Source organism: Gymnodraco acuticeps, unplaced genomic scaffold, assembly GCF_902827175.1.
Source record: "Gymnodraco acuticeps unplaced genomic scaffold, fGymAcu1.1, whole genome shotgun sequence".
Lineage (NCBI taxonomy): Eukaryota > Metazoa > Chordata > Actinopteri > Perciformes > Bathydraconidae > Gymnodraco > Gymnodraco acuticeps.
The window spans coordinates 505665-577753 of record NW_022990025.1 but is presented as its reverse complement, the minus strand read 5'-3'; the positions used below and the strand labels follow the sequence as shown (position 1 = coordinate 577753).

Below are 72089 nucleotides of genomic sequence, written 5' to 3'. Positions count from 1 at the left end.
GATTGTCCATAGTTAATCGCGATTAATCGTAAATTAATCGCACATTTTTGATCTGTTCTAAATGTACCTTAGAGGAATATTTTTCAAGTTTTTAATACTCTTATCAACATATGAGTGGACAAATATGCTTTATGCCAATGTTTATTATCATTTGAACAATGATACATAATCTCATGAATATTAAACACAACAACCTCTGAACATTACAAATATTCGCCTCAATTCAACCTGGAACCTCTCTCATACAATAATACAATACAAATGGTGTGTGTGTGTATGCGCGCGCGTGCGTGTGTGTGTGTGTGTGTGATGGATCGTTGGCGCTATGTGCAACTCAAGGCATATGCTCGAACGGGAGCTGCCTGGACGCTGCAATCATGTTGCGCACTATCCGTGCTGAGTGTGCTGACTTTTCGTACAATGTCCCACTGTCTGGCTTCCTGCATAAAGTCAAGTGCTCGGCGCAGTTGTGGCGAAATGTCGCTCCTCTGTTTTCATTTAAACAGCTCCATATCCGTTAGCGCAGCTAGCTAGCACCAGATGCTAACAACAACAATGCACTTAAGGTCTCTCTCTCGCTCGCTCGGGCCACACACACACACACCCTCCCGGTCCTCCCAACAGCCAGTCGGTGCCTGCCGGTGAGCGTGGAAGTGTGGTCTGCCACAAGCGGGCGGCAGGAGCGGGGCTGTCAGCATCAGCTTGTAGATGGTATTTTAAACTCGATGCGCTCTGAAACTACGGGGCGGCCGAGGAAAAAAAATACACATGCGTTAATCGCGTTAAAATAATTAGTGGCGTTAATTTTTTTTTGCGTTAACGCGTTATTAACGCGTTAACTTGACAGCCCTAATTAAAATGCAATAAAAATAGGTGTGTTCAACAAATGCATGCTCTAGCGTGGATTTGCTTCACATTTACTCGATCGGGAAGCTGTCGATTTATTAAAAAGAAAAATGTTCTTGTGTAATTGAAAAGTCATTTGTTGATGGTCCCTAAGTGAAAGCCTCGTTTCGCGGAGAAGATCTCCCCGTCGTAATACAGCCAGCAGCAGGGGAAACTGACGCTGCTGGCGGGTCCGCGAATGTCCGTCGAATATCCAACCTAAAACGAAATTCACCGTGGTACTTAATTCCTGCATTTAAGGACAATGAATAGCAGTCAATGCTTTAGTGACAAGGAAATTATTTGTTTAAATATTAGATATGACGTTATCTGTGACTTCAGTGAAAATAAAGCTTATCCATTGCATTGCATTTGTTCAATAGGTTTGTGTCTTACCCATACGTGTGTGATACGAATATGGCATATGAAAACAAATTAATTTGACTAAATTAAGTTTTCATGAAAAACTCATCCAAAATAACAGTAAAATAAAAAGGACCTACACAATAATACTCAATCAAACTGATACAGTATAAGGACTGTGATATCCAGCAATTTCTTAAGTATAACAATAAGATTATGACCTGTTTTTAAAAGAAGATAAAACGTTGTTTGCATGTAAAGAAGTCTGTAACCCACGCATGTAACTTTACATCTGTTTGTTCAAAGTGTCCTTAAGGGGATCCAGACAGGCTGGACCAGAGGAGGAGAGACAGATCTGGACTCCTAACAGCAGAGAACTTCAGCACGGATTCCAAGGTACACCTTTTTCATACTTTACAAAGAATGCATAAAGTAATGACTCTAATACACTGATATACATACCATTAAACATGACTGAATACTAGATCTCCTACACATCAGTGATGTTGAGTGCACTTTCTTAGCAAAAGGTTATATTTACATTTTACCAAGCAACATAACTTTTTTTGTTCAACTTTCACATTTCAATGTATTTAAGGCAAATATTATTGAACATAGTGAGAACTGCGACCCTTTGTCTCTGCTGCATATTGACTGTAAACAAACATGTTACAAGTGATTATTTCAGTGAGACAACCGAACAGAGCAAGCTTCTACAGTTGCACTAAGTTTTGATAACAGTTCAATATTATTTTAATAATACATTTATTTCAATGTTGATGAATTTAGAACGGTTTATTTATAATCTGATTATCTTTGTAGTACACTGTTGGATTTAAAAAACACATTCAAATAAAAAAATCATTATATTTATAGCCCCTGAACAAACAAACATTCCTCTATCTTAAATAACACACTTGCTCTGCAATAATATGTTTTTTGATATTTCTGTTCGGACATGCCTGAGAGACAGGACTGCTTCACCATTTTCTCTTTCTCTGAGGATCCAGAAGAACATCCAAGAGGGAGAGGAGAAGCTGATGTTATGAGATTTAAGAGCAGTACAGACTTTACGTGTATTGTTGTTGATAGCATCTGGTGCTAGCTAACTGCGCTAACGGATATAAGGAGCTGTTTAAATAAAAACAGAGGAGCGACATTTCGCCGACAACTGCGCCGAGCACTTCACTTTATGCAGGAAGCCAGACAGTGGGACATTGTACGAGAAGTCAGCACACTCAGCACGGATAGTGCGCAACATGATTGCAGCGTCCAGGCAGCTCCCGTTAGAGCATATGCCTTGAGTTGCACATAGCTCCAACGATCTCTCTCTCTCACACACACACACACACACACACACACACACTACACAACACACACACCACACACACACACACACACACACACACACACACACACACACACCACACACACACACACACACACACACACACACCACACACACACACACACACACACACACACACACACACACACACACACACACACACACACACACACACACACCACACACACACACACACACACACACACACACACACACACACACCACACACACACACACACACCCACACACACACACACACACAACACACACACACAAAAAGAGAGAAACGTTGTGATTCACTTCAATTAATGATAACTACGGAGCTTGCTAACAGCAAGGCACAAGGCTACTTCACTCATTTAGCTAATATGTAAGATACAAATGCTGTCGAGCCCTCACTGCTTGTAAAATAAAGAGCACAAACTGACTACTTACCCGAGCGGCGAGCCCCACTGTTCTCCGTCATTTTTCTCCCGGGTTGTTGTGATCACATGACTGACAAAGCCGTGCTCTGATAGGCCAGAAGTCGGTTTGATTGCATTAGGGCTCGATTGCTTATCCTGTCTGAGTAGCCCGGATGATGCTGCATCGCAATTTTGGACATCGAATTTTATACACCGAATTTTTTGACGTCACATTTGTTTCACTTGAATTTTTGGGATCTGAATTTGAACATTCAAATTGTTTTCAGTTTAATTTTTACATTTTTATTTCACATAGGTACATTCGGAGCAAAAACATTCAGATACATGATTTTCAAAGTAATTATTTTCAATGCTATAAATTTGGTGTCTAATACAATTCAAATACTTCTGTCTCTTGTTTGCTTCCATAGTAACGATCACTTCGGTTAGATAAGTCAAGTAGACCATGCTACACTATACAAAATATCCGGCCCTGAAACACCGTTGGTGTGAATGAGGTAAAAGCCCTGCATTTAAACATGTTAATGTTACTTTAGTAAAAGTATGCTAGTATAATTAGGAAAGTGTTGTTAAAGTATTTAAAGTAGACACAAGTTATACTATATCATTTGATTTATTGTTATTACCGACGCACGAGTTGACTTAACTGTTATAGTTGGAGCTCATTTTGAACAATGAGCTAACTAATTATTACTTTCATAATGGTTTAATGTGCTGACTATTTTCTACATTAATAGATGCAGGTCTGGTTTGTTCAAACTCTCAAAATAGTAGGACATGCTGTCATAATTACCCAGAGTCCGAACTGACACCTTTACAATATTAAAGCCGTTAGATAAATGTAGTGACGTAAAAACTAAAGTATTCAAGATAGTGTAGTGGAAAAGAGATAATGTTTGTTTTTTTAAACGTTACCAAAACAAAATGTCTTGTTTTGGACTGACAGTAATGATTCAAGAAATAGTAGATAAATAAATACACACATCAATCTGTGTGCATCTGTTGTGGATGGAACACAACAAATGGTGCGCTTACCTGTGACGCCTCCTCCAAACATTATAACCAGACTGTATCATCCAAACTATAAGTAACAGTTCTAGCTACTTGACTTTAGACAAAGAATTCAAAAGACAAAATCAACACAATTTATTGAAAGACCAATCTTTATTTGATGGTGCCTCTCGTTTTGTTTGTATTATTAAACCCTTTCAATCTAAAAAACTGAGCAACTCAACAGTTAACTTTATATTTCTTATTGTCCAAAGCATCTATTACACTATTTTTCCCCTCTCATAATCAGAGGATGGATGAGTAGAGACTTTGGGGGAAACCTCAGCTTTATGAACGTCCTGTCTGTTGCTTTGGCCAGAGAGGGCTGAGGGTCTTTCCCTGCGAGGAGTCCTCCTCGCAGGGAAATACCCTGCAGGCCTGAGGGAGGAGGACCAGACCTGATGGAGGAGGACCTGCACCAGCTGCACCTACAGAACTTAGCCCATGCTGGGCATAGCTGTTACCACCTACACAGGCCTAGCCTGTCAATTAACAGATTAACATTTAGTGTAACTTATGTATATTATTTCGTTTTTATTTAAAAAAAATGGTGATGGTTCATGCTTGATAACTTTTAGTTCACATTTCAATCAATTGTATTTGCACTCCTTTTGTCCGTTATTCTTACTGAAAATGTTAAATTACACATTCACATCTGACTGAAGATTGGCACCATGTATTTATGACGTTGCAAACTCGGCGGTACAAGGCACAAGTATTATGAAGCTCATAAAGTGAGGCAAATGCATTTGATCAGCTGACTTTTTTTTTCCAAACTTTATAGGCCTGACAATAATCACACTGTCTCTGGGGTGCAACGTAAAACACAAAACAACACACATGTCCGAACAGAAATATCAAAAAACATATTATTGCAGAGCAAGTGTCTTATTTAAGATGGAGTGTTTGTTTGTTCAGGGGCTATAAATATAATGATTTTTTTTATTTGAATGTGTTTTTTAAATCCAACAGTGTACTAGAGAGATAATCAGATTATGAATAAACCGTTCTAAATTCATCAACATTGAAATAAATGTATTATTAAAATAATATTGAACTGTTATCAAAACTTAGTGCAACTGTAGAAGCTTGCTCTGTTCGGTTGTCTCACTGAAATAATCACTTTTAACATGTTTTTTTACAGTCAATATGCAGCAGAGACAAAGGGTCGCAGTTCTCACTATGTTCAATAATATTTGCCTTAAATACATTGAAATGTGAAAGTTGTTGCTTGGTAAAATGTAAATGTGACCTTTTGCTAAGAAAGTGCACTCAACATCACTGATGTGTAGGAGATCTAGTATTCAGTCATGTTTAATGGCATGTATATCAGTGTATTAGAGTCATTACTTTATGCATTCTTTGTAAAGCATGAAAAAGGTGTACCTTGGAATCCGTGCTGAAGTTCTCTGCTGTTAGGAGTCCAGATCTGTCTCTCCTCCTCTGGTCCAGCCTGTCTGGATCACCTTAAGGACACTTTGAACAAACATATGTAAAGTTACATGCGTGGGTTACAGACTTCTTTACATGCAAACACATTTGTATCTTCTTTTAAAAACAGGTCATAATCTTATTGTTATACTTCAGAAATTGCTGGATATCACAGTCCTTATACTGTATCAGTTTGATTGAGTATTATTGTGTAGGTCCTTTTTATTTTACTGTTACTTTGGATGAGTTTTTCATGAGTCAGTTCAATTAATTAGTTTTCATATGCCATATTCATATGTATCACACACGTAAGGGTAAGACACAAACCTATTTAACAAATGCAATGCAATGGATAAGCTTCATTCTGACTGAAGTCACAGATAACGTCATACTGTATCTAATATTTAAACAAATCATTTCCTTGTCACTAAAGCATTGACTACGCTATTCATCGTCCTTAAATGCAGGAATTAAGTTACATGTTCCGTTCTACAGCCCCGATAAGGCTGTTTCTCAAGTGTGATGATAATACAATTAAAAGAGGCATTGGTAATAATATTAAAAACAACAATGTTTGGGTCGTTCGTCGGATAGGCGGTTAGCTGCAATAAATAACTCCAGTTCAACAAACCATATTACAATATCTAAGGGAGCGTTATTTCTGGACCATCTTGAAATGTGACGTTCATATTTTAAAGATACACACATGTCATTGTGAGGTTGATTTAATATACACTAAGCCTCTCTTCAACAATACGTTGACGTTAGCTAGTCTATTTTATGCTATAGTAGAGCATAGCAAATTTAAATTAACCTTAACAATGCATACAGTAACCTAAATAGCAAACTAACTATCTAACGTACAAGGATGACCTTATTTGAGCAACCTCACACAGAAGCCTTTTGGTATACAGTAGCATCCCACTTAATGTTATACACTCTTGGATGCTACCAGTCTATGGATGCTATACATAGCATCGTTAGCACAGATGGAGCCACGATGGAGCCACGATTGCTCAAATGCTAACCCAACTGTGGTGGCGTCTTGATCCTTGTCTACAATTTAATAGCCACCTCTATCAGGGTTGTGGGTTTTGACGCGCCTCTCTTTGTTTCCAAACAATTCAGCGGAGATCGTAGTTGAATCAGATGAGCTTTATTCATTGGTCCACACGGTGCATACAGGAGGACACATTTCTTCGCTTCATAGTAACTCAAAAGTGTATCATTTTCCAAAGTAACAAAAAGAACACGGTCAAAAGACTTTTCCGTTTCCCCGTCTATCACCCTCAGCTGTGTCCTATCAACCTACCATATATAGGCATAGCCATGCACGTGATACTGACGCACATATAACAAATAATAAGTGAGCCTTAAATGAATGCATTTTAAACCATAATGTGACTCACAAAAATAGCCGATAATTTACAGTATCATCATCATCATCATCATCATCATCTTTTATTTAAAGAGACTCTTGGTCCATTATTACAAAAAACATACAACACTCAAATATAAATTAAAAAAGGCAGTTATACCAATGTTTCCACAGAGGTGACTGGTATCGTACAGCACTGAAACACGGATTTGACAGCAGCATAATGACAGAGTTATGAGAAACATTCAATCGACAGATGAATTTGTACATTCGATTTCTCAAAAGAGCATGGAACGTGTTGACTCGTGCGTTACAGAACATTTCACTTGCACTGCACCACCTTGGTTTTCTAAGCAGTATACGCAAACAGTCATTATATGCAACCTGGAGCTTCTTGAGGCTCACCTTCTTATACTTGACCCACAAGGGGGCAGTATAGAGAGGAGTGCAATAAGCTCTAAAGAGGTTCACCTTAACCTTATCTGAACACCAAGAGAATTTTCTAGCCAACATGTTGGCTTGCATATATAAGACACGCCGCTGTCTATACATGTCATCATCATCAGCCATTTGATCTGTGATGATGTGTCCCAGATACTTAGTGTTACAGCAAACAGACAGCACCTGTCCTGACAGGTAGAATGTTGGAAAACCAAGGTTCTTATCCCCTTTTGCTCTGCAGATCATTACAGCGCTCTTCTTAGCATTGTATTTAACGTCAAATTTGACTCCGTAATCAGAACAAACATTTAGCAACTGCTGAAAACCAGCACTGCTAGGAGAAACAATAGCCAGATCATCGGCATACATAAGATGGTTTACAATCACATTACCAATCACACACCCTGTTTTACAGACACTTAAATCATCTGATAGATCATTCATATAGATATTAAAAAGGCATGGTGAGAGGAGCCCCCCTGGCGGACTCCATTACCAACACCAAATGGCGCAGAGACTGCATTCCCCCATTTGATCCGCATGCTCTGGTTGGCATACCAATAAGCCAGGATCCTAATTATACTGTTAGGCACACCCCTTTGTCTCAATTTTAAAAACAGTTTATGATGGTTAACTCGGTCAAAAGCCTTAGAGGCATCAATGAAACCAATCAGAACAGTGGAATTATGTCTTCTATATGTTTCTACCATTTCCTTCAAAGCATAGATGCATAGCTCAGTACCATGCTTAGACTTGAAGCCAAACTGGTTATCTGAGGTACATAAATAGTAACATAGTCTATCTAACAAAATTATTTCCAAGACTTTGGATAACACACTGGCTAGAGCAATTGGTCTATAGTTATCCAAGCTCCCTACCTTGTCCGCTTTGTCCTTAATGACAGGCACCAAAGTAACAGTCAACATGGAGTCTGGCAACATACCATGAGTCATGAGGCCGGTAAAACAAATGGCAAGAAGAACTGCAACCTTCGGGCTTGCCAGTTTAAGGTGCTCTGCAGTGATTCGGTCAGAGCCGCATGCTTTATTATCAGCTAGCTGTGCAATTGCTCGATAAACCTCTTTAGCTGTAATTCCCACTGTGTCACTCTTCACAACATTACCAACTTTGTAGGGGTCACTTTTAACACAATTAAGTATATTAGAGTAATGTTGCCTCCACAACTCAGCTATGTTATCGGCTCCAGATACTCCCTCTATGGTACACGGTAATGACGTACTGGCCCTGTTCAGAGCTCTCACCTCCTTCCAGAAGCCAGTCACATCATTATGAAGCAGCTTTTCAGCCATAGAGTCCGCTCTCAATGTTTCTGTGTGTTTGTTGACTGCATATTTATATCTAGCATTTGTACGCTTTTTGAGATCCAGGACAGGCCCCTCTCTGGGCCTACCTGCCTGGACCCAGGCCCCAAAAGCATTCTTGGCTTCAGTATATTGATCAGCCACATGTTTATTCCACCCTGGCTTGACGTTGTGTCTCTTCCTAGAGTAGGTACAGCACGGTCTACTGGCCTCCCATACAGCTCCCACAATACAATCATACATGTTACAGAGGTCTTCACGGTGAGAGTTTTCATTACAACCCACATCAACACACAGAGTTGCCACTTTGGGTAGATATACATCACTCAATAGGACATCAGTTCTCCCATAGTACAATAGCCTATCCTCATTTGTGAGCTTGGACCAATCCACTTTAGTGTTACAGGCATTTTTAACCTCCTGAGACATCTCAGGGAGACTATCACAATCTAGTGACATTATAAAAGGAATGTGATCTGACATTGATGCCTCATACACAATCTCGATTGATCTTACAGTGTCATGGGCATTAGCAGTGCTTATGCAATGGTCAAGCCATGAAGTTGTATGCCAGGCCTCGCTTATATATGAATAGCTATCTGTAGGCAGAAGTATTTGGCTTGATAATATAAGATTGTTATCATCACAAAACTGTAGCATATGCTTAGCAAACAAGGACCTTTTGTCTGATATGTCAGCATTCATATCACCCACTACAAAAACACTGGTGGAATGATTATCAGCAATAAAAGAATGTATAAAAGCAAGTCTGTTCAGGTATTCATCTTCATTATGCTGTGACTCATATGGTGTATATACATTGAGAATGCTAAACTCCTTGTTATTCATTTTGATCTGTACAGCAATACACCAGTCAACTTCAAGCCTGATGACATTAATGACAGTGTCCAGCTTTTTGTGCCACAGGATAGCCACGCCCCCTGCTATCCTTCCTCTCACTATTCCCAGAGATAGGTCCGTAGTGGACTCACCAGCCCCGTGAAAATTGTCATTAAGAGAGTTCAACTTTCCCAAGTCCTGCTTTGGTAAGAAAGTTTCTTGCAAGCATAAAATGTCACATTTTTGTAGCAAGTTGTCCACCACTACACGTCGGATCCTATCAGCAGCGCTGTTGCCCAGGCGCAGCCCGCGACAGTTAAATGATCCAACCCGCATAACGTTTAGCTAAGCAGCTCAGCCGTAGCCCCATTCAGTACCCTCGCACCAGCAAAAGGTCTAGCTCTGCTAGCCCCTATCACCTCCGCTTTACGTGGTTCATAGTATCTTCTCACAACTGAGCCTTCAGGCCAGAGTTCTGGGTTAAACATCTCCGCAACTTCATTGCACTCAGCACACACTTTAAACGAGCTATATCTGCTGCTTGCAGTGTCAATACGGTGACAGTTAACATCACGGCCGAGTTGTTCAGTTAGATATTCGGACAGTGTCTCAGCATCAAGGTCTGGCGAGAATTTGGTAGCAAAAACACTCACCAACTTCGTACGGATCACTTTGATATTCCCTTGTGCAGCAGTGCCAACAATAGGCTTAGGCATCCTCCGTTCAGGTTTCCCAACAAGCTGTTTTGATAAGGCAGACTGGCCCTCGGCCCTATTCCTCCGACCTCGGCCCTGTTTCACAACTTGACTCCATACCTGCGAATTTACCGCAGTTCCTCCAGGGCTCACACAGGCACTCACGGTCCCTGAAGCAGCGAGCGGGTCAACACAGTTGGGATGTACTACATCAGTAGAAGAGCCGGGGGGGCTCGCATCCTTCACCAACACCGCACCATCACCCTGAGCGATCCCACAGGTAGTTTCAGCGTCACTTGGTACAGCCAGTCCTCCACCATGACTCGGCTCCAACTGGCGTTCTACGGCAGCAACTCTGCTGTCCATGGTCGCAGCCACAGCACGCAGGTCCTCACCGATATCTGCCTGAACTTCCACTACGTGTCTTAATGCGCAAACCTCGCTGTGCAGTCGCTCCATCTTGCTCAGCAGGTTGGACACATCCAGGTTGTTAAACGTAACAGGCGGCAGCTCATCCAGGTAGTGGGAGACAAAACGGGGGATGTTTTCACCGCATTCATTTAGCACTTTTAGGCAGCTTTTAATATTGTTTGCATCCTTCTGGTTGCCTTTAAAGGCCACACACCGCTGCTTGGTTTCAGGACAGAGTTCAAACAACGTCTTTTTAGAAGTCTCGATCCATTCGGAATCGAAGGTGTTAGAGGCTACAAGGACTAGCTCGTCCTGGGTCATAGTTTTAATTTTAACCGCCAGGAAGTTGAGTAACTCATCCTCTACAATAACTAGGCCGTCAACAGTCTTATATATTGTAGGTTTTAGTCGAGGCCGGTGGTTTGAATCGGGAGCTACCGAGCCATAACACACACCATCAGCCATCTTGAAGTATAATCTAATTTATATTATTATTATTAAGCCTAACATTCAGACAATAATAACAAAAGGTAAAATGGCTCTAACATACCAGCCCCTAATTGCTTATTACATAGCAATTACCAATAATAATACATCAACAGTCATTTTAACAAAACATAACGTCCATCCGTAGCATATTTGTATACTTAAGTCCATAGTATATTGTATACTTTCAAGTCCATGTAAGACCAGTACTGGAGTGTGTAGGTCTAGTACTAATTGTCTGTAATGGTCTGCGTTCAAAAGGCAGCCTTTGATGGGGAGGGGGTAGGAGACCAAGAGTCTAGTCCTTTGGTCTAACAGTCAGAGGTGCACGTGACTGAAAGGCTGAGGCTTAGCAGGCTCAGTCTGTTGCCTCCAGGAGCAGACATAACTTAGTTATGGGTCTTTTGACCGTATTTGTCTTGCTTTTAACAAGGACACTCCTAACAAGTCCTTTTGAACCAGGAAGGGTCTTAACTACGCGTCCCAGGTGCCAAGTGTTCTTCGGTGCGTTCTCATCAACGATGACGACCAGGTCTCCGGGGGTGAAGTTTCTTTTGATAGTATTCCATTTGTGCCGTTCTTGCATCAAAAGGAAGATATTCCCTGGTCCAGCGCTTCCAAAACAGGTCAGCAAGGTATTGCACCTGTTTCCATCTTCTCTGTGAGTACAGATCCTCTCTCTGAAAGAGTCCGGGGGGCAAGATTGGATTTGTTCTTAACTGAAGTAGGTGATTAGTCGTGAGGGGTTCTAGGTCGTTTGGGTCATTTGTCACTGTTGTGATTGGCCTATCATTCATTATTGCCTCAACCTCACACAAGGCTGTGTGCAGAGCGTCATCATCCAATGTTTGTTCCTTCAGGACAGAATGGAGGATCTTTTTAACCAGTCGTATTAGCCTCTCCCACACTCCGCCATGGTGAGCTCCAGAGGGGGGATTGAATGTCCAATCAATTCCTTCTTTGAGTAGTGTTTGCTTGATTTTGTTGTTATCCAGTTGTTTTACAGACTCCTCCAGTTCCTTTTGTGTGCCGATGAAGTTGGTGCCTCGATCTGTTCTGATGCTCTTTATTGTGCCACGACGACAGATGAATCGACGAAGAGCGTTTATGCATGCAGCTGTATCCAAATGACTGGCAACTTCCAGGTGGACAGCACGGCTTACCAGGCAGGTAAAGATTACTCCCCATCTTTTGACATGAGCTCGGCCACGTTTCACCTCGATGGGTCCAAAATAGTCTATGCCTACATGAGTGAAAGGTGGAAGATCCGGTGTTATTCGATCAAGTGGGAGATCGGCCATTTTCTGCTCTCCAGCTCTAGCCTGTAGGCGTCTGCAAAACACACAGTTCTTTATGATCCTCCTTGCTGAAGAGTTAGCAGCGGATAGCCAGTAACGTTGATGGAGTTTGGAGAGCATGTGACCTCTTCCTGAGTGACCAACTTGATTATGGATGTGGCTTAATATCAACTTGGAGATATTAGAATGTTTCGGTAGAATCATTGGATGTTTGACCTCAGTTGGCATAGCCATCTTTCTAGTTCTTCCTCCAACTCTCAGAAGCCCGGCATCAATGATAGGGTCCAGCTTGTATAGGGAGCTTCCTCTATTGCACTGTTTTCCTTTTTCCAGCAAGGCAATTTCCTCTTTGAAATGTTGTCTCTGCTCGTGGCAAATAATGGCTTTTTCAGCATTTTCTGTGTCCTCTACTGAAAGTCTTAGTGCATTAGCTGTAGGCATATTGAGCAGAAGCATCTGATCCTTCAGTCTCTTTCCTTTATCCTGCCTTGCTCCAAGATCAGTGGAGCTGGCTTTTCTTTTTTCTCTCATCTGCAGGAGGATTGTCTTTAATGTCATTATCCATGCAACAGCTCTTTTTAGGTAATTCCATGAAGAGTAATAGTCCAAGAGCTTACTTGTTGGAGTTTTTTCCATCTTACATGTGACAATGCTGGTGACAATCGCTTCTTTGCGTACTTCAGGGTCATCTGGAAGGAGAGAACCAAGTTATTTTGGAATACTTGGCCACTGTGCTTCAGATTTCTTCAAGAATTCTGGACCCTGAAGCCATCCTTTTGAACTGTAAAAGGATTCAATGCTCAGTCCTCTTGAAGCGTCATCAGCGGGGTTGTTTTTGGAGTCTACAAACCGCCATTGGTTCACTTTTGTGAGGTTATGAATAACAGCAATCCGTTTTGCCATGAAAGTGTGGAACCTCTTACTCCTGTTTCGAATATATTTCAGTACTGACTGGCTGTCAGTCCACAATACTGATTCCAGAAGCTCTCCTTGTCCTGATCGGAGCATTTTGTCCATTCGTGCAGCCAATGTAGCAGCAGTGAGTTCCAACCTTGGAATTGTCATGACTTTTAGTAGGGTAACTCTTGATTTTCCCATCACAAAGGCTACGTGTACCTCCTCCATGTCATTGGTGAATCTCAGGTAACTTGCGGTACCGTATCCTTCTTCACTTGCATCACAAAAGGTGTGTAGCTGTGCAGTTTTCACTCTTCCAAAGTTCTTGGGTTTTACACACCTGTCAATTTGGAATCTTGCCAGCTGGTCTAAATCCTTGAGCCATTTCTGCCATGGTTTTGAGAGTTCCACCTGAATTTCTTCATCCCATCCATATTGGGCTTTACAGAGTAATCAAAGTATTTGCTTTGCCTTCAATATGAAAGGGGCGAGAAGACCAAGAGGATCGTACACAGAGCTGACAGTGGAAAGTATACTCCTTCTTGTAAGGGTTTTGTTGTTCACAGTCACACGGAAACTGAATATATCATTTTCAATGTCCCAGTACATCCTAGTGCTCTTTCATGTGGCAGCTTATCCCTGTCCAGATCCAAGTTTTTCACCTGTTTAGCCTTGTCTTCATCAGGGATGGATGCTAGCACCACTCGACTATTACTTATCCATTTCGTCAGTTTGAATCCACCAAGGGAACACATTTCTCTGAGAGACCTAATAAGGCTTATAGTTTGATTTTCTCTTACGACTTGAGGCAATCATCCACATAGACATTTGATTTGATTGTTTCTGCCACTTCTCCATCAAATTTGCCACAGTTGTCCTCAGCTGTTCTTCGCAATGCAAAGTTTGCGCAGCTTGGAGAGGAAACAGCTCCGAAGAGATGGACCCTCATCCGGTATTCCTCCAGATTTGTGCTGGTTTCTCCTTCAGGCCACCACAGGAATCTCAGCAAGTTTATGTTCTCCTCGTTTACACGCACTTGGTGAAACATCCCCTCAATATCTGCCATAATGGCGATGGGCTCTTGACGGAACCTGAGTAGAACACCAATCAATGAGTTTGCCAAGTCAGGGCCCTGAAGGAGTACACTGTTGAGGGATTTGCCTTTATAGGATGATGCACAATCAAAGACCACACGGATCGTTTTTTTACGTTTATGATAGACACCATGATGGGGTATATACCACACTTTGCCGTTTTCCACATGTAGATCGTCCGATGGTACTTTCTCTGCATATCCTTTTTTGATAATGTCACTCATAAAGCCTTTATACTCAGCTGCATAGGTCTGATCCTTCTGGAATTTCATTTTTAGTGACATTGCTCGTTGCTCTGCCATTTGGCAGTTGTTTGGCATGATAATGTTTGGATTATCTAGAGAAAGAGGTAAACTGTAGTGGCCATCTTTAAGAGAAACCGAGCTTGATACAATCTGCATGAACTTTCGGTCATCAGCTGACATTTGTCTTTCCTCTTCATACTCTTTCTCTGGAAAGTCGTTAATATATTGTCTTTCAATTAGCTTCTCAAGGTGAACAATTGAGATCCTGTTCACTAATGCCACGGGGGTTTCATCATCCAGATCTGAGGAAGCATTAAGTGGACCATTAACGACCCATCCTAACAGTGTTTTCACTGCATATGGGCCATTTCCTTGGCTATTTATAACTCTCCATGGTTCCATAGCCTTTGGAGTATTTACTCCAATAAGAAGTCCCACGTCAGCATCTATTTCTTTTATTTGGATGTCCTGCAGATAAGGCCATTTCTTGAGGTCCGCCTGGGTAAGAATGTTTCTTTTGGTAACAGGGATTTTGTTCTGAGTGTAAACCTTGGGCAAGTTTATATATGTGCCATCTTCCATATGTCCCACTTCTAGACCCGTTACCTCAAAACTCCTGACTGTTTTCTCTGTTCCCATCGTTTGAAGAAGGACTTCAGTTCTCCGTCCTCTAGCACCAAGCTGCCTCATGAGCCCTTTTGGGCAAAATGTGTCGGTGCTACCAGGGTCCAGGAATGCATAGGTCAGTATGCTTTTATTTCCATGGCAGAGTTTCACCTTCACTGGCACTATGGCAAGTATGCTGTCTTTACCAGCCCCGATTCCTTCACCTACTCCTACTGAAACAAGAGCACTGCTGATGGATGTCTCATCAGGCCTTGCTCCCCCACTCTGCTGCTCTGCCTTACCATGTTTAAAGTTCTCAGTTTCAGGCTTTGAAGATCTTTTAATGTGCAGAATAGTTGGGTGCTTAGCATGACAGATTTGACAGGTCATTCTCCTATTACAGTTCCTGCTCAAGTGCCCCACCTTCAGGCAGCCAAAGCATAGTCCTTTCTCTTTCAGAAACTCAATTTTAGCTTCATGAGATACTGAATGTATTTTATGGCATTCAGCTAAAGGATGTTTACTTGTACAAAAAGTACATGAGGTGTCATTGTTAGTGGAGGAAATGTAGCTTTTAACAGGATATTTGTCTTCTTTGAGTTTCTCTGCACGGCTGTCTGACACTATAGCCACTGTGGTTGCAAAACTGCTCCCTTTGCTCTTATTTCGATATGGATCAACAAGAGTCTTGGTCTTGAAAGCCGCCTTTGTACTGTTAAGTTGATCGGGAATGTCACCAAAGAGAGGGTCTTGAAGTATTCTAGCTTGTCTTTCAATAAATACAACAAGGTCATGTAATCTTGCTCTTTCATGGCTCCGCTCCAGAATATCACAAGCTGCTGTTCTCCACTTCTCCCTTAGTTTGTAAGGTAGCTTTGAAAGAATGAGCCGTAGGTTGGATGGCAGGTCCAGCTCCTCCATGTTCTGCAGATCCCTCATTGCCTTACAGCAGCCTCTCAGAAAAAGTGCATAACAGTGCAGTGACTTTCCATCCTCTGCCTTTATAGTGTTCCAGTTGAGAGCTTTTCCCATATATGCGCTTGCTATCTTGAGCTCATCTCCAAAATGCACTTTTAGCAGTCTCCTAGCTTCAGCAAAGCCACTATTAGCATCCATGTGAAGGCAGCTTCTCACCAGTTCCCTGCAGGATCCTGAAGTATATTGTTCCAGGTAATATAATCGATCCTGGTTACTGGTGGTTTTCTCCTCAATGCCATGTTGAAATGCCCTCACAAATATTTGATAATTCAGGGGATTGCCATCAAAGACTGGGATTTCCCTAGTGGGCAGTGATGCTTGTTTTTGTTGAAGTACAAGTAAATTAACAATGTCATTTTGTCTTTGCATCACAGTCAGGAAATTGTCATTATTATTTGTCCCTGTAATTCCTGCATCTCTAGCTGTTTGTTGAGAGCTTTGATTTGCATGATCAATATTTTCTGGTGGTCTTGGTTGTTGGTGTAGAAGCCTTTGAAGTGGTGTCTTGGGAATGGCTCCGAACTCAGCAAAGGAAATTGGAGACGGCTCTGCATCCATTGACATATGTGTTTTTAATCTGTAGTCCTTTAAATAGTCATTCATGCCATCATATTTGCCTTGTGTTGGATTTTGTGAACCAGTCTCAAAGTGCTCCAGGACTTTCATTTTTGCATCAGATTCAGCTAGGCTGGCTTCCATTTCTATCCTTTCGGATCTAGCTTGCAGTTGAGCCTTTTCCATTTCAAGTGCATGCTTTTCCTTTAATCCTGCTGCCCGGGCAAGGAGGGCAGCTCTTTCTGTGGCCATTTTGAGGTGGATTGAGGAAGCAGAAGAAGTTGCTGATCCTGCTTTTGAGCTCCTCCTGGTTGATGCATTGGAAACACTGTCATGGGGTTCAATCAGTATCTGAGGATCCATTTGAGAGCTTTTCCACATTTCCACATCCTTAATGAAATTCGTGAATGCAGACATTTTTGGTTCATACCAATCTATTCTCTCAGTTTCCCTTATTTCCTCAGATAAAAGCATTTGAACAATTCCATGACATTCCATAAATTCATTGAGTAACATCTTGAACGTTGCAACAGCTTCATCCACCTTTTCCATATTTCCACCTCGCACCAGTAATGGGTTAATTTCATTCATTCTGCGGGTGCATGCTCCAAGTTTTCCTCTTCGGGATTGGCTGAGAGTTTTAAATCTCTCCTCTGCCGCGGCAACATCAGCTGGAGGTATATCAGGATCCATTGTTTATTTTATTTTTTCTTCACTTAATCCACATGATATAAAGTCATTAATATTTCCAAGAACAGCTCTTCGCGAATCCTGTTTTTGTGCCAAATATTCCTTTAACGTCCGCTTCCTTAACTGCGTGATAGTTCGTTAATGCATTTCATTGTTTAAGCATTCCAACAGCAATTGCGGATTATCTTCAGTAAGCATCAGGATATCACTGGATGGATTTCCAGTTTCGTTTTGTCAAACATCCGTAACTATGCACACATCAGTACTTGCATTGTTTGACGAAGCGATCCCGTTGTAAACAGCGTCTCATTCATAAGTTCCGGGCCGGCATGGTTTACTCACGGCCTCCTCCTCGGCACTTTAGAACGTCCGTTCGCTGTTTCCAAAGCAGAGCTGAAATCCACACGAATCCTGTGCTTGTCCTTCGAGGTCTTTATCCACAGTTTACAGAGTCTTTTGACTAATGTGGTGGCGTCTTGATCCTTGTCTACAATTTAATAGCCACCTCTATCAGGGTTGTGGGTTTTGACGCGCCTCTCTTTGTTTCCAAACAATTCAGCGGAGATCGTAGTTGAATCAGATGAGCTTTATTCATTGATCCACACGGTACATACAGGAGGACACATTTCTTCGCTTCATAGTAACTCAAAAGTGTATCATTTTCCAAAGTAACAAAAAGAACACGGTCAAAAGACTTTTCCGTTTCCCCGTCTATCACCCTCAGCTGTGTCCTATCAACCTACCATATATAGGCATAGCCATGCACGTGATACTGACGCACATATCACAAATAATAAGTGAGCCTTAAATTAATGCATTTTAAAACATAATGTGACTCACAAAAATAGCCAATAATTTACAGTATAATCTAATTTATATTATTAATAAGCCTAACATTCAGACAATAATAACAAAAGGTAAAATGGCTCTAACACCAACTCTAAACATTCATTAAGGTTAGCTTAATAAAAACACCAGTAACATAACATAAAGTACGCAGGGTTGACTTACCGAAGAAACTGTATTCATGGACGGTCTGTTTTAACCGCAGATCAATCCTATATGTGCATGACGAATAGTCCACCAGGAACCAACACAACAAACACGGCCGAGTTCAAGTAGTGTTCTCCTCATGAGCTGAGCCGCTGTAGCATCACGGAGCCAATGGAGCTAACGGAGCTAGCAGAGAGGAGCTAGGAGCAGCAGTCCCGTTTTCATGATGAAGGGGGAATCTAACTATATACAGAATATGTTTTTGTGGATCCAGGCTAGAAACATGTTCATTTTCTGATGTTAAGTTGGACATTTTAACATAGGGTCTACGGGAATTGCTCCCATCTGCATCCATCGCCTACAGTTTGCAGCATTGGGCTTCACCGCACTGTCCCGGGGTTTGCCGCTTGTCTCTGATAGGCCAGAAGTCGGTTTGATTGCATTCGGACTCGATTGCTTATCCTGTCTGAGTAGCCCGGATGATGCTGCATCGCAATTTTTGACGTGGAATTTTATACACCGAATTTTTGGGATCTGAATTTGAACATTCGAATTTTTTTCAGTTGAATTTTTACATTTTTATTTCACATAGGTCAATTCGGAGCAAAAACATTCAGATACATGATTTTCAAAGTAATTATTTTCAATGCTATAAATTCGGTGTCTAATACAATTCAAATACTTCTGTCTCTTGTTTGCTTCCATACTCCCCTGAAATGAATCAGGCACCGCTGCTGAGAAGGTGTGTTTTATCGCAGCGAGACGCAACAATACTAATTGTGGGCTTATCATGTTTATTCGGCCACAACAGAAAAAAAACTCTCGCTCTCTCCAGAGGGGCAGGTCAGCCAGAAAACGCAAACGGTCTGTTGCCCGGGCAACATTAGCCCAGAGATGTTCACAAGTCTTTTTTTGCAAGTCCAAGTCAAGTCTCAAGTCTTTGTGGGGTGAGACTTGATCAAGTCTCAAGTCTTTGGTCACGAGTCCAAGTCAAGTCTCAAGTCTCTAAAAAATAAAAGTCTCATGTCTCTTCTGGTTGTAATAAGCCTTCTATTGTCTGCTGCTATCCAGTCTGTTAAGAATACTGCACAGCTATATCTAAGAAATTCAAAGCATTTACTGTATTATTATTTATCACTCCTATATCTATTAGCATACAGTATCAGTACTGATTAGTTGTTTGTTATATGATCACTTTAAACAGGCTATTGCAATGCAATATGAGGAAAAACATCACAGTTTAGCTAAATGCAAACAACTTATAAGCAAAACACTTCAGAATCAGAAATCAGAATCACAAATACTTTATTAATCCCCCGCAGGGAAACTGTGTTAAAAGTACTTCAAAGTAAACATTTGTTCTGTGCCATTTGCAACTAAAAAACTATTGCTGCAATATTATCTGAAATATACTGAACTGGTGATATTAAAACATGACCTGTTCCAAAAGAGATATCTACCATTAACACCATTTACCAGCCAGATGCTGGTAAATCATGCAAGTGGCTGGTACTGTATGTTGCACGCACCAGACAAAAAATAACAATGGCAATCTATTGAGTGGCTGGTAACATTTCAACATTCACTAGGCTAGCCATTTGGCCAGTGGACAAAAATGTTAAAATTTGACCTCTGCAACCGTATTGTTTAATTACACTGGGTCTCTAATGACATATTTTAAGTCTACTATAAATAAACATATTCCTCTATCCTCTCACTCAAACCCAGTGTAATGGTAACCTGATAAACCTGTAACATTAACGTTACGTGGTCAACAATAAACCTGTAACCTGCCTATAAACCGACAGATGTATTTATGTATGTAACTATGTATTTGTCTACGTTTAACGTTAGCCAGTAGATGGTGGCAGCGGAACGTAATGATTAACGTTACCGACCTTTTGTATGTCATGTCAAGAGTTGGATGTCAACGCCACTCAACGCAAACAAGTGTGACAAGCAAACATTCACTCATCTTTCAAATATTCAGTTACAAAGCTAGTAGCAAGCTAAGTTAACATTACATAGCTGATGCTGAGCTAAACATGTTTGCTAACCGTCCATATGCGTTAATGTGACTGACCTCTCCGGGTGAGTTTTCAAGTGCCTGATGAAATTTGACGCTGTTGCACCAGCATCCTTGATTTTAATATTGCAGACTTTGCAGTGTGCGCTCCTTTTGTTGGTGCCGCCGGCGTTTTTGTTCGAAGTTTTTATAGTTGAACCCAGAGCCATATAATAGAAGAGTTATGACATCTCCGTTCACTCCAATGGACCACTTTTTTACAGCAATGGTGGATCGTGGAGCCTCTCATTCGTTCCCCGGAAGTTAGCGCCAAGGCTAGCAGAGCTGTGGAGTTGCAGCATAATAGACCGTTCGTGACGGACTTTTAAAGGTAAGAAGAAGTTTAAAGATGTATATTGCGGATATTATCAGTACATCTGATTCAATTGAACATGTGTATTAAAGGATGTCAGTGGATTATCCCTAAATTAGTAGATTTAGGGAACGTTTACAGATAACAGATCAAGCTAGGATACCGAAGCAAGTTAGCAACACACGTTGAACAGCCTTTTAATTGTAAATTCCGTTCTCTTAATGTCTATTTGGTCCAACGTTGTTGAATTAGAGAAGAGGGGCTTCTAAACGGGATTGTATGCGGGGGTGGAGGGAGTTAAATATTAGATAAATATAACTTTGGTGCGTGTAAGAGTGAGTGTTTTTAGCAGAGCCATATTGTGTCCTTGTGATTATGTTGATTATTACCTGTGTGTATAATGTTGCAGCTCAGCTGATTTTGGATTGATGGCAAAGGGAGAGGAACTTAAGTGAGAGTGAACACACAAGGTAAGTTTAATACTAATGTTTTATATAAGTAAGCATACTAAACATGTATTATATCACTGTATTATATAAGTAATCTTGTTAGTAACCGACTGTATGGCAGGTGGAGGGGCAGTGATGTTACAGGTGGAGGAGCAAAACTGCAAGACTGCAAACTCACAAGACAGAGAAATCAAAGTTTGTTCTCCAGAGAAGAGGTTGATTTCACTTCAATTTTTTCATATTTTCTAAAGATGTGGAAATGGCACAAAAAAAAACTTGAGAGCTGTAACCAAGACAACTGTAACAACATGAGTAGACAGCCACCAAGGTTTTTCAAGTCCCTCTCTTACTCCATTTTGCCAACCCAAACTTCCATGTACATGACGGGACACCTTGCTTGTTTTTGTTGTTTGCGCTCCTCTGGCAGGTGGAGGGCAGTGATCCCTTCCCTTCTTCCCTCAATCTTTGAGACTAATGTAAGTAGAAGACATGGCACTGTAAATGTTCGAACATTTAAAATATTATACCACTTAAAAATAAGAAATATTACTTTTGTTACTAAGAGTTCATACTTATTATACCTGTGTCACCTTTCACACTATAGCTGTGATCATGAGCTATGGGCTTTGTAGATACAGGTCCCGGGGTGAATCGTGGTGCAGGGGCCCTTCTCTTTTTGACCACAGGGCGATGCACGAAGATGGTGGGTATAGCCTCTGCTCTCAGCCTAGTCTTGCCCTTTTTTGTCTTGACAAACTGGTCTGCATCAAAATGTGCCTGCGGAGTGACTTGAGGTTACTTCACACACAGAACAACTCAGTTTTGTCTGCCCACATACATATTCCATAGTGGTTGAATACACAGTATTAGGAAACACTTTATACTTACTGGACATGTTATACTCATTACATACTGTATATACAATATGACCAAGAATGTGAGACAACTTTATAGAAATTCATATCACATCTGTTACTGATGCCATTTGTCATATACTTTGTTAAACTCACAAATAATAAAGTTCCATAACTTCAGTTGGGAACAAAGACCACACCTTATCTCCCCAAGGCAATTTCCCATCCAATAGGTGTGCTATATAGGTGTGTATAACCCTTTCTCCTGTCTGTTACTCCCTCTTTCAGCACAAGAACCAGAGGGGGATTCAATGGAGCCTGAATACCTGCACTGAGACCCTCACCCTGCACCCTGAGTCTCAACTCAGTGTTTTTCAAGCCTTTCCCTGTTTTTTGTATTAAACAAAACATTAAGCTTTCCCAATGGTGTGGTTTTCGTTTTGTGAAAAAGTGCAAATGCAGTGTTTGTATATAAATCACATATTTTTTTGCTGTTGGTCGTGAAATTGCTCCTGCTGACTTGAGCCAGCCATTTTTTCCTCCGCTCTGTGTCAGTGGGGAAGCTGTACATTCGTACTCCTTTCTCTGAGCGATTGGAGCATCAGGCAGCACAGCAAACCATGGTGGCGACTAGGAGGCAGCACAGCAAACCATGGTGGCGACTAGGAGGCAGCACAGCAAACCAGGACAACACGGAGGAAAAGGCACAGACAAACTGCATGATATGCTATTCAATGTTTATTGAATTCCATGTATTTGCAATGGATGTTCCTAAAACAACACATTTAACATCATCATCATCATCATGCTGCTGCTGCTAGTCCTTTGATAGTCACCTGTCGGTCTCCTGTCCTTTCTGAAAGCCATAAAGATGACATTAGTCATTTAGATAACTTGTGTCCTCAATTACCATGGTTACTGAAACTACCATGAATTTAAGAAAATGGTAGACATTAATCTAATCTGAATTTTAAAGCATTACTTTAGATCCCCTCCCTCTAAATATATCAATAAACATTAGAAAGTGATGCTCCTGACTACCATACAAGTTTAAGAAGATAATATTGGTTTTAAAGAATTCAAAGCTATAAATAAACAGCAACAGGCTCTTTAACCAAGGCACTGTTAGCCTAACATGTAAACTAGTTGTTCACACTAATCCTAATATTATCACTTAATATTAGCAAATTCTATTTTATTTTTTAAAACATATTGATGTAAATACATACACATATCGATTTGTTGTATAAATATTGCAAATCAAAACCTTTATTCACTAATAATTACCAAAAATCGTAGTTCTATCTCCTGTTATCAATGCATTCACATTGCCCGCCATGAACTTCCGGGGAACGATCCTCTTCTACATGAACCACGTGACGATAACCGTTTTTGGACTTCCGTTGTCGTAACTCTTCTATTATATGGCTCTGGTTGAACCTAATTACAAGCGGTACAGCTGCAGGTGTGCCGCCGGTCGCCATGGTGTTACCATGATGTTAATGTTAATGTTAAAGGTGGGGTAGGTAAGTTTGAGAAACCGGCTCGAGATACACTTTTTGTTATATTCCATGGAATGCTCTTAACATCCCGATAGCCGGCCCGGCTAAAGTAACTGGATGGCCTACCTGCCTGTCAGCCTTCCATCGGGGCACAAACTTATCTCGTGCCCTCATTGGTCATGTGCGCGTTCGTGTGTGTTGGAGGAGGGGCTCTGTGAGGAAGTGGCAGATTTTCTCCGGTTGTGTATTTTCAAATTCTAGCGATCTCGAGCTGGTTTCTCACACTTACCTACCCCACCTTTAATACGCCAAAAATAGAAAACACAATGATTGTTCACGAGTCCCAAAACACGAGTCCAAGTCGAGTCTGAAGTCTTTTGAGCAGGAGTCCAAGTCAAGTCTGAAGTCTCTGTGTGTGCGACTTAAGTGCGACTCGAGTCCGAGTCACAGACTCGAGTCCCCATCTCTGCATTAGCCCATAGCTATGCACGTCCCTGCATAGGCCTTACTGTATTAGGATCATTGTTGATCAAGTAGCAGACCAGATCAAGTGGCATACCTTCAAAATAAAAGCATAGAACATGTCAGTTATTAAAACACTTTTGTAAATCAATTGTAGTTTAATCGTAGGCCTGAAAACACAAACATTTTTCGTGAATTATACAAGTTATAAAGCACAACCAGACACTGGTGATAAATGCGAGTGTGATTAGACTATATGAAGGTGTGTGTGATCCTCGTCATCCTGGACAAACAACAGCTGATCGATGGGCTGCTGCCATGGCAACGACCAGAGCGTCAACATGTCCGTGGGGTCGACACGTCATGAGAAGAGAGAGCTCGCTGAACTAAAGGATGATAAACTACAGGTAATAACTGAACATGTTTGTTATGTGTCTGATTATTCGACATAACTAAAGCATGTGTTCTCCTCTTCAGAAAGAGGAGCCAGTGTTCCTGCAGTGGCACGCGCAGACACAGCAGCAGGTCCACGAGCTGCTGAAAAAAACTCCGGAAGAACTTCAGCTGTAAGTAGCGCCAACGAGCTAACGCTAGCTTAGCAACGCGTTAAACATAACGAGTTAACACTGAGCTAACTGTAAGCACATAAAACTCGGGAACATATAGTACATTTAGAGTGTTTAGAACAGCACCTCTATTTCTGTCGAGTCGAAACCAAACAGGTACAACTTCCGCACACTGCGCGTGCTCACTGCGTTCACTAAAACGACGCTGAAGTTGGCTTCCGATTCAGAGCATCCGATTCGGCAGTTAAGGGGAAAGTTAAGGGACATTTAATTTACAGCGCTGAGCAAACAATCCTCCGTGTTTGAACCTCTTAAATCGCTGCATAGCGGATTTATTTGGACTGGATTATCTCAGAGTCTAAAGATTATTTATAACACAGTTTGAGATTTGTGAAACCTTTATTCTATTTGTGAAAATACAAAAAAGGGAGATTTCAGTGCTTTTTTTTTTACATGTAGTCCACATTAGACCAGGTCCTGATCTGAAACCACTAGACCTACACTCATCAAATCTGGACTGGATTATCCCAGAGAGTCTAAAGATTCTTTATAACCCAGTTTGAGATTTGTGAAACCTTTATTCTATTTGTGAAAATACAAACAAGGGAGATTTCAGTGCTTTTTTTTTTTTTACATGTAGAGCACATTAGACCAGGTCCTGATCTAAAACCACTAGACCTAGATTTATCAAATCTGGACTGGATTATCCCAGAGACTCTAAAGATTATTTATAACACAGTTTGAGATTTGTGAAACCTTTATTCTACACTGAACAAAAATATAAACGCAACACTTTTGTTTTTGCTCCCATTTTTCATGAGATGAACTCAAAGATCTAAAACATTTTCTATATACACAAAATAACCATTTCTCTCAAATATTGTTCACAAATCTGAAAAAATCTGTGATAGTGAGCACTTCTCCTTTGCCGAGATAATCCATCCCACCTCACAGGTGTGGCATACCAAGATGCTGATTAGACAGCATGATTATTGCACAGGTGTGCCTTAGGCTGGCCACTATAAAAGGCCACTCTGAAACGTGCAGTTTTGCTTTATTGGGGGGGTCTGGGGGGGGTCTGAAAACCAGGCATTATCTGGTGTGAGGGGTAGGATTAGGATTAGGGTTAGGGGTAGGGTTAGGGTAATGTTGTGAATTGAGTGGCCTGTGTTCGTCGTCCATAACATACGCCTGCCCATACCATAACCCCACCACCACCATGGGCCACTCGATTCACAACATTAGCCTAACCCTAACCCTACCCCTAACCCTACCGGAAAATATGTCTCAAAATTCCGTGTGTGTAAAAAGACGATCCATAAGCAGAAATGTGAGATCCACGAGCAGAGATTTGAGATCCGCAAGCGCATTTTTGGTCGACAAATACAAAATGGATTCACAAATGCCTGATCGAAAGTTTTAAATGTTAAAGAGATATTCACAGATGTTTTTTTTATTTGTGAAAATATTTAGCGTATTTGCAGATCCGTTTTACACTTGCACATTTATTTGTGAGTTTGCAAATCTTTTAAATGCATTTGTGGATGGTGTTTTACATTTACAAATCACATATTTACACACAAATTATTTTTATGTTCACACAAATAATTATGAGACATATCTATGCCCATAAGCGCTCTATCCACACAACTGCGCCGAGCACTTGACTTTATGCAGGAAGCCAGACAGTGGGACATTGTACGAAAAGTCAGCACACTCAGCACGGATAGTGCGCAACATGATTGCAGCGTCCAGGCAGCTCCCGTTCGAGCATATGCCTTGAGCTGCACATAGCTCCAACGATCCATCACACACACACACACACACACACACACACACACACACACACACACACACACACACACACACACACACACACCCACACACACCATTTGTATTGTATTATTGTATGAGAGAGGTTCCAGGTTGAATTGAGGCGAATATTTATAATGTTCAGAAGTTGTTGTGTTTAATATTCATGAGAATATTTGTCATTGTTCAAATGATAATAAACATTAGCATAAAGCATATTTGTCCACTCATATGTTGATAAGAGTATTAAAAACTTGAAAAATATTCCTCTAAGGTACATTTAGAACAGATAAAAAATGTGCGATTAATTTGCGATTAATCGCGATTAACTATTTTAATCGACTGACAGCCCTAATATATATATTAAATGTACCTGTAGTTTTTGCACACCTGGTGGTAAAAAAAAGACTAGTAGTGAGCAAATGACATGAGCATTACTACTATGAACAAAACAAAGCCAAGAACAGTTTTGACTCTCGTCAAGCGCCATCATTTCTATGATGAAGTTAGAGATAGTTTTAGCCCTGGGGTCGTCTCTGGCAAACTTCTTGCCTTTTTCAAAAGCCTCGTCTTTGCCTTTGCCTTTGCAGCTGGCTTTGGATTCGCCGCTAGTTTAGCAGCGCAGGCGTCTTCGTACGCTTTTAACACACCATCGTAGCGATGGCGATGTTTCAGGTGACTAATCAGGTTGGAAGTATTATAGCTCGTTGCCTTTTTCCCTCCTCGTGGAACTTCTGCATTGCATTTGTTAATACAAATAGCAAGCGAACTATCTAACTCTGAAACTTTGAAATAGTCCCATACTACCGACGACATGTTTGTTTACTGTCCTGGCTTCACGGCCGCACACAGCCAGGCATGAGTTAGGGAGCGCTGGATTTGTGAAAAACTCCCCTCTTCCTAAACCACTAATACCACAGTACTGGCAAAACGGGAGGAGCCGAGTGAAAAACAAGCGCCCCTCATCCCAATCCACCCACACCGCAGTATTTTTTTCTTTTTCTTTACCCAAAAAATATATTGTATATTATCGGGGCTATTAATACTGTTATCGGGTTTATCGGGATGACGTCATAATTCCTAATATCGGACCGATAATTATCGTGCACCACTAGTTATAAAGAATCTTTAGACTCTCTGAGATAATCCAGTCCAAATAAATCGGCTATGCAGCGATTTAAGAGGTTCAGACACGGAGGATTGTTCGCTCAGCGCTGTAAATTAAATGTCCCTTAACTTTCCCCTTAACTGCCGAATCGGATGCTCTGAATCGGAAGCCAACTTCAGCGTCGTTTCACTAAAGTCCAACGACATTAGCAGTGTTGGAAGAAGTACTCAGATCCATTTCTTATGTAAAAGTACCAATACACTACAAGTTAAAGTCCTCATTTCAAAATGTTACTTTAAAGTTTAGTAGAAGTACAAAAGTATAAGCAGTCAAATATACTTAAAGTACAAAAAGTACTCATTCTGTAAAATGGCCCATTTCAGAATAATATAAAGTACAACATTATTATTAGCTAAATGTATACTTTAAATAGCAAAAATAAAATCACTTGTTATACAGAATGGATCTTTCACATTATTATATTATTATGGTTATCATATTATCCTGTTTTTATACTAAGAGCATTTTAATATTTTAGTTTTTCAATGTTTACCAAATAGAGAAATGTGAAATACTGTGTAGATTAGTAGGCTACAGTGCTGCATTATACCATAACAGAATATCATGTGTTTTACATGTAAAAAGTAACTCTGAGTGTTAAATAAATGTAGTGGAGTAAAAAGTATGAGATTTGCCTCTGAAAAGTATAAAGTAGCATTAAATGGAAGTACTCAAGCTAAGTACAAATATGTCAAAAAAAGTTCTTATTAAGTTAACCTTGTTAATAATTAAGTAACCTTAAAGGTCACCTATCATGCTATTTTTAGGCAATAGCATAGGTCTCAGATATATACAAATATATAAAAAAAACATGTCTATGAAGTGTTTTGCTCAAAATACCAAACAGATTTCCATTCTAGCCATGCCTCTAATCCCTCTATTTCACTTCCTTTTTCAAAAGTGCTGATTTTATTCATAAAGCTTTAAAAAAAAAAAGGAAATTGATAAACAAAAGAGGGGCGGAGCTTATGCCTGCTCATGAGGGAGATTTTAGCGGCAGATACTGCGGTGATGAAACACCATATCATGGATTATCATGGATTATTTCTGAAACAGTATGGAGCTCAAAGGCTTTCTCTCTTGCCGGTTATACCACAAGGTGAGTTCCTTTTTATTTCCTGCTTCTTCACACACATGCTCTCCAGTACAGGTTAGCTCTGAGTGTTAGCGATGCTAATGTAAACACCGACCATATTACGTCCAAAACAGTCGGGCATTGTTTCTGATAGCAATGTTTCTGATAGTGCTGTGGGTCTGCATTGCCGACATGACGTCAAATCGCCGCAAAGCTGGATCAGCTCCGCTGTAGCCCCCGTTTTTAGAGATTTGGGTACAGAGGAAAAGAGAGAGGGTTTTATTTTCCGACGCTGCGTGAGTTCCCTGACACACCGGGGACACATATTTATGTATAAAAGACATAAAAAAGCGAGTCATGATAGGTCCCCTTTAAGGTCACCTATTATGCAAAATCCTCTTGTTCATGTATTGTATACACAAAGGCATGTCCCCTGTTTGTAAAGAGATTCTGAAAGTTTCAGGAACAAAGATTCTCTCTCTTTTTGTCCTGATCCATTTATATAAAAACCTGTCTGAAAATGAGCTAATCAGATTTTGACCACTTTATGATGTCATAACGATTTTTTGGGTTGTGTAACCATTAGCCAATAACCAACCAAGGTAACACCGCCCCCCCACCTTATCACCTGAATCTCCTCCTAGAGCACCGTTGTGTTCTGTTTAACCAAATATCTCTCAGAGGGGCGTTTGGAGTGGCACCTTATTTGCATTTAAAGTAACAGACAGAGAATCAGCACTTTTGATACAGGGCTGAAACAGAGGAGATTATGGGTGCTGCAATGCATGATCTGTTGGGTATTTCGAGATGTTTTGTATATCTGAGACCTATAATATATTGATGAAAAACAGTACAATAGGGGACCTTTAATTGCATATCTCTTTCATTAGAATTAATGCATAATTTAATAAAACAGCCTGCAGCTGTATTGACTCTATATTTAAAACTTGTTGTTAATAATAATAATAATGCATTACATTTTTTGTTAGAGCACTTTTACAGGTGCTCAAAGCTTTACAATTGCATATTACACATATTAGACATGTACATGTCATTACTGTGGACATTACCCACAGGAGCAAATGTACAGGAGCAAAATAAAGTGTCTTGCCCAAGGACACAACGGCCTGACGCAGTGGCGGCCGAGGCGGGTTTCGAACTGGAGTTTACCAACGACCCTTGATCTGATGATCAACGCTCTAAGCACTGCGCCAAAAAACGCAATCTGTTGTTGATATGTGTCCCTGGTCTTGGTCCTCTTTAACTGCATAGAATGGTCAGTTGTCTTTTTTCATCAACAATTGAGGTTTTTTATTAATATTTGTAGTTTTCTATTTTTAATTTATTTAGGAAATGTACCTTCTGTAGTTTTTTCTATATTGAATACTAGGAATAACGTTCAGGGTTTTCAGATTTTATTGTAGAATGCAAACTCTTTCTAAAACGGAGATATTCCCCAAAGAAATGGAAACCCCTCAATGACCCTGATGATTTCTTAACACTTAACAGGCTCTATTTCTTCTCATAATTCAACACGTTCTCACTCCCAACTCGTCACATATTGACGGACGGTCAGGGCCAGGGGCGGACTGGGACTACAAATCAGCCCGGGACTCTCGACCGGCCCACTTCGGTAGCGCCGGCCCACCGCAGACTTGTATTATCACTGGTCCCACCATTGTAACCACTGGCCCGGAGCATTCGTCCAAAAAAATGAAGAAAATGAACACATTTGTTGCAATAGTAATGTATGCACTAACTACATTACTAGTATACTTGTACTACAACATTTGAATCATCAGTTCTCATTTTCCTCAATTGTTCATATTTGGTTTATTAAAATAATGATATTGTGGTCATTGTTAAAAAATGTCTGCTATTATGAGTATTATTAGTTGTATAATGCACTTTCTGCCTTCCTGTCATTAGGAGTTAGACATGTAATGGCCATGTAATTGATTTGATTAGAGCCTTCATTATTCTAAACTGCTGGGACATTTCGCCAATACCTTTATATTGTCTACTCTTCACTTACTTGTCAGCATAGGTCGGCATTGATGTACAGAGCCGACAGAAGACCTTGTTTGTATTGGCATCATATTGAGAGGTGCAGCCAGTGACGCGTCCTAAAACCAGGAAGTAAGCTGCTGGTTCCCTCGACGAAAGCAATGGGATTTCTCCACAGGGTTTTGGATAATAGCTGGAAATAAGGTCTGTGGAAAACAAACCTGTTTGATAAATGCACGTTTTGTTCAGCCGGATAATCTCCACATGTCTACCCTACTTTTATAATTTTCGAATCATAAATCTAATCGATAGATTACAAAAGGGTTTTAGGATGCGTCACTGCACCACTCCATCGATCAAGCTGGCTGAAACTTTCTCTCCCTCTTCTTCTCATGCTCCCTGTCACTCTCCTTTAACTCCTCCGGTGACTTTCTTTTATTTGAAGATTGTTTTTTGCACGGCGCTTGACCGGTTACCGCTGGTATTAAAAACATTTGGCGAATGGTTAGGTGGTTAGGTGGCGCGATAATCTGTAGTGAAGGAGCGCGCTCCCGCTCATGGGAGCCTGCTCGCGCTGCGCTCCGCAGCAAACAGCTGTTTGCTTTTCACCCAACAACGACAACCGACTCACGGAACGCTATGTTGTAGCGTTAATAAACGAAACAATTTAACTAAATTGCTAGTCAAGATACCAATACCACAGGAAACATTTTTTTAAAGCAATATTTTGCTCGAGCGGGCAAGTGGAAAGTACGTTATGCTGGCCCGGGGTGTCTAAATAGTGCTTCCGGGCCAGCGGGCCATTTAATGTCGAGCCCTGCCGGTTACCGGCCGGCCCACATCGTCCGACCGGCCCACTTCAGTACCGGCCCACCGGGATTCGTCCCGAACGTCCCGATGGCCAGTCCGCCCCTGGTCAGGGCCCCTCCCCGTCACACCATTACGCACAGGGTACCCCTTGAGCGTCAGTTTTCAACGGGCAGGGCGTCCCATATACCTTCATAGACCTCCCATAGCGTTGATAATAGACGCCATGAGAACGCTCCCCGCTGCATCGAAATTCAACGAGCGCATTCCATTCTCAGCAGAAGCATATGGTGCGAGACGTCATTGCAACACATTATGCTCTTTATATATAGTTTATAAAAAATGAAAATTGTAATTTTCATACTCTGTGATAGGCCTCGGTGACAGTTAGGCAAAAATAATAGGCTTATAGGCATTTTTTTCTCTTGTGTGAAGTTGAGATGATGCATGCTGGGTAATGAATTATTTACATGGATGTAGGCTACGCAATATAGCGAGAAATTGTTCTACAATTGTGTCTGATTTTTCAATACATCACATTTAACATGGCATGACGTAGTATACCTTTTGTACAGATGATCAGTCTTCCTGAAACTTTTTGGCCGGCTTTTATAGAAATTAATGTAATCGTAGCTGTCACTGCCCGATCTGTACTGCGCATGTGCGAGATGGTCTCCGGACGGCACCCAAGATGGACACTTGACACAGTGGCTTTTAGCAAAGCTCAAAAATAAAACTCGAGAGAGATGAGTTATTGTTATTACAACGTGACTTCACTATTATTTAACAACTCTTTTTATTGGGTTCTTTTATTTGGGGTTAAGTACATTGTCAGAATAAGTGAGAAATAGATTTAACTTCTGTTAGACAGCTATCATACTGAATACATATTTAATGTGAATGTATGCAAAGATGTATGGCACAGATCGGGCAGGGGGACGGATCGGGTCTGTTTTCGGCGCGCACGTGTGACGTCATCTATGCGACGATTTTAAAGCACATCGCGATTTCCAGCAGGTAAGAAGCACCACAAACATGTGACAGAAATCAAGAAAATCATTCAATATTCAGCACAAACAGCCTTATGTCGGCCCAATAAGTCATTGTTGGAACATTTGCAAGTGCAGGGTAGTCGTCTTTTTTGCCTGTAAATCATTTTAAGACATTAAAAAAAGAAAGTATAACTTACTAATGTGCAGAATGCTCGCTATCTGCTACTAGCTATTAGCTAGCACAGATTATGTTGCCTTTGAAGTTTAACTTTATTCAAGAGGTGGCAAACGACTGACACCTGTTATTGCATGAAATAATATTTGTGATTGTTTATGAATGTAGTTATTATGTGTCAGTTATGTATTTTTAATGGGGTTATTTATTAAATGAATGACACAACAATAAAACAAATTAAATAGTCATAAAAGTTCACTAATGCCAAGCCCCTTAAATATTAGGTGACCTGTATTTTTCAGATAAGATCTTACAGGTTACAGTCATAGGGAATTGTATGGTTACCATTAATAATGTATTTCCAGTTACCTATGTTACCATAGCTCAAAACCGTCTTTTTGTAATCATGCTATGTTGATATTGTTCATTCTTTGACAAATATAACGCCACTTTAAAATGTAAGTTGTTCAATTCCTAATAATTTTTTCTTCTCTCAACAGATTCTTCTAAGTTATTCTGAAAGCTAAACTCCATTACAAGCTATAATAGCATCAAAACAAAGGCACTTTTAAGAGCCACGTCCCCATCGTTTCCCTGTCCTTGCTGTTGTGAAATTGTCCTATCTCTGTTGCTGTCTGTGTATCTCTGTCTGTGTAGCTGTGTATCTTATCTGTCCATCTTTCTGTTGTTAGTCCCTTTCTGTGTTTTTGTCACCATGAGTGATTCAGAGCACCAAGATCCATTTAAGAGCCTTGATGATTTTCTTGATAATGAAGAACTCAAAAATGAGATGGAAAGTCTTGATGACTTGATTGGTGAGCTTCAGGATGAGGAAGTAGCAGCACCAGTCCAGACACCTGAACCAACCATAAGGTGGACAAAGAGAGACATCGATGGAAACATAATATATTCGAGGCCAAGAACAAGCAGTAACCAGTCAAATGAGGGTCAGTATTGTTTATTATTGAAGATATTTAGGAAATCTAGATTATTTAGTCACCGGTGAGTTTATCAGATAAAGGAATATATGTATTCCTTGATGTTTAGGTATCAACATCAAACTAAAACCAACGATAACAATTGTTGACAATCAAAGTCAATTCATTATGATTATGGGGCCTGAACTGAAAATATGACTGCTTGTGCATTGTGCAGTTATGGGTAACAGGGACAATTTAATTTTAATCTTGTTGATTTGTTTTTGGTACAGCTGGTCCTTGTCGGAGAATTGATCCTCCCTTGGATGCGCCTGACACTAGCCATGAGTTGGCCTTTGCTCCAGACTGTTGGTATGTATTTTGTGTCTACGTAAGCCCTAAACAGAATATTTATATATTTGTATCTGATACTGAATCGGAAATGTAATGTTTGTAATCATAATATATTCATTTTGTAATAATAATAATAATGAGCAAAGCTGTTGCACCTCTCAAAGCCATAGCCACTCAGTACACTTTGATATTTTATAAAATAATATTGATTTATCATTCTATCTTTTTTAACAGAGTGTTTTCTACGAGATCTCCAGCACTCATTGAGCGATACCTCAGAGGATGTCCAGGAAGCATCAGCCCGAACTGCTCCTCTCATGGCTTCCTTGGATTGGGCAACTAGAAAAAGTCTCTTTTCAGAAAGGTGGAAGACAGAGAGGCCACGTCTGGTGAACAACACAGTGGAACAAGAAAATGTGGCAAACCACATCTGCCAACAGTGTGGGAGCAACCCAGCTGCTGTTTGTTGCAGTGACTGTCGACCAAGCCCCTTGTTCTGCGCTGAATGTGATGTAGGCATGCACACCAGACATGTCCTACACAACAGAGATGCCATGATAGCGGGATTCTTCCAGCCACTGCCTCCATCAACTGCTGTTGTGGATAAAGCCCTTTCCCGTTGTAACGATCAACTATCTAAAATAGTTGTGTTAATTAAACGCACAAGGGGTTCTTGAATGAAATAATATTATAAAGGTAAACAGAAATAATAAACGGATAATCTGCTCCTTAAACAATATAAACAGAGACAGATTTCATGCATGGATCCATTATATTGACAGTTTTTCAGCCAAACAACACAAACAAAATTAAACAGTCCGCTCTGCGATAAACAACAAGTGTCTTTACTGCCTAATCCAGGCTATTGTTCATTGACAAAAAAAGGCTGTTGCTCCTGCGCCCGTCGGCGGCAAAAACAGAAATGTTTGTAGGCCTTTTCAGGCTATATTCCACAAAAAAAGGAAACACGAGGTCCAGCGTGGCACAAAGGAGCGATCTCACCCTGTGTCGGAGAGAATCTCTCTCTATCTGTGTGCGTCCTCTCCAAGGAGACGTGCTTCCAGGTCGGTCGATGCAATATCCACATACGGTTACTTTCAGTTACTTCCCCATTGCATTTAAACATATATACATGCTGAGAAAACGTAACTATCCCGCTGAATACCCGCATTCACCACACACAGGCTTCCTCCTCCCGTGAGAACCACCTCTGGCATCCTGTTGACGCGCCCACTAAAAAGCCTCTGGGCGCGCCGAGACAGGTGAATATGCAAATGAGGCTTGCAGAACCACACCCTCAAACCTTACATAAAAGTGGACATTTAACGACTAGTTGCGAGGATAATACACATGCATCATAGATTTTCATTTCATTTGAATCTAAACTACATGCCTTAACCCTTTCCCCTGCCCCTACAGTTTATAAGAAACACTGAGATCAATCTGCGACTGTCACAGTTCCCCCCCCCCCCCACCGGAGGTATGAGGGGCTGCACCCCGAAGTAGGGCTTTAGGTTGACCACATTGATAGTGTCTATTTTCTTGTTTTGGCCGTTCCACTTTATCTGGTAATTGATAGGGCCTAATTTTCTCACCACTGTAGCTGGACCCGACCATTTAGGCGCAAGCTTTGCTGAGAAGTTCTCTGATGCTTTAGAGAGTGGGTGAGTGCGGACCCAGACCAGGTCTCCCAGCAGGAGTTGTGCACCTCTCCTGTGGGTATTATAATACTTGGCATACTCCAACTCTCTTTTTTACTTGTTCCACCATCTTTTGTTGTCTTTCCAGTAGTGTATATGTAGGTTGATGAGGTGGAGGGCTGATAAACCTCTCCAGTGGGCCTTTCAGGGATCTTCCGAGTGCCAGGACTGCAGGTGTTTGCCCTGTTGTCTCATGATAGGCAGCATTGACGGCAAAACGAAATTCCCTGATCCACTGATCCCAGTTATTATGTTGTGTCCCCACATAAGAAGCAATCATCGTTTTGATGGTCCGGTTGGACCGTTCCGTGAGATTGGCTTGAGGATGATAGCTGGTGGTGAACTTTTGTGTGACTCCCCAGGATTTGCATAGGTTGGCCATTTCATGGCCAGTGAACTGCGCTCCCCGATCAGAAACCAACTCACGTGGGACACCGAAACGGGTAAAGATCTCATCTTTCAAGATGGCGACAATTTTGTGAGTTTTGCTGTCTTTTAGGGGAAACATCTCAACCCACTTTGTGAAATAATCCACAACCACGAGGAGAAAGCAATTGCCTTTTTTACTGCGGGGAAAAGGTCCCATAAGATCAATCGCCCGCTTTTCCCAGGGCTCCTCCACCGGGGTAGGCTGCATGAACCCCGCTGGTTTTTGATTATCCACTTTGTAGGCCTGGCAGGTGTTGCAACACTTTACATGGGCCCATACATCCTTCCTAACAGACTGCCACCAAGCCACCTCAAGGATCTTAAGAAGAGTCTTAAGTCTGCCCAGATGTCCACTCAGGGGATGGTTGTGGAAGTACTCCAGAAAAGATATTACTCGACTCTTGGGAACCACTAGCTGATATTTGTCTCCCCCTACTCTCACAGGCGACCGCCGATACAGAATACCTTGTAACACAGTGTACCCTATCCTATCTGGCTTACAAATGGCAGCAGACTGTTTTGCCATGTCACTGATTTCAGGGTCCCTTTCCTGGGCCTCTCGTATGTCTGATAGGGTGGTTGGTAAGTCAGAAGCACAGTGAGAGGTGTTTGAGGCAACATACGCAGTTGCGGATGGATGTGCAATCGCTCTGGACAGAGCATCAGGCACTATGTTGTGCAGGCCTTTTCTGTATTGGACCCTAAATTGAAATTGCTGGAGTCGTAAGATCCACCTAGTCAGCCGGGAAGAGGTCTTCGGACAGTTGAAGGCCCAAGTCAGAGCAGCATGGTCTGTGTATACCGTGAATTATTTTCCCTCAAGAAAATGTCGCCACTTTTCAACAGCCCATACAACAGCTAGACATTCCTTTTCTGATGTGGAGTAGTTACACTCGGCTCCTCTCAATCCCCGTGAAGCATAAGCTATCACCTGCTCCCCTTCCTTAGTAGCTTGGACTAAGACTGCACCCAAACCGGCGTCACTAGCGTCTGTGTGCACCTCAAAAGGAATTGAGTGGTCAGGTTGTGTTAGGATGGGAGCGCTGACCATAGCCTGTTTCAAGTGTTCAAAGCTTTGCTGGCATTCTTCGCTCCATATCCACTCCACCGCTTTCCTTGTCAGGCGATGCAAGGGAGCTGCCATATCTGCAAAGTGGGAAATGAATTTGTGGTACCATCCCACAAGTCCCAGAAATCGTTGCAGTGACTTGATATTTGTGGGAGTAGGATATTCTTTCACTGCCAGTGTTTTCTCTGGATCCACCTGAACCCCTTTCTTAGACACTATATGGCCAAGGAACTTTAACTCTTGCTGGAAGAAATAGCATTTCTTCAGATTGAGTGTCAAATTGGCCTCATGAAGTCTCTTCATCACAGCGTTTAAATCGTTGAGGTGCTGTTCTTGTGAGGGTGAAAAGATGATTACATCATCGATATACACAAAGCAGATTTTCCCCTCAGCTCCCCCAGGACCTTTTCCATCAATCGCTGGAAAGATGCACCGGCGTTCTTCAGCCCAAATGGCATGCACTTGAACTGGTAGAGGCCTATCGGTGTGATTACTGCTGTCTTGGCCTTGCTTTCCTCTGACATTGCCACTTGCCAGTAGCCAGATTTTAGGTCAAGGGTACTGAAGAATGAGGCTCCATGCAATGACTCCAACAACTCATGAATAAGTGGCATAGGATAGGCATCTTGCAGAGTCTTAGCATTTAGAGGTCGAAAGTCAACACAAAATCTTGGGGACATGTCGGGTTTTGGCACCAAGACCACTGGGGATGCACAGGCTGACTGTGACGGTTCAATAATGCCATCCCTAAGCATCTGCTCTACCTGGTCTATTATGATCTGACGCTTGTGGGGTGATACCCTGTATGCTTTGCAGCGCACTGGAACCTCGTCTGTAGTAAATAGCTTGTGCTCTTCTACCTTAGTTTTCCCTAAACTGCCTGAACACACCTTTGGCCAAGCCTTCAAGATTTCTCTAACCTCTGGTGGATGAGCTGAAAAATCTGGGGCAGTCTCTTCTTAAATAGGAAATGACTTGGATAGCGGAAGTGCTATTATGAGACTAACACTGGGGGGAGCTGCCGGGATCTCAGCAGGTTGAGAAAGGAATGAATAGAACACGTAATCCCTTGGCCCCTTTACTCCATATGTTCGGTCTCCCAGGTTGATAATGGTTGAGGTCTTGGTAAGGAAGTCCAAGCCTAGAATGATGGGGAATGCCAGGTTGTTGTCATCGATGATGTATGTTTCTAGCGACCACATCATGTCATGCCAGCCGAAGAGTAGCTGTACCTTTCCTAAGGCTCCATGGCATGTCTTCCCGTCAGCCAGAGCAAAGCTTTGGTTCTCACTGGGCTTCAGTTGCTCCCCTTTCCGGACTACATCCAGCCATTGGCTGTGCCGCATGAGGGAGTATATACATGCAGTGTCAAAAACAGCTTTACACTGCATTCCTCATACTCCCTCATGCGGCACAGCCAATAGATGTGTGCGTTTAATTAACACAACTATTTTAGATAGTTGATCGTTACAGATGGTGGCCAGTATGGGGAATGAAATGTGATTTAAAAATCTGATATTATTTAAAGAGAACATTTTTGGAGATTTTGAAACTGCCAATTGGGATATTTTTGTTTACTGAGACACTAAGCCTATGGGTTGAATTGTATTGATTGGATGAGAAAAGAAAAACGTGTTCTGTACTTGTGTAAAATAACCATAGTCAGGCAATGGCTTCTGAAGAAAATGTACAACAGAATATGGAAGCACAATTAGAAGAGAATGAGTCTGAAGAAGGTAGTATAGTACAGGAGACCAGTGGGCAACACCATGAAAACAGAGGTGATGCATGGATAACAAGAAGAAAATATATTACTGATATTACCTCTTTGATCGGTTCTCTTTATATATCTGATGCAGAGCAGGAGGAAAGTATAGGAGATTGGGATAGTACATCTTACCATGCATATCCTGCTCTTGCATCTTTCTCCACAGACTTGGGAACAGTTATAGAGAGAGTTAACTCCCTTGAGGCTGATTTTAGAGATTCAGTTAATAGTGCGCTAAACCGAGAAGATAGCATCAGAGGCTTCGTGAATAAGAATGTTGAAGCACTGGAGCATCATGTTATGTCAACTTTGAAAACTTTGAAGAGAAACTGGTGGACTGTTTACAAAGGCGTGATGAAAAATGGAAGGCAGAAATCCAAAGGCTGAAGCGCGCAAGCCTCCCTGCTGTCCATAGGCCCTTGGTCAGTGCTGGTGCTAGTTTTCAGAAGTCTTATGGTCGCACCACTCCAGCTCAACCACCTCTCATTAGTGCCTCTCACACCCATGCTCCTTCTCTTGGTACTGACACTCGGGTGTCGGGTCCTCATATTAGTTATCCCACTCCTACTCATTCAGTTCCCTCTGCTGGGGTTTCTGTCGGCCGAGCAGAGATTGCCAGAAGAGAACTTGATACTATTGATGCTGCGCCACACGGCAGGACATCATTCACTGAACTACTTCCGCTGGGACAACCACCAGGAGTCATTGACAATATAAACCCCATCACACCTGTAGGAGCAGTATACCGCCATCCAAGCAGTACGCCGGTGGTGTATTCAAAGCCTGTCATTCATATGGAGTTCCCCTCTTTTGGTGGTTCCAGGGAGGTTGGAGAGGTTTTGAACTTTGTGGATCGCTGTGAAACATTCTTTGAAGTTAGGCCATTAACAGATGCCGAGCTAATAGGGGCTTTATCTGGGGTTCTTAAGGGGCCAGCGCATAGTTGGTGGTGTGTAGCAAAAAGCACAGTACACAACTGGCCAGAATTCAAAGAAGCTTTTCATGCAGCTTTCCTACCTCCTGATTACCTCATGGAAGTGGAGGAGAAGTTGAGGGATATGGTGCAGTTACCTGAACAGTGTTTGAGGGATTTTGCCTATGATTACCGAGCCCTTTGTCTACGATGGAAACCCCGATATCACCGAGGCGGAGTTGGTGAGGAAAATACTCAACAACTGTAATCCCAGAATAGCTGGTTGCCTTCGGGGAACTGTCAGAACCGTGGACCAACTGGTGTCAATAGGCACATTAGTGGAAAAAGATTGCACAGCTGCAAAAGAATATTGGGGAAAAGTGGATCAACAAAAAGCAAAAGAGAAATTGAACAAAAGGCCCCAGGAAAAGTGGAGCGCTAAGAAACCTGCTGATGTAGTGACCATAGTGCAGCGAGGAAAGAGAAATCTATTAAGTCTCCTACATGTCCCCATACTGGCCACCATCTGTAACGATCAACTATCTAAAATAGTTGTGTTAATTAAACGCACAAGGGGTTCTTGAATGAAATAATATTATAAATGTAAACAGAAATAATAAACGGATAATCTGCTCCTTAAACAAAATAAACAGAGACAGATTTAATGCATGGATCCATTATATTGACAGTTTTCCAGCCAAACAACACAAACAACATTAAACAGTCCGCTCTGCGATAAACAACAAGTGTCTTTACTGCCTAATCCAGGCTATTGTTCATTGACAAAAAAAGGCTGTTGCTCCTGCGCCCGTCGGCGGCAAAAACAGAAATGTTTGTAGGCCTTTTCAGGCTATATTCCACACAAAAAGGAAACACGAGGTCCAGCGTGGCACAAAGGAGCGATCTCACCCTGTGTCGGAGAGAATCTCTCTCTATCTGTGTGCGTCCTCTCCAAGGAGACGTGCTTCCAGGTCGGTCGATGCAATATTCACATACGGTTACTTTCAGTTACTTCCCCATTGCATTTTAACATATATACATGCTGAGAAAACGTAACTATCCCGCTGAATACCCGCATTCACCACACACAGGCTTCCTCCTCCCGTGAGAACCACCTCTGGCATCCTGTTGACGCGCCCACTAAAAAGCCTCTGGGCGCGCCGCGACAGGTGAATATGCAAATGAGGCTTGCAGAACCACACCCTCAAACCTTACATAAAAGTGGACATTTAACGACTAGTTGCGAGGATAATACACATGCATCATAGATTTTCATTTCATTTGAATCTAAACTACATGCCTTAACCCTTTCCCCTGCCCCTACAGTTTATAAGAAACACTGAGATCAATCTGCGACTGTCACACCGTTGTGGTAAGTCCTAGTTAGTGAATGTACAATATATATCCTATTTTTGGACTCAGCTCATTTATTTGACAATTTAATCAATGCATTTTTGTTTCTTTTTTCTTTATTATGCATTTATGTTTTACATTGAGCTCAATGTCAGTAAGCTTCCTGAGCATCTCTTCAGTACTAAAAGCGTCTTTGAGTTTTGAAAAGCGCTATAAAATTACGATTTATTATTATTATTAGTACTTTTGCAGCAATGTACTTCATGGCTATTGAGCCTTTATTGAATTTACTGAAATTTAGGCTCATGCTCTTTAAGTGGTTTGATACATCTGTCTCACATTTTCTAAGTCGATACAAATGATCTCATTTCACTTGAACAATCTTTTTTAGTTCGACTTGTGCCTGTGGAAATGCCTGCAGAAATCTGTAGTTGTTCGCCAGTTTCATTGAGGGTCAACCCAGGAAAGGCTGTTGCTGTGGTGACAGTTAATGGTAAGAATGCAAAGAATTGTATTTAATTCTATTTTAAAACGATGTCTCGTTTCAATAGATGTGTATATGTGACATATTTACATTTACACATGACTTTTGTCTACATTTTAAATTAGAGGGGATGTGTTTTGTTTTTTCTAGGAAGACATGATCTTAGCATGCCTGAGTTAAGTTGTGACACATGTCATGTCACTTGGGCTGCTGGAGTGGACAATCTCATCCGGAGTGGATACTGGCCTGCTACACTGCAATTTGCCACAATTTATGACACGGATATCTTTCATTCATTTGAAGAAATGAAGATGGCAGTGCCAGGACTGTCCTGCCAAGCATTTTTAAGAATGCTTGATCAGAGAACTTTGCGCTTTGGCCGTGTGAGTATTAAAATGATTTATCCCACAGTATTGTTCATCCGTTTGTTTTGTGGATTTAAAAGCTGTGTGCTACTGGTAATGATTATTCGCTGCTGACTTATTTGTTTTGAAATAGGCTGGAAAGATCTCAGCAAACAGCTTTCATAAAAGTTTTTTTGAGTGGGAAGCTGTGCGGTTTGAGGTGGACAACATCGTTAAGGAGGAGCGCTTCATCTGTCCTGCCTGCAGCCCGGATATGCTTGCAGTTTCAGTGGATGGAAACCGCAAGCATTACCGGTACAAGAATTCAGCTAGGTACAAACATTTCTATATTTTCATTTATTTCAGTACACTGACACGCATGACATTAAGGATTTTGGGAGATGGCCCTGTGGGCCATCTAAGCTAATTTACAGATGGCCCTGAGCCCAATAGAGATTGCCCTGAAAAATGAGCGCGGACGAAATGACGCACGAAGGGTTTGGGGGGACTCCCCCTAGAACATTTAGATGTTTGCAGGTCTTAGATGCTGTCTGGTGCATTCTCTAGACTGAATTATAAGATGAACCACCACAATATTATATTGTACAATTTCAAGTTTATTCTTCATTTCACTTGTTTGTTTGTTCTTGTTTGTGTTTGCTCGCTTGCATGCCCTGCATTGCTATAAGAAATACTTAAGTTGTTGGTCAAGACACTTTCCATCTGATGAAGGCAAATGCCTTCCCAGATGTAAAAAAGTAGAAAACATTACATTCAGTTATAACTGCCAAAACAAACATTATTTACACTATTATGGCCCCTGTTAAAAATGTTTGTAATGTTATCTACTGTAAATTGGTAGAACGAATGCCTCCTCATCCGGAAGCTGACCGAGCAGACCCGAGGAGCCGAGCGCATCCGCGAAGCACACAAAATGGTGACGTCAGAGTTCCCGTTAGCCGGCAAATCTAAATCTCTTCGGTCAAAATGTCCGGTCAAAATAATTTCCCTTTAGCGCAATACCGCTTCATTTGCGCCACTTATGTGACAGACAATAAGAGTATGTGACAGACAAGAATAGTCAATTCTAATGTCTAAAGAAAGAGATGTCCTGTATGGGTTGATTGTGCGTTGATCTGTTGGTAATGCCTCAGGATTCCGGTGGGCATGTAAACAAATGCATAATGCTGCACTATACTTTGTGGCCTCACCCAGTTGCATAGCGACACTTATTGTTTAGGTGTCTTTTAATAAGCAGGTAGTCATATCATTAGCTAGAACTAGCTGGATCTGATCGATATGGACATAAACGCGAGTGAAGTCTAATCTGACAGGAGAGAGATCAGCTGCTGCTAACGAGTCGACACGCAGCTCTGCATGATCACATGCAGCGGTGAGCGGACAAAACACACACTTCAGGTTAGAATATCACACGTAGCTATTTTAATTACCTCTCAAACTACCTAAACTAGTTATAGATATGTTTAGTTTTACTGTCGGGTCACTCATTACTGGATCCGCGAGCTGCATGATACTGGCATAATAGATTGCCCGATCGGGCAATCAGCAGGTGAGGCTTCATTGCCCGAGCTAAATACTAGATGGCCCCGGGCCATCGGGCAGTCCTTAATGTCGAGCCCTGACACTACACTCTAAGATACTCTAACCTTTTTCTATTTAGATCTGAGGAACAGGCCATCTTTGAAGGGGTCTTCATATCCAAGGATGAAGATGTAGCAAGATTTGTGGACTACATTCACAGCACAACCAAACATGTACAATTAAAGACTACAATTATTATATTAACAAAAATAACTAACTATATACACTATAAACTTCTACTGAAGAGTTGGTCTTTGGATCAATTTAATCAACCATCATCCATATGTTAGGAAGAGGTGTTTGTGGAGGGGAGTGGTCAGCAGCCAGAGAGACCTCCAAAAGATCCAGCAGCAAGTTAGACTAGTTGGGCCTGGAGCTTGCGGTGTGTCGCCATGGAGTGCTGCTCTGTGCACTGAATATGTACAGGGGAGAAATATTTGCCTATCCCAGGGGTGCCCAACCGGTCGATCGCGGGGAGATTCCCAGTCGATCGCGAGATGTGTCTAAAAATAGAACAACAACATTCTGTTAATGTCCTGTAACATAATCTTCCTGTGCCAGAATAATGCACTTGAACGCATCAAAGCTTTGTGATTGGCCGGCGTGACCCCATGTGTCGGGGCGTGGCTGGTGGGCAGTGGGCACTATTTCGCTGACGTTGTCCGTGTCAACAGGAGTGGCAGTCCGCACACACACAAGACCGCAATTACGGCAGAAGCCAAAAAGCCCAAAATATATAATGTTCACTCCGAGTGGGAGGATGATTATTTTTGTATCTATTCCAATTCAAAGTCCATCTGTCTCATCTGCAATGCGAGCGTGGCTTTATCGAAGAAGGGTTATTTAGGAGCGGCATTTCAAAACAGTGCACAAACGCTATGAAACGGAATTCCCTCCCTACACAGCAGTCAATTTTCACCAGGCCCAACAACAAGAGCAAGGCTGCTACCAGAGCATCTTATCGTGTCAGTCACGTTCTTGCGAAACACATGAAGTCTTTCAAAGACGGCAAAGTTGTGAAATAAGCTTTCCTGGAGGCTGCCGACGCGCTTTTTTGGGACAGTAAAAATAACAGTAGCATTTCAACAGGTTTTTGATATAATAAAAACTCAAGTTAGATACCGTTATTAATCAGCTGTAAGTTTTAGTTTGTTTGAACTCATTCATTATAATTATTGTACAAAATGGTATAAGAATGCAAACTTAAATTGATTATAGTCTATTATCAATTCAGGTTAAGAAACTAGTGTTGCTTGCATCCTATTTTAAAGGCATTTATTTTTATACTCTACTAAAATGCAACAAAAAAAGGGTTTGATTCTATTTTGTCTTTTTTATTGCACTTTGGCAGCAGATTCCTGTGTAGCTTCAGATCTGAGTTGTCTTATTAGTAAGCCTAATTTATACTTTTGTAGCAACACTATTTGTATATAATGGCAAAGAAAGGGTTTAGAGTATTTTCTTTTTTCCCTGTGTCATATGTGGCAGCACTGTTCAATGTTTCTTGAAAACATTACCCACTGTAGTATGTGACGTGTGAATACACTCCAACTCTGTATCAACAACACTGGTGTGTAACTTCAGTTAAATACTTGTATGTGTGTAGATTAGAAAGAGGTAAGATAAAGGATCTGCAGTATTTTATGAAGTATTAATCGTACAAAGGTCAGTTTTATTCAAGTAGAAGTGTGTATTTACCTGGTAGTAGGCTGTCAGTAATGGCTACACCTCTCTATTTGGACTGGTAGATCTCGGCAGACTGGCAACTTTAAAAGTAGCTCTCGGTTCAAAAAAGGTTGGGCACCCCTGCCCTATCCCTTGTACTTGCAAGAAAAGCTGGCCAGCAGGAATATAACTTTTTTTTGTATGGATGTCACATGTAAATGTTGGCCCTTCCTTCAAAAAGTTACAAAGAGCTGCCCAGAGCTCCAGCACCTTCTCCAGATAAGGCCCTTCCTCTCGGTATTTCATGCCAAAGCGTCGGAGACAGGCTTGTAGTTATTAGACTTTAATAACTAGTATTTGAAGACAGATGATAACAGGTCAAGTACACTTCGTGGGTTCTACCGCACACTCCACTCACACTTATTTCCTAAACCAACCACAAGATATAGCACTGTCTACGTCACAACTCCCCGCCCTCCCCACCAACCACAGGCCCGCACCTCAGCCACCATCACGGTGCAGCTCTATGATTGACAGAGAGACGGGGGATGCCTAAGTGACACCCTGAGTAGCCTATCAGGATCGCTACACTACCCCCCCACTACAAAGTTCCTCGCCCACGAGTAACATATAAAACACAGTACAAAACACTCCCCCCACCCTCTCCAGCTCACTGCAGGGACTACCCCACTGGCTGTCCCCAACCAAACCAGTAGCCTTTGAAAACACAGAAAACCCACCACAATCCCAGCCCTCTATAGTCTCTACCCCCCCACTACAAAATTCCTCGCCTACGAGGAACAACTAAACACAGCCCCACACTACACCTACACACTGAACTTTGACTAGGAAGAACTGGGTGGACTACCGTCCCTTCCAGTGAGACCAGGGCGCATTCTTGCCCTCTACAGGAGATGGGGGGTCTCACTATAACCTTACTACCACACAAAGTCTCTGAAACGACCCGGGGGTCGTGTCTGCCTTCTCGGCAGGGGGGCTGGGGTTGCCGGATCTGGCCCAGGCGCCGAAAGACTGGGGGGACTCTCAGTCCTTGATGGGGGACTGCTGCTCTGTCCGCCGGGGGGTCTGCGGAGGGATGTCGATGGGACGTCTGTGTGTCCCGAGGTTCCTTCGGTCTGTGGGGAAGCGACGCCTCTGTACGGAGCCAGCCTGTCTCTGTGGAGCACCTCTTTTCTCCCCTTTGGTGGCAGCTGCACCCTGTAGACCACTTCCCCCACCCTCTCCAGTACTCGGCAAGGACCCACCCACTGACTGTCCAACTTTGGTCACCGGCCTTTCGTTCGTTGTGGGCTGTAGACCCAAACCAGTTCCTCGGCCCGGAAATGCTGCCCTCTGGTCCTGATGTCGTAGTTCCGCTTCTGTCTCACCGCAGCACTTTTCTGCTGCTCGCGGGCAAAGGCATGAGCGGACTCAAGCCGGTCCTGCAGCCTCCTTGCGTACTCAGGACCAGGAGGCGTGTCCAGGGAATCTGGTGGCCGACCAAACGCCAACACCGCAGGGGTTCGAAGCTCTCTCCCCAGCATGAGGAGGGCCGGCGAACAGGCTGATGACTCCTGGACTGCAGATCGACATGCCATGAGCACCAGGGGCAGATGCTCGTCCCAGTCGCGCTGATGCCGCGACGTGAGGATGGCCAGCTGCTGTCCCATGGTGCGATGAAATCTCTCTACTAGTCCGTCGCTCTGTGGTCGCAGGGGGGGAGGTGCGTGTTTTGTGAATGCCCAGTTGAGAGCACATGGAGGTGAACACCCGGGACTCGAAATTCCTCCCCTGGTCACTGTGCAGGGTCTCCGGTACTCCAAACCGGCTGAACATGCCGGACACCAAGGCATCCGCGACTGTCTCTGCTTCTTGGTCAGGGAGCGCATACGCCTCTGTCCACTTTGTGAAGTAGTCTATGGCCGTGAGAACGTAGCGGTTACCCCTGTTTGACAAGGGTAGCGGCCCCACCACATCAACCGCTACTCTCTCCATCGGGTCCCCGATGGGAGATTGTTGCAGCAGAGCATGGGAACGCCCCGGGGGGCCCTTCCGTGCCGTACACGGATCACAGCGGCGACAGAAGTCTTCGACATCCCTCCTGCACTGTCCCCAGTAGCAGCCCTGACGAAGGCGGCGGAGGGTCTTAGTGACTCCAAAGTGACCAGAGCCTGCCGTGCCATGCATGGCCTTGAGTACGACCTCTTGCAGGACCCTAGGAACCACCACTTGCCACCTCTTCTCCCCCGTTGCTGGCTCCTTCCACGCCCGCTGCAGTATGCCCTGACACAGACGTAGAGACTCAAACTGAGACCACAGCCCCTTTGTTGCTTTGGAGAGCGCTGCCACTTCCTCCCACAGTGGCCGCTGCTGCGACTCAACCCACTGCAGTACAGGCTGAAGAACGGCGTCCAGCTCTTGCTGTTGCTTCCACTCTGACGCATCCACTGTCTGGAGCTCCCTGCAGATAGCCTCCTCCACTTGCTGCGCTGCCGCACAGACGATGTCCTCCTCCAGCAGCTCCTTTTCGCGAGTCTCTCTCTTCTCGCAGTAGTGGCATCCGCCGGCGATACACGGCCGCCGGGAGAGGGCGTCTGCATTGGTGTGGCGCACCCCAGCCCGGTGCTCCACCCTGAAGTCGAACGATTGGAGCTCTTCTAGCCACCTGGCGACCTGCCCTTCTGGCTCTTTGAACGTCATGAGCCACTGTAATGCAGAGTGATCCGTCCTCACCGTGAACGCTTGCCCGCACAGGTAGTACTTAAAGTGCTTGATGGACAGCACCACTGCCAAAAGTTCTCTGCGGGTAACGCAGTATCGTCGCTCCGCTTTGTTGAACGCCCGGCTGAAGTATGCCACCACCCGCTCCCCCTCTGGTGTAGTCTGGGATAGCACTCCGCCTACCCCAACGCCGCTTGCGTCGGTGTCCAGGGTGAACGGCAGCCGGGGGTTGGCTGGGACGAGAACCGGGGCTTCGCTCAGGGCACGCCGAAGGCCGTCAAACGCTGCTTGACATTGTTCAGACCACAGGAACTCCCTGTCCTTCTGCAGCAGCTGGAACAGGGGTGCGGCAATGCAGGAAAAACCCTGTACAAAACTTCCTGTAGTACGAGGCCAGGCCCAGGAAACTCTTCAGCTGTTTCTGGTTGCGAGGATTTGGCCAGCCTGTGACCGCCTGCACTTTCTCGTGCAGGGTGCCGATGCCCTCCCCCCCCCCACTTTGTGGCCCAGGAAGGTGACCTCTCTCTGTAGGAAATGGCACTTATCTGGATGTAGCTTCAACCCAGCGTCTCTGATCCTCTCCAGCACCACTTTTAGCGATCCTAGGGCCGCCTCAAACGAGCTGCCATGCACCAGGATGTCGTCCAGGTAAACCAAACACTGTTGGCGGGGAATCCCATACAGCACCCTGTCCATCAACCGCACGAAGGTGGCCGGGGCATTAGACAGCCCAAAACTGAGGACCTTGAACTGCCATAGTCCTCGGCCGGTGCAGAAAGCCGTTTTTGGTCTGGCCTCCGGGGCAAGAGGGACTTGGTAATACCCGCTGCGGAGGTCCAAGGAAGAGAACCACGACAACCCTGCAACCAGGTCCAGGGACTCATCGATGCGGGGAAGGGGGTATGAATCCTTCTTGGTGACCCCGTTCACCGGTCTGTAGTCTGAGCACAGCCGCCAGCCCCCTGTCTTCTTCGGGACCATGACTACCGGTGCTGCCGGTAGTCATGGTCGATGATGCTGCAGACATCATCGAGCCCTCAGACAGCCCGTGGGCTGTCTGAGGGCTCGATGATGTCTGCCTGCAGCATGCTCTGCACTGCCTCGTCGCAAGCCTGCTGACGAGCCAGGGGGAGTCGCCGCGGGCGACACCTGATGGGCCGCGAGTCCCCCGTATCGATCTCGTGTTCCACCAGATGCGTTCGGCCCACCTCCTCCTCCTTCATGGCGAAACTGCTCTGGAACTCTAGCAGGAGCTGCCCCAATTGCTCCTGCTGCTCGGGATTCAGGCCGCCACAGTTCTTCCTCCACACCTCCAATACTGCAGACCAAGCCTCTTCTACCTCCGTCTGGGGTACTTGGGGGGGGGCTGTGCTCGGGTGGCGCAGCCCGGGGGTGACAGGTGGGGAATTGTCCTGAGTGGGCGTCACCGTGGGTACAGGAAGGGAGGGAGGGTTTGCTTCCGTGTCTAGGGTACTCACGGTGGGTGTCGGGGGTCTCCCCGCAGGCTCAGCAGGGTTGTGGACACGGGTCATAGTAATTACAGGCTCCCCCCCCGAAACTCACTGTGCCGGCTTGAAGATCCAGGAGGCAGCCGGTCGCCTTCAGAAAGTCCAAACCCAGAATGCACGGGTCCTGTACATCCGCTATCCACACGGGGTGCCGCACTTCCACTCCCCCCACCGACACAGACAGCACTCCTCTTCCTTTCATAGCCGCCAACTCTCCGGTGACTGTGCGCAGACGCACCGCTGTCGGCTCGAACATAGTCCCACTGGGCAACACCTCTGCTCTCACCAGGGTTACTGTAGAGCCTGTGTCCACCAGTGCATCACAGGGCACCCCCTCCACCTCGACAGGGACATAGCAGGAGTCCCCACCAGCACGGCCCACCGCGACGACAGGCTCCACTCCGGTGCTATCATCTTTTTCAGGAGGGCGTAGAGTCTGGCTCCCCCTGCTGTGCTGTCGGGCTCCCTCCGCGGATGTCTGAGTCGGTGGCAATAAAGCTGTGGTTTGTTTGGGGAGTCTTCGGGCTTGGTTCCACATATCCTCCTCTATGCGGGCCCCCCGTCGTTTCCCTGGCGTCGCCGAGCCTTGGTGCAGTCTCTGGCAAAATGTCCTGGCTGACCACACTCCCAGCAGACTCTGGTGTCTGGTCTGTGTGTTGGCTGCAGAGAAACAGCCCTTATCATCTCTGTCAGCTCGGTAACCCATGCAGGCTTCTCCTCCTCCCTGCAGCTCCTCACCGCCGGCGCCGCCGGCACTCCGCCGCTCCTAGCAGCTCCACTCCACACGTTCTCCCTCTCCACAGCCATCTCCAAGGCCGCCTGTAAGGACTGTGGATGCTGCAGCTGTACCTCGACCCTCAAGTCCGCAGGCCGGAGGGCCCAGATGAACTGATCACGTGCCAGCTCACTCTGTACTCCGGGTGGCATGTGTGCATACGCCCGCCGTGTCAGGCTCTCCACGTTGTTAGCCAGTGCACGCAGTGTCTCTCCAAACTCTCTACAGCGGTTACTCAACTCGTTCCGGAGCAGCTCTGGCGGGAAACACTGTCCAAACCGCCTCTTCAAAGCCCCCGCTAACGCTCCATAGCTGAGTCGGTCTACAGGGCTAAGTAGTAGCAGACATGAAAGAGCCTCTTCTGTGAGGCACAAAGCTAGCTGTAGTGCTTTAGTCTCTACTGACCACCCCCCGGCATGAGCAAGCAGTTCAAATTGGGCATGGAAAGCCTCCCAGTCTGCCTTACCCGAGAATTTGGGTGTTTTCACTGACCCGGCGGCGGCTGCTGCGGGTTGATGGGCGCCGCCATTGTTGTTTACCTCCAGCTTGGAAATGGCGCGAACTGTCGCAGAAGACGGAGACATTCCCGCGTCTCTAGCCATCCTCACCGCCGACTCTCTCAGGCGCTCTCTCACCTCCCGTGCACTCATGAACTCCTCTATCATGTCCTTCGACCACCCGCATGCTCCATCTTCCTCTTCATCACTACTGTGTTCCTGCTTCACTCCCATCTTGCTGAACTTCTCCATCCCCGCTAGCTTACCGGCTAGCTCCGTGACGCAGTTACGACTCTCGTCCGGATAGACGTCCCTTGTTCGAAAAGTTCACTTCTGACACCAATGTAACGTTCCCCAAGATGAGTCGGAGACAGGCTTGTAGTTATTAGGCTTTAATAACTAGTATTTGAAGACAGATGATAACAGGTCAAGTACACTTCGTGGGTTCTACCGCACACTCCACTCACACTTATTTCCTAAACCAACCACAAGATATAGCACTGTCTACGTCACAACTCCCCGCCCTCCCCCGTCCGCTCCACTAACCACAGGCCCGCACCTCAGCCACCATCACGGTGCAGCTCTATGATTGACAGAGAGACGGGGGATGCCTAAGTGGCACCCTGAGTAGCCTATCAGGATCGCTACAGTATTACTGTTTTTTCTATTTATTTTAATGCAGATTGCCATCTAACTGATATTTATAAAGAAATTAAACGTACAGCTTCGCTATTCACATAATTGAATTTATCGTTTGAAATGCTGTTCAAATGTAACTACAAATTAAATAAGAATAGTACAATATTACTTTATCCAAATTAGGATATATCTTACTGTAGTTCAAATTGTAATTAAGCTATGTGTCTAGACTGGTTATGTTGAAGTGAAGCTATTTAATAAGTGTTTTAATATGATGTATTAAACCACATACTTCTTTCTAAGCAGCAACATCAACAAAAACCACTACTGATGATGCTGATGCCTTGGCCAGCAGAATTGAGGTCCTGGTTGTAAGTATAAAGAGACGCTCTCATCGACTTTATAAAGATACAGACGGCAACAAAGCTCGTGCCAGGATCCGGTGCAAGATCAGGAAGGAGAAGGAGATCCTAACCTCGGTTGTAGAGAGTTACAACAGAATGGCTCCAAGTACAGAAACTCTTTGCTTGGAGAACATTTTGTCGGAGGAGGAGAATGCTTGGCCATGGCAGCTACCACACAGTGGTATGTACACAAGTCTGTATAAGTTTGACATATTTTTTACATAATTCTCTCTTCCATGAATGCAATCCAGACTCTGTCGATCTAACGACCAAGAGAAGGGCATTTGACATTGTCAATGCAATAAGGAGGCTTCAAGAGGAGAAGAAGATTGTTCTCATTGAGATGGACCACCATTGGAGAGCTCTTCAAACCCGTGGTGATGGCCTGAAAGAGCTGTCCTGCCTGCTTTCCAGTGAGACAATGCAAAGTATGTATTTCAATTATAAATGTCATTAACAGAAAAACATTATTACAATGATGTTATTCCAACACTGGCTTTATCTTATTGTGTTTTACTTTTAAGATTTGGGTCCTAAGTGAAGAGGGGTTGAGAGGTCTGCAGAGTACCATCCTCAGAAAGCGGCAGAACATCACAGAGAGGAAGTTGCAACCTTCAAGTTTTGTCTGGAGCAGAAAATGTGAATTTCTTGCACAGGGCTTCAGCTGATGACTATGACAGTGACTCTGATTCTGACATGGATTAGAAAACTGACCCCTTCAACTGGACGATTATGAATATGCTCCTTCAACCCTTCCGGCCCTCCCTGTGTAACCACCCCTTCCTGCACTCAGGATCTAAACAGCCAAGTTACTGCTATGGAACCAAACAGCTTTCTGAGATCAACTATTTTCCAGGATCCAAAATGGGCCTCCAACCAACCGTAACCATCATAATCAGTCATCAAAAGGCTCAGAAGAACTCTCCTGACACATCTTCAAACATTGTGAATAGCCTCTTAAAACCAAAATACCACTTAATTTGATTATAGATTACATTTTTAAGGTTAAATGCACATGTTTGTTTTTTTAAATACACAAATCATAATGCCTGTCAATATAAATCCTGCATACTGTATATAATGTATATAGAAATGTATTGTATTCATACTGTACATAATAATGTACTCCATGTATATCCATTCAATCTGTAAATCCTTGTTACAAGTTGTAATGTTAAGAACTAATGTAAACACTCAAAATTGTATTGTAACTAGGGCTGTCAGTCGATTAAAATATGTAATCGCGATTAATCGCATGATTGTCCATAGTTAATTGCGATTAATCGCAAATGAATGGCACATTTTTTATCTGTTCTAAATGTACCTTAGAGGAATATTTTTCAAGTTTGTAATACTGTTATCAACATATGAGTGGACAAATATGCTTTATGCAAATGTTTATTATCATTTGAACAATGACAAATATTCTGATGAATATTAAACACAACAACCTCTGAACATTATAAATATTTGGCTCAATTCAACCTGGAACCTCTCTCATACAATAATACAATACTGTGTGTGTGTGTGTGTGTGTGTGTGTGTGTGTGTGTGTGTGTGGTGTGTGTGTGTGTGTGTGTGTGTGTGTGTGTGTGTGTGTGTGTGTGTGTGTGTGTGTGTGTGTGTGTGTGGTGTGTTGTGTGTGTGTGTGTTGGTGTGTGTGTGTGTGTTTGTGTGTGTGTTGTGTGTGTGTGTGTGTGTGTGTGGTGTGTGTGTGTGTGTGTGTGGTGTGTGTTGTGTTGTGTGTGTGTGTGTGTGTGTGTGTGTGTGTGTGTGTGTGTGGTGTGTGTGTGTGTGTGTGTGTGGTGTGAGAGATCGTTGGAGCTATGTGCAACTCAAGGCATATGCTCTAACGGGAGCTGCCTGGACGCTGCAATCATGTTGCGCACTATCCGTGCTGAGTGTGCTGACTTCTCGTACAATGTCCCACTGTCTGGCTTCCTGCATAAAGTGAAGTGCTCGGCGCAGTTGTCGGCGAAATGTCGCTCCTCTGTTTTTATTTAAACAGCTCCTTATATCCGTTAGCGCAGCTAGCTAGCACCAGATGCTATCAACAACAATACACGTAAAGTCTCTCTCTCGCTCGAGCCACACATACACACACCCTCCCGGTCCTCCCGATGGCCAGTCGGTGCCTGCCGGTGAGCGTGGAAGTGTGGTCTGCCGCAAGCAGGCAGCATGAGCGGGGCTGTCAGCATCAGCTTGTAGATGGTATTTTAAACTCGATGCGCTCTGAAACTACGGGGCGGCCGAGGAAAAAAATACACATGCGTTAATCGCGTTAAAATAATTAGTGCCGTTAATTTTTTTTTGCGTTAGCGCGTTATTAACGCGCTAACTTGACAGCCCTAATTGTAACACTTTATTTATTCAGTTATATAAAGAAATGACATATAAGTTATATCTATTTCTGTATTATTATATTGAGAGCAATGAAAAAGCAATATTTCTATGTGTAGGCCTACACATAATTTGTAAATAAAGTGGATTGTTGCAACCGAGTCTCGCATCAAAATGTTTAATAGCTTTGTAGGGCTTTAGGGCAAAAACAAATAAGTTATTGTTTGATTTCGCTAGTTTTGGATGGCAGAAAGGCTACATTCAATCATGATAGTCAACCACCTGCTATACAATATAGAATCTTGCTAACACTTTATATTAAGGTACACAAACTCACCATCAACTAGTTAATTAACATGCATATTAGCAGTAGGCCTATAGCCTTTTGGCTCTTTATTAGTCATTATAAAACACTTAGAATGCTGTTATTCTACATGACCATATTCTACAAGTAATAAGCCATTAGTTGAGACTTTTTCCTCAATAACCCTCTAAGTAGTGCATATTTATTGCAAGTAAGGAAGTTGTTGTACATAAGTGTTGGTCTTAATATGCTAGCATTTGCATTAGCATTCGCGCTAGCGTCAGTATACATGCTAGCGTTAGCCATACTAGCCTGTACACATGCTTATCGCACATCTAGCATTAGCTATATTTACCTTGTTTACACTTAGTGGTCCTATGTGTTAATCTGTGTATGTTACACTTGCATTAAGTGCCTTGTAACTTATTTTTGTATAGTTTCACTCCGTTTGAATGTCAGTGGACTGCAAATAAGTCAATAAAGGAGCATGGCTGCTCATTCCCTGGCTCTCAAAAGAGTTTGGCTGGCTGTTTAATCTATGTTCACACTGAGACAGTACAACACAGAGAGAGAACAGTGCACCTATTGTGTAAATACATACAAGCAGGTCACACAGTATGATCACAAATACATACAATCTGTTTATTAAAAAGTACAGTTTGCATAGGCCGATGTGTTCTCAGCCTTGGAGAAACTTGACATGTTTTGGTATGTGTTTCTGAACCTCTCTTTTAACCCAGTCTCATGGCATTTCGTGTTCACCAACACGATTTTTAATCTATTGATTCGTGTTCACCAACACGATTTCCCCCTTTTTTTCGTGTTGCACAGCACGATTTTAAAAGCAATGTATTTCTACTGGTAATGTGTTTCGTGCCTGCAGCACGTCTTTTTCTCCGGTCGGGTCGTGGAAGACCGGAAGCTGTGTGTTTCATAAAAACATGTTCTTACTCAATATCAAGCCACAATTATTGCTTTTATTTTAAATCGTATAATTTCGGACTTTTGTTGCCATCTGTGAGGGAAATAAATGGGGCTCAGAGCCTCAGAATACTGAAATCTGTATTTTTTTAATCTTTTTTTCCTTCTAATTTGTTATTCTTTTCAAAATAACACACTGTTATTTACTCACCAATAACACACAAAAATCCTTGCTTTTATTTATTGGTTTAATTCCATAATCTCGGGCATTTTTGGCATCCGTCAGGAACTGAATTTCAAAATAAAAATAACCGGAAACAGACGTAGGCATTTCGAGCGATTACCCAAGATCCTCAGCTATGGTTTAAGCTCGCTGATTGGATGTTTTAGCCGCAATGCATACTGGGATTTGGTGTTTATATGATATGAAATCCGGAAAACATTTTAAAAGAATACTTAATTCCCAGTGCTCTTGCTTTTCTCTTTGAAAGTCATCACATAACGGCATTGTAATACACGGTTCGGCTGCATTACATGTTACAGATCTGCCGTAGTTCTTTATTTATAGAGCCCTGATGAGAAGACCTTTGGAAAAACTGGAAGAAATGCTGTCGAAACTGAATACTTGACGTGGATCATAAATATATCAACAATTAAACTAAACTTAAAAAATTTAAAAAAAAACTTCTTCAATTTCTCTTCACTTCAATACGTCTCCTTGCAGTATCAACACTAATTCGAATGACTTTTACATTTGATCTAATTCATAGATAGGTTATATTTACACCATAACGGTGCACAGCTGATATAAAAGGACTTGTAGTTTTTAAAAGATATTACTGATTTTCTTTGAATATAAGAATGTAAATACTGAGTCTGAAATAGTATAGCAATATGCTGTAAAATTATGTGAAAGCATGAATAAAACTTCACATCTTCAGATGTTGTACATACATAAGTGTCCTACACTAATAATACAAAGTTATTATGGCTGTGTGTACCTTGTGTGCACCGCCTAGTGGTTAAAGCACATTATTGAATTATTGTTTTTATGTGTTATATTTGATTAAAAAAAAAAATTAAGAGTACATACTTTCATAGGGGGAAAGTAGAAGGTCTGTGATAGAAATATAGAATATAAAAAATCAAGAAGATACTATAAGTGATCTCTACAATAAAACAGTTTAGTGCAGGATGTACAAAGATATTAATAGGAGGAGGTGCAAAACAGAAAAACGAATTAACCTATATTTAAACATTAAATAATACTTTAGATTTTCTTTTAAATAAGGAAAACACTTTGGGGGTATCTATCTACAGATAAATATTAAGCCTGACAAAGTACTTAACGTCTAATATATTGCTTTCCTGCAATGTTAACTATGTTGAAGCACTTATTTTAACTGTTATTATACATATGAATTATACTCTTATGTATGTAGATAGTATAAGAAATGTGCAGAATATGACAGTTTAGTGGTGGAGGTACACACACTTGATAGATGTCTTGTAATGCGCTGTTGAGGAACCTGTGACCCAAGATTTGTATTCATTGCATACACCGTAGTTGTGTATATGATATGTCAATAAACCTTTGAAAATCTTGAAATCTTGAAAGGGATGTGCAAAATAGCCATAATATACAGTCTTTAATGAACTATTAGTAGAGAATAACGAGTAATGAATATACTTTATTACTCGTTTCCATTCATGTCAATTGCAGATAAATGTTTAGTCTTCTCAAGCACCAACTATCAAATATCTCTCCTGATTGTTGGCACTTGACAATCACCTTACCTGAATTTTACTCAGGTGTAACTAAAGTCTGATTTAAGGGTTGTTTATATTTCACATCATTAATCAGAATCTGCAAAGTAACTCAAATAAGTGTAGTGGAGTAAAAATACCAGGTTAACCTCTGAATTGTAGTGTAGTAGAATTACAAAGTAACAATGAGCTGTCATGTGGGTATATATTAATGCTGCGCAGCGATTTTCACCCATTTATTAATTATATGTTTTACATTTGATAACACCAATGTGTTTAATACTGGCAACTTCTAATTGTGGGAAAAACGAAAACGTTCAGTAGAGACGTCCCATAGAACATTTTGTGAAACACAATAGCCAGCATGTGTAGTTCTGGGGGGCGTTCGATTCCAGTTTTGGATAGTCTGGCGTGGTTTCGTTCCATTTCAAACAGCTGTTTAACGCTCGTAGCTTGAAGATTAATCACGGGAACTGTAGTCCTAAACGATAGCTGGAGATTATGGCTAGTATTGTGTCTTCGGCCATCCTAAACTCCTAGAGGCCTACATCTGTTTCCGGTTATTTTTATTTTGAAATTCAGTTCCTGACGGACGCCAAAAAAGCCTGAGATTATGGAATTAAACCAATAAATAAAAGCAAGGATAATTGTGTGTTATTGGTGAGTAAAAAACAGTATGTTATTTTGAAAAGAATAACAAATTAGAAGGAAAAAAAGATTTAAAAAATACAGATTTCAGTATTCTGAGGCTCTGAGCCCCATTTATTTCCCTCACAGATGGCAACAAAAGTCAGAAATTATACGATTTAAAATAAAAGCAATAATTGTGGCTTGATATTGAGTAAGAACATGTTTTTATGAACCACACAGCTTCCGGTCTTCCACGACCCGACCGGAGAAAAAGACGTGCTGCAGGCACGAAACACATTACTAGTTGCTTTTTCATTGCTTTTAAAATCGTGCTGTGCAACACGAAAAAAAGGGGAAAATCGTGTTGGTGAACACGAATCAATAGATTAAAAATCGTGTTGGTGAACACGAAATGCCATGAGACTGGGTTGTCTCTTTAGTGGTTCATTAATAAAACAGATATTTGAACATGTGCCTACTTTGTTCATGTGCTGTTGAGGTTAATTTCAGTATTTGTGTGCAATAATGTATTTACAAAGTGTGAAGAGGAGGCAACTTTAGAATAGGGAACCTGTTCAGGTCAATTAGAGTCAAACTACTAGCTTACTTTAAAATAGGGAACGTGTTCTTAAATAAATACCTAATTTATATATAACTTTAGGATATATTACATTTGTTGACATCAGGACTGTCTATGATGCAAATGTATTTTGAATGTATACACATTTGACACCTGTTGCTAGCCTGTCCGTCCTGGGAGAGGACATTCATCGTTTCTTTGGGAGTTTTTCCTTGTATGATGTGAGGGTCTAATGACAAAGGGTGTCATATTCTATACAAACTGTAAAGCCCCCTGACACAAATGTATATTTAGTGATTATGGGCTATATAAATACTATTTGATTGATTGATAGATTTAACTATTCTCTTAACTAGTACATTAACTAGTCCATTATGTAAATATCCTTTTGAACTTGAATTGTATTGGGATCAAACACCCCAGTTCTTGTAACTATCTTCATTGAAAAAGTTTTTAAAAAAAAGGTTAATTTGATTTGTGTTGGTATTGGGCCTTCAAAGCGCTCTGCAAAACTACACCTTGGCATGTGCCCATGAAATGAGAAAATTAAAACTTTGTATTAGGGCAAGGCCAAATACATAATTGGAAAGGCCTTGATCTGCAGAGTGGCATATGTCAGTATGAAGGTTGTCCATGCCTCCTGCTTTGAAAAATGGACCTTTAAACCTTGACCTCAGTACATGTTTGAAGGCCAATCATTCAGCAACAAAAGGGAGTACAGACATGGGGCCAACTGTTATAGAGAGCTCTTGACCTCAGCTATCCTGAGTGTATAACCAAAAGGTTTGGCATTGTTAAATATGGGAAAATATAGTACAAAAAAAATTGTATAATACAGTACAGGAGAGTATTCAGTATCAGAGAGAGTAAACTAAAGTACCTGAACATTGCACTCCAGTTCAGTACTGAGTACACTCCACCTCTGTTTACAGTATATATCCTACATGTATATATATGTATACGTATAAGTATGTATGAGCTGCTGTATGCACTCCAGCTAAGGGTCTGTAGGTCCTGTGTACTCATGTTATAAAGTACACATATATGACATATGTACACAGGGTTGGGAGGGTTACTTTGTAAATGTAATCAGTTACTGATTACTGAATACATGGCTCTGAAAGTAATCCAAATACAGTTACATGTCTTAAAAAACATATTCAGATTACTTTTAGATTACTTTTGGATCACTTTCTTTTTCCATCACAGATGGGTATGTTTTGGTGAACAGGAGACACAAAAAGCAAAAGGAAACTGAACGTGTTTTTACTGTTTTAATGGCTTATCAAGAGCACAACTGAAACATCACATCTGAAACGATGTTACAACATAATAAACTTTTTGGGGATGCAGCTTGGGATGTGAGGAGTGAGGGACACGGCTTAGATCGGGCGTGTCACCTTCTCTCCTGCCATTTCATTTGCTCTTCCACATTAGTCTGGCCCCACTCCATATGAATGATATGAAGTACCTTTATTAATGAATATTAAATGTTGTGAGGAAATCTTTCAACCAATAATTCCAATAAGTAATCCAACATGTATTCACTTCAGGTTTACGAAAGTAACTGTAATCAGATTACTCGTTTTTCAAATGTAACGCCAGCTGAATACAGTTAGCCTACTTGATTTTTGTATTCTGATTACGTAACGCCGTTACATGTATTCCGTTACAACCCAACCCTGTGTACATAAGTGTTGCTTTATGAACGGAGCTCTGCAGAAACTCCACTGCAGCCATGCTTTACACAGAGTAAACGGTGTAGGCCTATATATTATAGGTGTGTGTGTTAGTAGCCTACTGACCGTACATCACACAAAAACACACACACTATTTACTCTCCAGCTTCCTGTAATCAGATGTGTGTGTGTGTGTGTGTGTGTGTGTGTGTGTGTGTGTGTGTGTGTGTGTGGTGTGTGTGTGTGTGTGTGTGTGTGTGTGTGTGTGTGTGTGTGTGTGTGTGTGTGTGTGGTTGTTTAATTAAGACTTCGCAACTACATCGGGTTATTTCGGCCTTTCAGCTACTATTTAAAAATGTGTTTTTTTGTTGGCAAATCTTTAGGTTTGCCCAAATGTATGGTGTGCAAATCATATTAGTTTACTACTATATATAACATATATATATATTACAGACAAATTCCTTATTGTACTGTTGAAATTAAGCATGTGATATGAAAAAGTTAGCCTGTTTGTTTATTTCATAGATATTTAAGCTAGTAGGCCTATTATGAAAATGTGTTTTTTTGTATTACTTCCGGTTTGCAAAAGAGTTGTAGGATGGTAAAAGTTAGGATCGTAAAATGACTTTATATGATATCTACTACAGCCGAACTAGTCATTAGAATACTTACTTATAATATTTCGTAATGAAAAGCAAAGATGTTGTGTGAGGGCACATACACGTACAGTTCTAAAATAAATTGCGGTTCTGCAGCTATGGGTTTTGCAGAGCGGTTGGATGTTTTCCGCTATCCCTAACCGGCAAATAAAGTATTTCCTAGTAACCAAAGGAAAGGTTAATACAACATGTTCCCATTGTTTTGCTATCATCACTCCTCAGTGTTTTTCTGTTGAGAAATGGGGTGACACGAAGCAAAAAAAGAAGATTAAAACAACATGGAAGCTATATTGGCGTTAGCAGCGTCCATAGCAACGATGGTAAAAATGGAGTAGGCCTATGCAAATTAAATGTACACATTTTTTGGATGGAAATGTTATTAAAAGTGTAAAAAAAATGTTACTTCAACATTATTTAAATAAATGCATATGAAATACATAAAGATATCTAGAGAAAACATTTAATGTTATGTGCATACAGTAACAGGTGAACATAACATATTTTGAGTGATCAAGGACGTGTTTGTAGCCTATGTGTTGAATATCATTTTAAGAAAGCATGGGCATTTTTTAACATCAAATAATGTAGCTAGCAAATGTATAGCCATAATAACTGCCAGTTATTTATTTTTATTTCAATATTCAGAAACAAATACATAGGCTATATGCACACATACTTTTTATACTAGTCTAAAGACTAGTATAAAAAGTATGTGTGCATATAGCCTATGTATTTGTTAGAAATACAATAACAATAACCTGTTTCAGGAGAAATACAAAAGGTGTTTTAAAGTGACAACTTCCTGAAAGAAACACACAACCACCTGGATACATACAGAGTGCAAACATTTGACTTAAGTTCAAACTACATTTAAAGAAGCAATTGGTCTTGATGCCAAACATGTTCGAATTTAAAGAAATGCATGCAGTCCAGGTGGATTAAGGCTGATATGCTAAACGTGGCTGGCTAAGCCAGAGGGAGGTGAAGAGTCGAGTGTGGCAGTGTGGTGTTCAAATAGAGTGGACAACGTGTCGTTAAAACAAAGAGCAAACCTTCCGATCATTGTTAAAGAAAAAAAAACACAAGATTAATTTACCAACACATGTTTAAGAGGGATTCATTTAAAACATAGGTAATTGATCTTTGTTAACGTGGCACTATGTAACTTAAACCTGGTTTTAATAGGTTTCCGGTGTTATGTTCCAAGGAGACCTGGCCGTTATAAACACACAGGGATAAAGTGGGTAGTGGTGGTCTAATGGATAGTGGGCTGAAGATCGGAAGGTTGTGAGTTCAAATCCCAACTGGAACACCACCAAAGTGTGCCCTTGAGTAAGGCACTTAGCCCTTAGTTACTCCAGGGAGAATGTCCCTCTAATCGGTCATTGTAAGTCGCTTTGGATAAAAGCGTCAGCTAAATGAAATGTAATAAAGAGAATGACTCGCAGTTCAATACTGCTCTCCTCTGCTTCCTCGCTGGTCTGAACTGTGACCATGGGTTTTATTATCATCATTGCTCTTATCCTCACTGCAAGTCTTCATGGAATATAAGACAACACTATCGTATTTACCTCAGGCAATAGAGCTTTTTCCAAAAGATTTTAAGGAGCACTCTTAACTACCATCCAACTTCAGACAGGAGGTGAAGCTAACATATACCTTTCTTTGTATTACTTGTGTTATGATACCTTAATGAAAGCGTGATCATTTGACTACTTTCTTAAATACTTTGGTTACTACTTTAAACAGTACAGATTAACGAGAGAAGGGAAATACCACTCTGAAAGGGTTAACTACGTCTTACCACATAGAGCAAGGCAACCAGCATACTTTACATTCTGCTTTCCCCGCCTACACACACACACACACACACACACACACACACACACACACACACACACACACACACACACACACACACACACACACACACACACACACGGAACAATAATTGTATTTAGTATCTTTAAAAAGGCCTGAATGAGTTACTGAGTCAGACAAGCAACCAAATGAAAAAAAGGTAAAAGTATGGCCTCTGCAACTTACCTTATTGATCCTTCTCCCAGTTATGTTGTCAAACTTGAAGACCTTCTGTCTTCTACATTTGTGGCAACCTTAAATATACAAAGAGAAGAAAACGTTTAGTCAACCATGCTTTACGGCTGAATGAAATATATGTTCAACGTTTTGTTCACAAAGTGGAGTTATCCGTTATTCCACTTCACGTGAGTGTGTCCGTGGTGGAGGTTGCTCTTGTAGCCAATTGTATGATGATCACTTCATTTAATTCTCCTTTGTCTAATAAACCTCTTTTTGCTTTTATTTGTTCTATTTGACTTTGTATACATGTCTAGTCTATCTGAAAATGTATTCCATATAGCTGTTGTGTTTTCATCAGGTCTCTCTTGAGAATAAAACCCTGTCCCCATGAGATTAACTATATCATTGTGAAGTAAATCAAACATTGTAAAATGATCTGCAGACTTGTCTATTTGTGTCAAATATGTTTGTCCCTATTTCATGTAATCCAGCAAAATGTCCTGGGCAGGCTTCACAAAACCCTCTTAGGTTAGCCATGCATCAATATCAACCATGACCCTTTCATAAGCCACCAAAACGCAGCTAAACAATGTATTAACAATAACATGCGGTGCACTGGTCTGGTTACCTGAATGAAACCTGGCTTAGATACCCTATAATTGATTTAAGTGAAATGTGCCTGGTATCAAATGTATTATTAGTGTGTGAACTCAAAACGTACCGTCTGGTTTCATCTTCTTCTTTTTTGGCTGTTCATTCAGACAAGACTGGGAGATGGCATGAGGAGGAAGAATACCGGATTGTGAGGAAGAAGAGGAGAGAGAGGTTGAACATGGCACCAGATTAAGAATGAAATGACTCTCTTGCTGCTCTCTGATAAGGGTCTGTAGTTCAATCAGGAGAGACGTGATGTATGAGTACATGTTTATTATCGGGACACATGATATGCGGGAATAGCGATTGACGTATTACAACAAGTAACTGTAATGATGTTTTGGCGATTAGGCCCCGGGTTTGCAGGATGATCATTCAGGAGGGAAAGAACCGCTCTGATGAACCCCCCGGGGTCTAGACACTGGTGGTGGTGATAGTAGTTCAGTCCGATCTGAAGGGAGAAGGTTTAGCTTGGCCCTGTATTTAGGAGACAGGAGGCGAAGGGGTGGAGGAGGGTTGTGCGTTGACACCTGAAATGACAACTGACAGGAAGGAGAGAGCAGATTTAAAGAGGTTAGCAGGTGCAATGATTGGCTAGCCGGGGCGTAATGCCCCTGATCACTTATTGAAATAACGTGTGACACCCGATGATGTTGTCTTCCTGATTGAACTTACGCTGAGCTACATTTGTTGCTAGGAAGCTGGACTCTCTTGCTGCTCTCTGATAAGGGTCTGTAGTTGTTGCTAGGAAGCTGGACTCTCTTGCTGCTCTCTGATAAGGGTCTGTGGTTGCTCGACTGTGGGAGTTTCAGATGCAGGTTGATGGGCAGTGGAGCTCTCTGTAATGCAGGTTTAATTACAGTTTTTGTTCAAAAAAAGGTTGTCCAATGTATGTGGGTTTTTTAATTGATATATATATATACTTAAATGTGGGGTAGGTAATTCACTTCAGAAACACTTGTTGTTATATTCCATGGAATGCTCTTAACATCCCGATAGCAATGAATACATTAAATCCTTTGACAATAAATACATAACATTTAATCTGTGGAAGCCGTAGCGCTGTAAAAAGCATGACCAATCATTTTAGCCGGCCCGGCTAAAATAACTGGATGGCCTACCTGCCTGTCAGCCTTCCATCTGTGCACAAACTTATCTCGTGCCCTCATTGGTCATGTGTGCGTTCGTATGTGTGAGGGGCTCTGTAAGGAAGTCTGAAGGAAGTGGCAGATTTCTTTCGGCTGCGTACTTTCAAATTCTAGCGCACTCGAGCTGGTTTCTCCAATCTTACCTACCACCTTTAACACAATCTTTTGAAAAAGAAAATACTCTTACCCTTTGTCAAGAGGAATTCACAAAACCTCTGCATTTTGTCCAATAGGGTTGTGTTGGTAGGAGTGGGGGGGCAGATGGGTTATTATATTAGCAGCCCACCTATTTGAAGCCCTATTTGGCTTGCCATAAAGTAGAATGGGCTTGTAGCCTACAGCCTCCAGTTTCAGCACCTGAAATGAACAAAAGCAGTTGACAAACATTTGTTTGACCCGCTACCTTAAACCCATTAATACTGTTTATTTTGGATTATTATACAAGCAAAATGAAGGTATCTTGCATTGTGTGAGACTAATTGTTATTTGCATGCAAGGGCTAAGGTACACCTGCTGGTTCTGCCATTGCCTTCATTACAGCAAAATCATTGTTTTACAAAGAACAATACGCATTGTTGCTCTTTTTTTTGTACCAAAAACACTGTGTGGAACTCTAATCAAATGTTTATAACATTTAAACATCACAATCACACAGATGGGTCAAAGAGGTAAATACGATCAGAATAACTTAGAAGAATCTGTTGAGAGAAGAAAAAATTATTAGGAATTGAACAACTTACATTTTAAAGTGGCGTTATATTTGTCAAAGAATGAACAATATCAACATAGCATGATTACAAAAAGACAGTTTTGAGCTATGGTAACATAGGTAACTGGAAATACATTATTAATGGAAACCATACAATTCCCTATGACTGTAACCTGTAAGATCTTATCTGACAAATACAGGTCACCTAATATTTAAGGGGCTTGGCATTAGTGAACTTTTATGATTTTTTTTTTTGTTTTATTGTTGTGTCATTCATTTAATAAATAACCCCATTAAAAACACATAACTGACACATAATAACTACATTCATAAACAATCACAAATATTATTTCATGCAATAACAGGTGTCAGTCGTTTGCCACCTCTTGAATAAAGTTAAACTTCAAAGGCAACATAATCTGTGCTAGCTAATAGCTAGTAGCAGCTAGCTAGCATTCTGCACATTAGTAAGTTATACTTTCTTTTTTTAATGTCTTAAAATGATTTACAGGCAAAAAAGACGACTACCCTGCACTTGCAAATGTTAGACAGCCATATGCCATACATCTTTGCATACATTCACATTAAATATGTATTCAGTATGATAGCTGTCTAACAGAAGTTACATCTATTTCTCACTTATTCTGACAATGTACTTAACCCCAAATAAAAGAACCCAATAAAAAGAGTTGTTAAATAATAGTGAAGTCACGTTGTAATAAAAATAACTCATCTCTCTCTCGTTTTATTTTTGAGCTTTGTCAAAAGCCACTGTGTCAAGTGTCCATCTTGGGTTGCCGTCCGGAGTTGTCCAATATGGCGGACCATCTCGCACATGCGCAGTACCGATCGGGCAGGGGGACGGATCGGGTAGTGACTGTCACTACCCGATCCGTCCCCCTGCCCGGGGACTTCCGGCCGGGGACTTTGGGCGGCAGTATACGCCGTGAAGTGGTTTGCGGCCTGCCAGTAAACCCAAAGCAGAAGAAGAAGAATAAGTGACGTCAGCGGCTTCATTTGCCTAATCCTTCCCCAGGGACTTATTCCGGTGTGAACGTGATCTGTACTTAGTTCATGAGAACTAAAGAGTTCACATGAACTAAGTTCTCATGAACCTTTGTGGGAAAAGTACTGCGGTGTGAATGCGCCTATTCTCGCACATGCGCAGTACAGATCGGGCAGTGACAGCTACGATTACATTAATTTCTATAAAAGCCGGCCAAAAAGTTTCAGGAAGACTGATCATCTGTACAAAAGGTATACTACGTCATGCCATGTTAAATGTGATGGATTGAAAAATCAGACACAATTGTAGAACCATTTCTGGCTATATTGCGTAGCCTACATCCATGTAAATAATTCATTACCCAGCATGCATCATCTCAACTTCACACAAGAGAAAACAATGCCTATAAGCCTATTATTTTTGCCTAACTGTCACCGAGGCCTATCACAGAGTATGAAAATTACAATTTTCATTTTTTATAAACTATATATAAAGAGCATAATGTGTTGCAATGACGTCTCGCACCATATGCTTCAGCTGAGAACGGAATGCGCTCGTTGAATTTCGATGCAGCGGGGAGCGTTCTCATGGCGTCTATTATCAACGCTATGGGAGGTCTATGAAGGTATATGGGACGCCCTGCCCGTTGAAAACTGACGCTCAAGGGGTACCCTGTGCGTAATGGTGTGACGGGGAGGGGCCCTGACCGTCTGTCAATATGTGACGAGTTGGGAGTGAGAACGTGTTGAATTATTACTATACACACTGTGAAGACCACTGAGACAAATGTATCATTTGTGATATTGGGCTATATAAATAAACATTGATTGATTGATTGATAATTACTGTGCAGTGAACAGTATTAATCCGTTTCTGCTCTGTGTTGTCTGTAGTGAACTGAAGGAGATTCTGGGCTTCAAGAACCTTCAGGTGTGTATGAAGGAAGCTGCCCTGCTGGATTACTATGTGTGTGGCTTCTGGTGGGCGAGGGAGGCTAACTTCACCCCCCCACAGACCTCGTTCACCATGGCTGTGCTGCACATGCTGCTGGAGAACATCAGAGGTGAGGAGGACAGAGAGACAAAAGAGATGACAGGCTAACAATATGTCTAATGCACCACATTCTAGTTTAGGACAAATAATCTGCGGCCATATTATGGTTAGTTCAAAGTCAGCCGCACAATTAGGACTTGTTCCTTATTAAAATCTTCATTCATATATTGTAATTTACTTAATGTGGCATTAATGCAGAAAAGGAAGCTATGTGCATTACACATCTGCCTATCCTATCAAATATATCAGAACTGCAGCACTAATCTGTGCTTTATGATCATATGGCAGAGAAGCAGATGTCTTTGGTGGAGAACCTGATGGAGTTTGCTCAGGCTGTAGGTGCTGCCAGCCAATGCTCAACTTCAGAGGAAGGCACCACACCACTTCTGAACAGAGAAGAAGCCACTGCACTCATGAGTTACATCAGAAACAGGTCAGTGGAATCGTTATACTTGCTCTAACATTCACAGATGAAATCTAGATATGGATGTGTTTAAGCTTTGAGTGTAAATCGTTCAGAATCACTGGAAAGGTTACAAATGCAAACCAAATCTAAATCCCAACCAGCATGAGTTTCCTGTGATGACATACAACGTGTCCTTTCGTTTTAACCATGCAGGTTCCATATGGGCTATGGTAGTGTACACTAGTCTACATTAATCAATAAATATATGTCCCAGTTTTGGATACAAGGACCCCATTTTCCCCCTTAATAGCCCAATCATTATACTGTGGTCACAAAAAGAGGTCAACTAGTAACCCACATTACTTTGAACACACAGGTGACACACACTAGGCAGGACTAGGCAGTTTTAGTTGTTTTCATATTTTGTTTCAAGACATAAAATACGTCAGTGAATACCAGTTTATGTCTGAAGCTGAACATTATTCGCTTTTAGCTTACGGGTGTTGACGTAAAGTCATTTGACCTTGATGTAGTTCCTTTAAAGCCTAACGTTAGCTACTAGTTTCTGCTGTTTGCATTAACAAACTTTCATAATAAAGTGGTGTAAATATGTGGAGATAATCCGGCTGAACACAAGGTGTAAGTGTCACAAACGTTTTCCATAGATCTGATTCTCTGCAATATAATGGAAAAATCCCACTGCTTTTAGTCGAGGGAGTCGTCGTGATGCTAACTTCCTGGTCGACCTACAAAAAACCCACTGAACCACTCAGACACATCTTATGCTACACTGTCACTGAAAATAAAGGGTTAAAATCCAATAGTGTTTGGATAAATTGTAGAATCTAATCATTACATCAGGAATATATTTATAGGTTTATATTGTTTTTACGGTTCTTTTATAAATACTTAAAATAATGTTTCAGGAAATAAAAAGTATTAATTCACAACACTGCAAACTCAGCGGTTTAATAACCTTTTATGTTCATTATATTTGTGAATAGAGGATGAGCCTTCACATTAATGGATAAAAGGTCATTCTGTAATACATACTGGAAGCTGCATACTTGAATTTATAGCAGGTGTACGTGGTTTTATTGTATCATTCCAGATATTTGATGTTAGTGGAATAGCTCTGTGTTCCCCTTGGCTGAAGTGTTTAATAATTAAAGTGACACTCCTGACCCTGTGTATTCTGTTTGCTGCAGTTTGTTTCAGAAATACACACTCTACCAGCTTCTCTTCACCTCAGCCAGAGAGGAGCTGCTCTCAGGCCTGGAGGTGAGGCTGTGTGTGACGTGTGTGTGTGTGACGTGTTAGTGTGTGTTTCCATGTCTATATGCATTTAAATCATATTTGAAATATGCTGTTTTCCAGAGGAACATTGAGGTGTTCAGCTGTCAGGACGGTTTCACCCCGATGGAGGAAGGTATCCCCTCTCACCTCCTCTCCCAATAAATGGCTCTGTGACATTATCTGAGATAATGATGGACAGATGGCATAAGCAATCCTCATCACACCTGCTCTTTCTCTCAGTTTAATCTGTTATACATAATCCACATCGTCTCACATAATATAATGACTATTTATTTGTTATGATCTAGGCTCACTTGTATGCAACAATGACACAGAATGTTTTACATGGTAAGGTCTGCCCTTAATTTTTACCTGTGACCTGTGTACAAAAAATGTAAACAACCCTCTTTAAAATACATATTACTTCATGTTGTCCGTCATGACTAATGAGGCATTGCACAGTGACTTATGCTTTCCTTTGTGTCTGTAGTAAAAACATCAAACGTTCTTCTCCTGTACAACATAAGAAAACGTACTTAAAGATTAGAGTATTTTCTACTATACAGCATTTCATATACAAAAAAAAAACGTTTTACTCTATAAGTGCTTTTTAACTGAGTAATAACCCAAAAGAAGTCAAACGTATAACATGCAAACATTTACATAAAACAAAATTGGCAGGGGAATCTAAGTAAAAGAAAAGACAAAAGGCAAAAATAAATTCCTCATTTATTATTATTTATTTATATTTAATATATGTATATAATATATAATATAATATATATATATATATATATCCATCCATCCATCTTCTCCCGCTTATCCGTGGTCGGGTCGCGGGGGTAGCAGTTCCAGCAGAGAGCCCCAAACTTTCTTTTCCCTGGCCACATCAACCAGCTCTGACTGGGGGTCCCAAGGCGCTCCCAGGCCAGCGAAGAGATATAATCCCTCCACCTGGTCCTAGGTCTACCCCTTGGTCTCTTCCCAGCTGGACGTGCCTGGAACACCTCCCTAGGGAGGCGCCCAGGTGGCATCCTAACTAGGTGCCCGAACCACCTCAACTGGCTCCTTTCGACGCGAAGGAGGAGCGGCTCAACTCCGAGTCCCTCCCTGATGACTAGGGTTGGGAACCGAAACTCGGTTCCAGATGAGAACCGATAAGAAAATGCCGGGTACCGGGTACCCATACAAAATACACAATTTCGGTTCTGCTTAACGGTTCCTAAACGCGGTAGACCCTGTATTCCAGCGGGTCCGTCTGCACCGCGGTGCTGCGGTGACCCGGTGGAATACAGGGCGGACCTGGAGAATCACAGAACGGCCGGTCGTCAGCGGGCCGTTGACGGCCGGCTCGGTACGCTGACGGCCGGCACCGCCCTTCATTTTTTTAAACGGCATCATATAAATTGCGCTGACAGGCGACAGAGGTCCACAGTTGCCCCGCAGCGATGCCCCCCCCGCCCTCCCGTAGACATTTCACGAGCTCAGTCACTTCATAACACCAAAGATAGGTCGCGGTAAACACTCTGAAGTGAGGCTCCACTACACTAAAAAAGAAAAAGAAAAGGCAAAGTGTAATGCCTGTTAATAGCTTGCCACAGGCATAGCTCAGTTAAAATAAAGCACAGCTATTGTGCAATACATTTGTATTGCATGTATATTTTTTAGTAACAATTTCAGTTAAAGCTTTTAAGAATAAATATATTTTTGTTATCTAAACGTTTGACCTCTTTATTTTACAATTTTGGAATCGAAACGGGGAATCGATAAGAACCGGAATCGATAAGCAGAACCGGAATCGAAATCGGAATCGATAAATTTCAAACGATACCCATCCCTACTGATGACCGAACTTCTCACCTTACCCCTAAGGGAGACACCAGCCACCCTGCGGAGAAAACCCATCTCGGCCGCTTGTATCCGCGATCTCGTTCTTTCAGTTATGACCCATCCTTCATGACCATAGGTGAGGGTAGGAACGAAAATGGCCCGGAAGACCGAGAGCTTTGCCTTCTGGCTCAGCTCCCTTTTCGTCACAACGGTGCGGTAAAGCGACTGCAGTACCGCTCCCGCTGCTCCGATTCTCCGGCCCATCTCACGCTCCATTGTTCCCTCACTCGAGAACAAGACCCCGAGATACTTGAACTCCTTCACTTGGGGTAAGGACTCCATATATATATATATATAATATAATATTATTTATTTATTATTTTCCTCATTTATTCATACAGTTTATATTCATGGTCTCAGCCTGCTTGGATAGAGGTGGTACCTTGAGCCTTGCACTATACATACTGTAGCTATATTGATCAGTGAAAATGCAGCAATATGATGTGTGATTTAGAGGTTAGTAATATAACAAGATTTAAAGCCAAGAAATTAAATAATACTTGTAAAATTGTTCAAGGCCTACAAGGCCTACGGGGGTGCATAGGCATGCATTGTACCCCCAGTTGAATGTTATGCACCCTCTATTCAAAAAAGAGAATGGAGCGAAAAATATTATAAATATAACATTAATAGAATAGCCTACGATACAAAATAAATTATGTCAGGTGCGCGTGACCTGCGCCACTGCGCGTGCATCATTTCCAAAGTGCTTCCACAGCAGTGACACACATCTGTGGATAATCATGGATATACGAAAATGGTTAAAGCAACCATCACTAAACGCCAGCACCACTGCATCTACTGCAGAAAATAGCAACAGGTCAGATTGGGACATTACATTACCCGCCGTCGTGGGCACTAGCTTACTCCCGCCCGACTCGCCGCCCCCGGAGCAGCAGTCTTCGTCGCCCCAAACACCGCCACCCCTCGGCGGTCCGAGACTTTTTTATTGAGTCAGGCACAATGACTTACATTTATACCGTCTGTATTTTTTCCTTAAATCAAGTAATGTAAAAGATAACTAGAAAATGCATTTCCTGCAGAAAATGCGTGCGAATGCTGTAAACTGTGAACATTTAGGCCTATGGCTGAATTTAGTTGAAAATGCAGAAAAAGCTGAATATGTTATTAGCTGAATGGTAGCTGCTTTTAGCTAAACAAATGCAGAAAAAGCTGAATATTTCAAA

At 42.0% G+C, this 72089-nt stretch overlaps 2 protein-coding genes across 4 annotated transcripts; both read left to right on the top strand.

The window, feature by feature from the left end:
- Window positions 1–24411: 24411 nt before the first annotated feature.
- Window positions 24412–69706, top strand: cabcoco1 (ciliary associated calcium binding coiled-coil 1). The gene is made up of 6 exons (XM_034214869.1): window positions 24412–24483; window positions 24554–24642; window positions 67151–67320; window positions 67599–67743; window positions 68925–68997; window positions 69094–69706. The coding sequence occupies exons 1-6, from the start codon at window positions 24418–24420 to the stop codon at window positions 69172–69174; spliced, it is 624 nt and encodes a 207-aa protein (XP_034070760.1). The 5' UTR covers window positions 24412–24417; the 3' UTR covers window positions 69175–69706.
- LOC117545178 lies at window positions 32474–53067 on the top strand. Of its 3 annotated transcripts, none has more exons than XM_034214867.1 (10): window positions 32474–32528; window positions 33179–33625; window positions 33889–33967; window positions 34184–34461; window positions 41155–41200; window positions 41573–41674; window positions 41816–42048; window positions 42164–42342; window positions 52072–52248; window positions 52345–53067. In XM_034214867.1, exons 2-9 carry the CDS (start codon window positions 33620–33622, stop codon window positions 52106–52108), a joined length of 960 nt encoding a protein of 319 aa, XP_034070758.1. In that variant the 5' UTR covers window positions 32474–32528; window positions 33179–33619; the 3' UTR covers window positions 52109–52248; window positions 52345–53067. The 3 variants fall into 3 exon arrangements, with proteins under 3 accessions (XP_034070758.1, XP_034070759.1, XP_034070757.1); XM_034214868.1 differs by having other exon boundaries at window positions 51723–52248; XM_034214866.1 differs by lacking the exons at window positions 52072–52248; window positions 52345–53067 and adding an exon at window positions 43691–44164.
- Window positions 69707–72089: the final 2383 nt, after the last annotated feature.

Coding starts and splice junctions, on each gene's coding strand:
- cabcoco1 (XM_034214869.1), top strand. CDS start 24,418: ATGTCCGTGGGGTCGACACGTCATGAGAAGAGAGAGCTCGCTGAACTA. Junction 24,484..24,553: donor TAAAGGATGATAAACTACAG/GTAATAACTGAA, acceptor TCTCCTCTTCAG/AAAGAGGAGCCAGTGTTCCT. Junction 68,998..69,093: donor AGCTGCTCTCAGGCCTGGAG/GTGAGGCTGTGT, acceptor GCTGTTTTCCAG/AGGAACATTGAGGTGTTCAG.
- LOC117545178 (XM_034214866.1), top strand. Junction 41,675..41,815: donor TGCTGTGGTGACAGTTAATG/GTAAGAATGCAA, acceptor TGTTTTTTCTAG/GAAGACATGATCTTAGCATG. Junction 42,343..43,690: donor CGGTACAAGAATTCAGCTAG/GTACAAACATTT, acceptor TTTTCTATTTAG/ATCTGAGGAACAGGCCATCT.